This window comes from Poecile atricapillus, chromosome 2 (genome assembly GCF_030490865.1).
Source record: "Poecile atricapillus isolate bPoeAtr1 chromosome 2, bPoeAtr1.hap1, whole genome shotgun sequence".
NCBI lineage: Eukaryota > Metazoa > Chordata > Aves > Passeriformes > Paridae > Poecile > Poecile atricapillus.
In genome coordinates this window covers 96,039,717-96,111,805 of record NC_081250.1, presented here as the reverse complement: position 1 = coordinate 96,111,805, position 72,089 = coordinate 96,039,717, and the positions used below count along the sequence as shown (strand labels likewise).

The following is a 72,089-nucleotide window of genomic DNA, read 5'->3' as shown; positions in this document are numbered from 1 at the left end:
TGTGGAGTCGATCAGGAGAATTTCTCTCAGTTTATTGCTCCAGATCTTTTTTACAGACCGATACGTGAAAAGTACAGAAAAGAAACTCTTATTGGTTAGTAAACTAACACATCACCATCATTGGTCAGTGGGGTACACCACCCCTCAACCTTCTCCTGCAAAGAAAACAAGGAACAGACAAACAGCACCTGCAAGGCTGTTTTCTGTCTCTGAGGATTGTTTTAATTCCTCCTGATGAATTCCCAGGCAAGACTGAGAAAGCTGTGTGGCCTGCAATTTCCACAGGCACCGTGCTCTCTATTTCAGAGTTAGCATCCATAATGCAGGCAGGAACTTTTTAATGGAAGGAGAAACTGGCTGTGCTAGGGGAACACTGTCAGGAGGAACAGCAGGTGAACACAAATCTTTTGTGTGTCATAGGTTACTGCAACCACAGCAGGACTAAATTACTCTTCAGAAACACAACTCCTTGACCATCATGACTGTGATCCTCAACATGAAGCTACATACAATTTGATTATACAAACGTAGACCTTTATAGTCCATCTGAGCAGAAAAATCCCACATTCAAAAGTAAACCTATGCAAATTAAACAGGCAACCAAAAAATGCATTGTTTTTTCTTATAAGAAACACATTTTGTTGGGAAAATTTTTAATTGCAACAAAGAATGTTTAAGTCTCATGAGAGCCTTCTGCTTTGAGTGGCAGTGCTTAGTCCTTCGTAGTAATATGTGCAAGTGGCTATCTTAGCCTTTAAGACTGTGGGCTTGAGAAATGCTGCCAAGAAGGCATATCTTGGCCAGACTGCACTACTGGGATGCATCCAAAGAGGAAAACTTATTTTGGGAGCCTGAGACCAAAAAAGAGTAATCTGAGGAATGCTATGTTTCCCAAACAGCCACCAGAGACCCTCAAAAAACCTCTACTCTGATGTAAATAAGCTTTGAGAGGTGCTTCAAATATGAAAAGAAAAAAAAAAAAGATTTGCAGGAACATTTGGCATGTATGAGCAAGTTTGGGGAAAACAGTCTTTTAGGTAGCTGCTCTTTGTGGGTTAGGGGCAAATACTCCACTCACACACAAGGCTGAAAATAAAAGTGATGCCACTTTCTAATAATGAAATTACAGTGTTAGAGAGCCTTACTTCCAGCTCTCAGTGACAGTATGAAGAGTATGTTTTATCTCTCCTTTTTCAGAAGATTTTAATTGCCAGTTACGTGTACTGTCACTCCCAATAGCACAGAGTTGTGGGTTCATGATAAATCAAAAGCCCTGCAAATAGAAGTATAGATATAGTCTGGTATTCTAGCATTTTGACCAAAAAACTCCTGCTGCTTGACATAATGATACAGGTATCACATATCTGAACAAAGCTGCTACAGCATGAGACCACTGTGAAAAGCAAACAGCAATAACACAGCAGCTGCTTAAAAAAAAAAAATAAAGGCAGCTTTATAGTCTATAAAATTATGTACATTCTCTCAGAAGACCTAAAACTGCTATAGGTAGCAGAGGATTCTCACTGAAATTGATCAGTAGGATTATGCAACTTGGGAAATAAATCCTCCATAAGGTTTCAGGAAGGGGTTTTGGTTTCTCCTATATCTTGTGAAGAAATAAGCTCCTGATTTAAGTGAGTTTATAATCACACACTAATTAAATTATAAGGTATAAATTAAGCTTTACTGCTTAATAGATTAGATACTTCCAATACAAGGCCCAGGTCACTGCTGGCTTAAATGCAAAGCCAATGAAAGGAAAAAAAAAAAAAAAAAAAAAGGAAAAAAACCCAACCAACCAAAAAAAAAAAAACAAAAACAAACAAAAACAAACACCAAAATCAGTTACAACACCAATATCACTTACCTTTCCTCCCAGTCTCTCAGAGCCTACTGGCTAAGCCAAAGAATAAATACCCACAGTGCTACACCCAGTTGCACCTGGCCCATGTTCCCAGTTAAGGTTTGCCCCATCCTGTAACAGGCAGCAGCTGCCCCCCTCTGTTCATTACACAGACCCTGCCAGTTTTGAGATGACTGCTATACAAGAGACAAACACCATTGTGCTGATCCTTGTGCTGAGGCCAAGGAGATTGGAATGGATACAGGGTCTAATGCAAGTGCAAAAGGCATCAACAGCTCATCCACTGTATTAAACTCATGTAAACAGCCAATGTACTAAAAGCTGTTTTAACTTTCCTTAAATTCTTTGCACAATTGATCCACAATCATGTGAGTGCTCACTGAAGCTTAGCATCCTACTTTTTTTCCATTGATTGCAAATGGCCTGTTTGGTTCTCTAATATGGGTTACAGTGAACATAATGCTCTGTAGAAAAGGCTGTTTGTTGGCAGTGTCTAGCTATCCTAGAAACTGTAATACAGTCACACAGGGTATGCTGTGTGGCTCTGTGTTTTCTTTCAAGCCCTGAAGGAATATATAAATGAAGAGTTTAAACTGAGCCCATGCCAGGCATCTGTGAGATAGCAGGAGAGCTCAAAAACCGATATGAAACAAGAATGATGAACTTACTACAGTTAAATACCAAACTTGGAGATAATTGTAAAATCAGCTAGAAAACCTGATAAAGAAGCCATGAATGTAAAGGCCAAATAGACAACTTCTCCTGCAAACAGTGGTAAGGCCAGAGGCAGAGAGTGGTCACTGTGTAGAAATATATGTCCGCCATCATCACCAATGCTTTTCCTTCATTTACTAGTTTCAAATACTTTAGCAAAATCCTTTTTCCCTAGAAGGCAAGAAAAATAGTAGGTGCAATAATAGGTAATAGTAAGCTAGTAATTCACCTCCTGATGAGGAGCGTATCCAGGTAGATAAAAGCCAAAAAGTCCACTGAATTTGTATTTATTTGCAATTAATTTGCAAGGGAAAAACAGGGCTGTGTGATTTTGTTAGTGGTAATCAGGAGAAGAAACAAGGTAAATATCAGATCTGTCTGAACTACATTTTTTTTAAACATTTAAACCATGTCCATAAGAGAAAAATAGTGTTTAAAAAAACCCCTCTGTAAACTACAGCAACAGTTTCAACATGTATTTTAATACCCCTTCCAATGACATTTCTTCCTCCAAATCAGTAAGCAAGTAAGCAGCTGTGTAGCCTTTGGTGTAAGGTTTTTACTTGTTTCAAACAAAAAAAGATTCAGTAACCATTAATTCTTCTCAAATAAGAGGTTTCAGGAAACATTTTCTTTGTAGATAAGCCTAAGCAAAGAGTGGACAAAATTCATTGCAATCAATGGTGTTCTTGGAACTATCTGAACTCAAACTAATTGAGTTAAAATTTGCGTGTTACTTCAAATAAATTGACATAGCACCCTAGAATGACAGTAATAACAAGAAAATAAAAAAAAAACATGGTCTAAAAAATTGATTCAGGGGTCTGGGGTAGTTAGAAAGTGCATTGTTACCTTGTATCTTCTGTACCAACTGCAGTGATCTGCAGGATAATGAATCCAAGTGAAAAATCATTCATTTTATTTCTTTTCAACTGCAAATGCAGTTGTCTTGAGCTCACGCAAAAACATTTTCAAAGAAAACCACAATAAAGTGGAATATATGTCAGCCATTCTTATTTTGAGTAGAACAACATGAAATTCTGAGTTTAATTAAGATTAAAAACACAGTGCTTTAAACAATCTATCTATATTTCTCATGCTTCCTTCCTCCATCTCTCACAGCTTGTTTTTTAAGACTGAGATTATCCTACATTCAGAGAAGACAGAAAACTTGTAAATTATTGTTAACCTGTAAGTGAGGCTATCTACAACTGCTTTCAAAAGATGCTAAGTGTTTTTCTCTGCTTTTTGCAAGAAAGATTTCTATTTCATTGTTTATTCCTAATGAAACAGAGGGCCTGCATCTGGTAGTATAAAGATGCCAGAATGAATCCACAACATCTTCCTGGAACCACTGAGCACAAAGGTTTAGGCTCCCAGCCACCCCTTCAGTGAAGAACATGCATGTAACTTCAGAAAATGAGTAGTGCATTAAAACTTTAGCAAATAGCCTGTGTGCTTAGGCATGGTGGGCACATGCTGTAAAATCAGATCACCAGATTACTACCATCATTTAAAAGTAGTAAACTCTTTTTTTATATATGCATATAAACATCTTCACAGGGCAAAGACAAAAAAATCACTTCAGTAGTGATATATTTATGGTACTTACTATTTAGGCAACTTTGGAAGGTTTCAATTCCAAAGAAATTCAGGTTCCTGTTTACTTTCCTAAATTAAAGTATTTTTGCAATTCTTTTTTTCTTCCAGAAACAGAGTTAAATTCACTAACTCAACAAAGTATTAACTCTTCTTGAAACTGCAGACATTTGGTACACTTGTATTTCAGCCTTGCTCTACTTGCATATGGCACACAATTATCTACTACAATGAGAATGACAGAACACAAACACAATATTCTACTGTGTGCAAACACTGAATAATACATTGTTTTACTGTTCATCCACTGTAATGATGTTTTTGAGGATGTTTATACTTACCTCTTTTCATCCATTCAGTGGTGTATGTATTGGTATCAGAGAACTTACGGGGGGGGGGGGGGGGGGCTTAAATATCAGAGGAAACTGTGTCAGTGACTTTCTCCTCACAGAAGCCCTGAAATCAGAGTTGTTGAGAAGTATTGCTTGAGAGACTCAAAAGAAATCTGCAACAGAAGGCACAGTGATAGTAGATCCTCTACAGACAGCTCCCTGACAACAAAACGAGCTATTAAATGGATAGAAACCAAATTCAGCTTTAGAAGTCCTACAGTGAAAATGGTTAGCGGGAGAGAGAATATTCTGTCAGATAATCATTACAGGCTTCTCTAGCCTTCTGCTCTCCCTGAAGCTCACTCTTTTAGCCACTGTCAAGGGAGAAAAATAGGAGAAAAAAAGACTTCCAAAGACAGCCTGCTGAAAAAGACTTGGGCTATAGTCAAACAATTCACTCCATGACCATGACCCTAATGTCTTTAAACACACATCATCTCATTTTCATTTTCTTATTACCAGAAATTATTACTTTTGGAATAAATGCTGTGCAGGAATACAAATTCTGCCTTTGGCTGATGCATTCTAAGGCGTTAGACTTGTGCCTTAGACACCATGGCACAGCCTTATTAAAATGGTAACTTAGCTCAAAGAGTTCCTTTAACTGGTATTATAGTAAAAGCTGAATAAACAAGCAACGTTAGTACAGGGTACATCAGTACTGCATGAAAAAATATTGTGATGCACAAACAAGACACTACTAATAAAATCAGGAAGTCTAGATATCAGATAAAGGGGTCTTGCCTTAAGCTGTTTAATAAAATACAAAACCCACACTACATTCTTTAGGTAGCTTTAGTTTACATGAGCTGATGGGGAAAAAAAACCCAAACAAATTAAACAGGAAATTAATAAAATCAAGCAGCAGAAATGCATTTTATGAAGGCCTGAGAGAAATTAGAAGAAAGTAAGTATTTACAGGCTCTAAGTATTAAAGGTTCTAAAATAAAAATTTGTGGGCTCTATGATCAGGCCAAACTGAGACTAAAATTCATCCCAAAGCAAGGTTTTGCAAGTAAGTCCTGCATATCCACTTTTATTGGTGACAACAGCTGAGAGTCTAAAACTTTAAAAGTGGCAATTCTGCAGTCCTTTTCCACCTGAGAAGGCAGCTCTGCCATAGTGTCAGAGAATCTTCAGAGCTATCTGTGTGTCTGCTTACATATCCCTTTCACTCCAATGGTTCTCCTGCATTTGAGCAGTGCTTGAGAACTCTAAACACAGTAGAAATGCTGCCACCACAGTGACTACTTTACAAGGGCTGCAGGAGGTAACAATTTAGGATATGCAAGGCCATCAATTGATTGTTTTACATTTAGCTCCAGTAGGCCATTGTAGCTACATGCTGAGTCACAGCAGTTACTTTCTAGGCAAGTACTTTCTTAACTGAACATTCATATACTTTCAAAAGTAGTAATCTCTTTTTTTAATAATCTTGTAAAAGAAAAAGTGGTTTCTTCTTTCAAAAACTACTTCCAGCTGTGAGGACGTGTCATGGATTATAAATTCACTAGGGTAGCTATAGCATACAAACCAGCCCATATATATTCTTTCCATTCTTGTTTGAAAATTCATTATGAGCTTCTCTGTAGGTGCCTTCCAACTTAGTACCTGCTCTTCTGACTCCCATAACTAAAACAAATTCACAAGACAGATATTTTTGTGCCATAAAAAAAACTTCACCTGCATGTAAGTCAAAGTAGAGCCTTCTCTTTGCAGCTTTGTAAGGGCTCATTGCAGTGGCCCAGGATTTCTCAAATTCCTTTTAACTTATCTAAAGTGTTCTATTCCAATGATAAAAAACTTAGTAGATCAATATAGAGCAAGTGTTCATCCAAAAAACCTCACACCCTGTAAGCTATTATTTTGACAATTTTTTTAATCCAGCCTAGATAATTTTGGAAATATCTCCCCAAAACAACAACCGACCTCTCATGAAAGCCTGTGAGAAGTTTACATGTTGTGACTTAACAGTGGATATAAATAGTACATTTCCATTCACCTCTACATCTGCAGTACCCTGGCATGCCCAACTTGTCACTCAGAATACCTTCATTTCTAATTAATTTTACTCTGACACAAAGCAAGCCAAGCCAACAGAAACTCAACTAGTCAAGTTCACAGAAGAAAAATACATGCATTTCTAAACAGCCACCATATTGCTGGGCATGTAGAATATCTCTGAGTTTTAGAAATTTCAAATGAACTTTTATCACATGGCCTTCCACCTAATACAGAAAATAACAGAATACAGATGTTTCATAGAATTAAACCGGGGAATTTTGTCAGAGAGAGATTACAAAAGTCATGGCATGTCCTAATGCTGAAAAATGTGGATCTTCTCCTTTTGTTAGCCATTCAGATGCTGGGAGGGGCTTCCTCTGGCCATTGGAGGTGTGATTAAAAGAAGGCTCTAGAGAGTGCACAAACAGGAGCAGGCAACCAGAAGTGTAGCACATCTTTGAGGGCGTGGCACAGCAGTTTGCACAGGCATGGTTGCAGTCATCCTCTTGCTACTGGGTATTTATTTTATGTTGGGGTTTTGCTTGTTTCTTTCTTTTTAGTTGGTTGGGGTTTTTTTCATCAATGGTCTCCAAACGATCAAAAGTCATACTTAGTTAAAATACCAACCCAAACAGAACCCCCATTGAAGGATTCATCTGTCCAGACCTCTTCCTCTAAGAGTGTTTGAGCCTGTCAGTAGCAGCACGGGATGGTGCAAAAGACGCCTGCCTGCAGTCCAAACAGCTGAATGATCTCCTCTGTCTGGTGGCTGAGCTTAAGGAGGAAGTAGAAAGACTAAGGAGTATTAGGGAAAGTGAAAGGGAAATAGACTGGTGGAGTTCCACACTTCCATCCCTGAGAGAAACCCATCAAGAGTCAGAGGACACCCATGCCCCCCACCATCAGGGAGAAGGAGGAGACCTAGTAGATGAAGGGGTGTGGAAATGGGTCCCTCCTCAGGGAGGTAATAAAAATTCCTCCCGATCCCCATCACCTACCCAGGTGCCACTTAAGAATAGGTATAAAGCCCTGGATCCAGAGGGTCAGCCAAATTACATTGAAGAAAATAAGCTGCCTGGAGAGCCTCCCACTTAAACTTCATCTGTCAGACAGATCTCTAGCATTAAAAAGAAAAGAAGGTTAAACAATAGGTGACTCCCTTTTGAGGGGAACAGAGGGCCCCATATGTCAACTGGACCCATCCCACAGGGAGGGGTATTACCAAGAGACTCCCTGGGCTGATTCAGCCTTCTGATGGTTACCCACTGCTGATACTCCAGGCTGACAGTGATGAGATTGAGAAGAGGAGCATCAGAGCAAAAGGGACTTTAGGGCTCTGGGTCAAGTGGTTCATGGCACAGAAGCACAAGTGGTATTTTGCTCAGTCTGTTCAGTAGCACGGAGAAATGATGAAAGAACATGAAAACCCCCCATTATCATCAAGTGGTTTAAGGGATAGTGCCATTGGCAGAATTTTGGGTTCTTTGATGATGGGACAACTTTTATGGCACCTGGCCTGGTGGAATCAGATGGGCTCCATCTATCTATCAAGGGCAAAAGGATTCTAGTCCATGAATTGGCGGGACTCCCTGATAGGGCTTTAAACTAGGTTCAAAGGGGGAAGGATATGCAACTAGGCTCACCAGAAACAAGCCCAAGGGTGGTAAGCCTGAGTTAGGGGTGAAATCAGTAACCCAGCTGATTGCATGTATACCATGCACGTATACCAATGCATGCAGCACGGGTAACAAACAAGAGGAACTGGAAGCCATGGTAAAATAGCAAAGCTATGATGTAGTCACCATCATGGAAACGTGGTGGGATGACTCACATAGCTGGAGCACTGCACTGGATGGCTACAAGCTCTTCAGAAGAGAAAGGAGAGGGAGAAGAGGTGGAGGGGTGACCCTGTATATTAAGGATGCTCCCAATGCCATGGAAATTGAGATTTATTATGATCAGGTTGAGTGCCTATGGGCAAGAATCAGGTGGAAGGCCAACAAGGCAACAACTCCCTGGTGGGAGTCTGTTATAGACCACCCAACCAGGATGAAGAGGTGGATGACTTATTCTACATGCAGCTGGAGGGTGTTTCAAGATCACCTTGTTCCTGTAGGTGAATTTAACCTGCCAAATATCTGCTGGGAACTCAATACTGTGCAGAAGAGGCAGTCCAGGAGGTTCTTAAGAGTGCATGGAGGAGAGCTTCTCGTCACAGCTAGTGAGCAAGCCTACCATGGAAGGGACTATGCCAGATCTACTGTTTGCAAACAGAAATGGGCTGGTGGTGGGACATGTGGCGGTTGGAAGGCTATCTGGGGCACAGTGATCATGAAATTATAGAGCTTTCAATATTTGGTGAAATGAGGAGAGGTAAAACTTACACACTGGACTTCCAGTGGGCGGACTTTGGCCTATTCAAGAGACTTATTCGGAGTACCTTGGGAAGCAGCCTTAAAAAAAAGGGAATCCAGGAAGGATGGACATGCTTCAAAACATAAATCTTGAAGGCACAGGAACAGACAGCTCCTATGTGCCTAAAGATAAACCAACAAAGAAACCAACTGGCCTGGATGGGCAAGGAGCTTTTGAAGGAACTAAGGAAAAGAAAGTGGGTATATCACCTTTGGAAGGAGGGTCAGGTATCTCAGGAAATGCTTAAGGGAGTTGCTAGGTCATGTAGGAAAAAAAAATATAGAGATACAAAAGCCCAGTTAGAGCTCAATCTGGCCACTTCTGTGAAGGATAATATTTTTATAAATACATTCATGGCAAAAAAGAAGGGCAAAGACAACTTCCATTCTCTATTGGATGCAGGAGGGAATTTAGTAACCAAAGATGAGGAATAGGAACAGGTACTTCAAACCTTTACCTCACTTTTCAACAGAAAGACAGGTTGTTCTCAGGACAACTGTCCTCCTGGGTTGGTAGGTGGTATCAGGGAGCAGAATGATCCCCCTGTTGTCCAGGAGGAGGCAGTCAGAGAACTGCTGAGACATTTGGATGTTCAAAAAACAATGGGACCAGATGGGCTACATCCCAAAGTGATGAGGGAATTGCCTTGCAAAACATCTCTCCATCATTTACCATCAGTCCTGGCTCACCGGTGAGGTCCCAGGTGACTGGAAGCTGGCCAGTGTGATGCCCATCCCCAAGAAGAGCTGGAAGGAGTATCCAGGAAACTGCACACTTGTCAGCCTGACCTCGGTGCCCAACTCAGGGAACAGATCATCTTGAATGGCACCACATGGCAACTACAGGATGGCCAGGTGTCACGATCCAGTTATTCAAGTTCTTAGAAATGGCTCTTCCCCAATTAAGTTGCAAACAAGACCATGTGCCCGTAACAACTGTATAGATTTTATTTGATAGTAAATATGAGACAGAGAGAGAGATAGGAGAGAAAAAGTAAGAGAAAAGACATGGGGGAAGACAGAGTGACAAAGACTCAAATAATAAGAAAAATTTCACCACTCTGTGGATCCCAACAATGTTCCATTGATCCTCTCCAGCTGGTTGTCTTGGTGGTGAAGATCCCCCCGAGAAGCATAGAATCCAATGGGTTAATATATGCTCAGGCCAGGTAGGAAAACTCAGGCACCTTCCAGGGGTGGGGAGGGGGTCTTTGCCATTCTCTCTTACAACAGACTCTGGGTTTGTCACACCACTTGCAGTTCTGTGGTGCAAGGCTTCAGGAATGATTCCAGGAAGTGCTTTGGGAGGCCTTTGCTTTGGGAGGATCATGGTACCCCCTCAGCTGCCTCTTACGTGAATGTTCGCAGATACTGCCTTCCCAGGGTGGGGGTTTCACAGCTGGGCTAATTTCTACAAGGGAGGGTGGGTCACTGCCTCTAACCAGAGGTTACACCCAAAACCTCCCCCCCTGTTTTAGGGAGGAGTCTGTGTAAACCTGGCTTCTGTGGGCTGTGGTCTCCCCCACCCCAAATCCAGACAGGAGAGAGTTTCTACTGCATTTGGCTCTCTTGCAGATGCATTCCTTTCCCTCAACCTTGTTCATTTCTCTCCAGGCCTGAGATGAATAACAGGTTTCTCTTTATTTAATCTCAGCAGTTTGACTTACAGACCAAAGTTCTTCAAGGAGGTTTCTGTGGTTGTAGCTTCTTTATAGAGTTTTTTCTGTAATGAGCAAAATTTTATATCAATGTTTAAGGCATGAACTATTTCAGTCCCTGACACCAGGGGATCAGACCAAGCCAGCGTGGGTTTAGGAGGGGCAGGTTGTGCTTGAACCAATCTGATCTCCTTTTATGACCAGGTGGATGTGAGAAAGGCTGTGGATGTTGTCTGTTTGGACTTCAGCAAGGCCTTTGACACTGTCTCCCACAGTAAACTCCTGGAGAAGCTGGCAGCCCATGGCTTGGACAGCAGAACTCTGCTGGGTTCAGAACTGGCTGGATGGTCAGGTCCAGAGAGTGGTGGTGAACAGTGCTGCACCCAACTGGCAGCCAGTCACCAGTGGTGTCCCTCAGGGGTCTGTGCTGTTCAATATCTTCACTGATGATATCGAAGACAGGATTGAGTCCACCATCAGTAAATTTGCAAATTACACCAAGCTGGGAGCGTGTGTTGAACCGTTGGAAGGTAGCAGGGCTCTGCAAAGGAACCTGGACAGGCTGGATAGATGGGGAGAGTCCAATAAGATGACATTTAACAAGTCCAAGTGGCAAATCCTGCATTTTGGCCACAAAAAACCCCTGCAATGTTATAGGCTGGGGACAGTGCCCATGCGAAAAGGGACCTGTGGGTGCTGGTGACAGCCGGCTGAACACGAGCCAGCAGTATGCCCTGGTGGCCAAGAAGGCCAATGGCCCCTGGCCTGGATCAGGAATAGTGTGGCCAGCAGGAGCAGGGAGGTCTTTCTTCTCCTGCACTCAGCACTGGTGAGGCCACACCTGGAGTGCTGTGTCCAGCTCTGGGCCCTCAGTTTGGGAAGGATGTTGAAAGGCTTGAACACAGCCAGAGGCAACGAGGCTGGTGAGGGGCTTGGAACACGAGACCTGTGAGGAGCAGCTGAGGGAGCTGGGGTTGTTTAGGCTGGAGAAAAGGAGACTCAGAGGTGACTCCCTGAAAGGTGGGTGTACTCAGGTGGGGGGGTTGGTCTTTTCTCCCAGGCAACAGCTGACAGAACCAGAGGACACAGTCTTACCCTGTGCCAGGGGAAGTTTTGATTAGACATCAGGAAAAAATTGCTCACTGAAAGAGTGATTGGGCACTGGAATCATCTACTCAGAGATGTGGTGGAGTTCCCATCCCTGGACATGTTTAGAACAAGACTGGACGTGACACTCACTGCCATGGACTAGTTGATGAGGTGTTAGGTCATAGGCTGGATCTGATGATCTCAAATCTCTTTTGCAACCTAGTTCATTCTGTGATCACCAAGAAAAGACAAAGTTTATCATTCTCTCATTATAAAGTATGACAGATTGCAGTCAAAGTAACAAATAGTTAAATGGCAGCTATAGTATATTGCTTTGAGCAAAACTGTATGTAAAACAGGAAGTCTGTGAGAAAGCCTAGCTCTGCTAATGTTCTCATTTAAAAATCAAAGTTTTTTCTCAGAGTAAAGTTATTATTTTCTTGGGGATACTTGGTGTTTATTTCCCACCCCAACTTTGTTAATGAGCCATATCTAATAAGGCCAAAGTAAGAAACTGTAGCATCTATATTATCAGCTGTGACTGAACTCTGTTGTTTATAGAACCTGATTCAGTAGGAATGTTGCAAATACTATGGCACTGCAAAGCCTGGTTGAAATACAGCTTTTCTTAAAATTCCCAGGTAAGTCTTATTTGTGAGATTAGCTCTTCTGTAAACTGCAAAATCATCTTTCAAGTGAGATCAAATATGTTGTATTAGCAACCAAATGAAAAAGCAAGAATGTGGAAGCAGCAGCTCTCCCCACAAGGGACACTGTGAAATGTGCTATAACCACAGATTAGAAGTAATAAACACCAAATTAGAAAGGGCAGCAATCTTCTTTTCTATTGCAGTGTTTTAATTCGGAAGGAGAGGAGGGAAGGAGGAGGTATTGGAAAACAGGAATGGTTTCAACATTTAAAGTTTTATAAAGCTCAGAAATACAGGTGATATAAGTGGGTTTATACCTAAAAAGTTTACTTGAAATTTCAGGAGGTATTTTTGTGTTGCCTCTGTGATCCACCAAGTCAATACCAGGCCAAAAAAGCACAAATTTTCTATTTGTGAGTGAGAATAGGAATTTATTTTTCCCCAAGCGAGCCAGGGAATACAAGGACCAAGACCCTTGTTTCACTTACAATGTACCTCCCACCCCTTTTCTGCCTAACAGTAAAAATTACAAAAAGGATAATTGTAATTGTAGCAAAAGGTCCTCAAAACTCTTGATCATTAAAATGCCTCTATACCATAAGAAAAGAAGATTTGAGATCATGTTTCAAATTTAAAAGTCTTCTAAGTGAGATTCAGGAACTATAGACAAACCTGACAACCGCAATACTTCAGAACAACATTAGGTGTTGTTGGCATGACCCACCAAAGAAGAATCAGCAAAGCTTCTGTCAAGGGGAGTCACAGCCCCCAGATTTCTATACTTTAGGAAGGAACCAAGAAGCAGATGGACAAAGAAGATCCAGCTGATAACAGTCTACTCACACTGCTGAAGACCCTTCACAAAAGGATTTCTAAGGAGAACAACCAACCATGAGAAGAATTTCATACAGTTTAAGTAAAGGTGGCAATAATAAATACTAATAAAATGTTAAAAGACAAAATAGCAGCCATTTGTTTGCCTACTCTAATCCCTCAGTGGAGGGATGGACCTTGCAGTCCCATATATTCATAATCAATCTAAGAAAAAAAAAAGAAAAGGATAGCCTAGGACAACCATACACAACTGGGATATGCCCCATTTTTGTCAAATGTAGTCCAGTTATTTATAAACATTTGAATTCTTAATAAGAAAGAACACACAAAAATTTGAAGAAGAGAGAACATTGTGGAGGGAGGACACACATGAAGAAAAAAACTTCCTCCAAACATTCAGTGCAAAAGTGACTTGAAAGGAAAAGTCTAAAATCAGAATAAAAGCAGTCCTCTGGTGAAATCCTCACTGAAAAAGACATCCTTGCAGTCCTGAAAAAAAAAACAGAGAAGGAACCAAGAAAGAAGGACGGGAGGACCACCAAACAAGGGACATAAAACTTGCTTTCAAACTAAAAGGAACAAAACATAAAATAAAGCTTTCCTTTAACTTCATGCTTGTTAATTGAAATTGCAGTAGTCCAAATACAAAACCCTATTTGCATCCAAGAAAGCAACCAGGACAGACAGATGAAACAACTTTCAGAAGTTATACCTGAAAGATATGAGACTGTGGGAAGCTACTGTCAGGAAAGAGATATACAGAAGGGTAAGGAAAAAGAGGGAAATCAAGCATGGGGAAGAGCAACACAATACAAGGATCATCACAGCACTTTTCTTCATTCTGTAGGTTTATGTCAAACACTTGCTGCCATTTGTCAAAGACTGGGTCTCCAGTGAACCTCAAGTCCAGCTTAGAGTCTTCAAATACTTCCAGAAGTGACTGTACAGTTGAAAATACAAAACAGACAAGCAGGTGTTGGAAGCACTCATCCCATGAATCATGCAGATCATAGCTATAATTTCAGTCTGAAGGACAATTTAGCACATGTAACATCAGTACTTTTGTGCAGTATAGGAAATTAAGAATACAGTGGTCTAGCACTCCATTTCCCTGACATACTGAGACTACTGTATTATCAGCATAATCTATATTGCCCTAAGTAATGATATATCAGTGCCATCTTAAAACATTTATACACAAATTAGTGTATTTTTAGTATAAACTAAGAATTATTGAAGAAAAAGGTCATGATGCCTAAATTATGAACCTGCTCAGAAATCCAAACTTCTAGAATTAGCACAGCTTTTTTTGAAACTAAAATCCTGGTTTGTACTGGAAAATTTTGAGTCCTAAACTACAACAATTTTATTGTGTATTAAGACAAACTTTAAGCAGACCTTCACTTCTTGCTCATATTTAGGAAGACCTTTTGTCTGTTAAACATCAAAGCTTCTGTCAGTCTTGGTGGTGTGAGCAAGGAAATACTACCAGAAACTGAAAGAACTTAAAAAAGTAGTTCCTACTAAAAACACTAAAGATACTCCATTTGAATATAAATAAGATTATGCAGGAAACACATATCAATACTGAGATCAAATTTCTAATTCTGCAGAAATATTCTGCTGAAACAATAAGATCTGACAGGAAAGGTCAGTGAGATAATGAAATAATAGGGCCTCAGGATGGAACTAATAAATAATACACAGTTTTTTACATTATCATGCAGCTTTGTACAATAAGGCACTTTGTAGAAGAATTGATCATGACACTACACAAGAAAGTCATAAACCATCAATCTGGCATCAAAAATGAGAGATTATGATTTATTTGGAGAATATTCAGATGTGAGACACAAGTGTTCTGGGAAATGTAGTATAAAATATCCCCCAGCTAAACTATTTATACTGAGGTGAAAGTCATGGAAGTCATTCTGAAAAGGTAACTGCCATAAAGAGGAAGATTGGCACAACCACTTTTAATCATTGGAGCTACTTTTAATATATTTAATATATTTGCATTCTAAAAGGCTCAGCCTTTTAGACTAAAATATGTACCTCTTATCAATGAGTATTTCCACAATTTCACTCTTTTTCCTCAACTACTATAACACAGGAATGACAAACAAGAATACATCTGTCACTGGCCTGTCAAAGCACCACTCCTGCAATTAGGTTCTAAAAGCACAAGGTATTAAACACTACAAGAATCTACCTCAATACAAAGATTTTATTCCCTGCCTGTGCTAAAATACTCATTTTGATTGGAGAGAACCCAAATAGAGGGTCACAAATACAAGCACTAAGAAAATATTGCACTCATGTCATGTATATTGTACTAGACATCAACATATCTTTTTTTTCTCCAAGTCAGACTCCTTAGAATCTGTTTATCTTAACAAGGCAGACTTTAATAGCTGAACAGGTTTAATTAAATTGATCTGTTTACATCAAAGTATTTTTTCATTCTGACCACCCATATTTTTAAAATATCAAGAAGTACCTGCATGACAATGGCTTTTTATTTTTGGATGGGCAAAGAAGCAATTATATTAGCCATTTATCATAAAGCAGTACCTTGCAAAAACAAAAAGGCTGGGTTGAAAAATATTAAATGAAACTCTGTAATATAAAATTCTGTCCTGACATTTCAGAAAACAGCACATTTTAAGAAGTGACAACCATGACCCCCAACTACTCCTTACAAAGCTACTTATTTGAAAGATTTAGGGTAACTCAAATATTTTCTGTGAAGACACCATAACATCTTGAAGGCATCAGCATCAGAAGCACAGTGTCACAGGAAAAGTCAGTTTATAATAGAGCCTGGCCACTTGATAGAGTGACTGGATGTAAGCACTGCAGTTATCACAGCCTTGAACCAGTTGCCTTCTAGAACCATGCATAACTACTTTTTTAGGAGTTAACTTCAGATCAGATTTATAAAACAATTTCCAGTCACCTCCAGCTTCATCATTCCTCTTAAAGGGGTGGTTTCCTCCCATGGATCCCAGAAGAGAGATATACTTCAGGAAGCGTCAAAATAATTATCTGTACTCAATGTGTGAGGTAACAGCATATTCCCTATGTTTTTAGAGGTAAACATTACTAAACACAGTTACCTAGATCAATAAAGCCTTCCAGAAAGTGGAAATGGGATATTATTAGTGTAAAATGAGAAGGCAGTTCCTCTTCCCCTGTCTAGATTTTGCCAGGTAGGGAAAAGACTACAAAGTACACTCAGAAAGATGCACTATGCAGTCACATTCTAAAACATGATGACTGCATAAGAGACTGACATTATTAGATTATCTCATTTGGAGCAGCAATTTTTGGCTGACAGATGACTATTGTCATTGAGTCATCCCCCTAACTCTGATGCAGTTTTTTGTTCTCTATGAATACACCTTTTCCTTGCTGGCCAAAGGCAGTCTGTTTTGTGCTGCAGTTTTATCTTTATTCCCTGCAGTGCCTGACAATGGGGTTTTGAGAAAATATTGTTTAAAACATCTCACGTAGTGCAGATAATTATGAGTTTGCATGAGTCTGTGTTGTCCATATCTATCCATTTATTCAAACACATACCAAAACCAGTAGGGTGCACTAACAAGATCCAACTGAGTGTGTAAGAATGTTATTATACCTCCCCTAGAATAAACATCTACTGCTGTGAACAATTCAAAGTCTTTAAATGCCATCAGCATGCAAGAAAAGAGAAAATTACAAATCAATGTGTACCACAGATTTAAGTGTATTTTCCAGCTGCCAAAATAAATTATTCTTATGTGCACAACAGAGAACATCTGAAACAAATCAAGCCATGCAAATGCCTGATTGAGTGAAGTATACAGCATGCAATGACTCCCTAATACTAGAACACTGAGTGTGTCATTTTTTGGATACAGTGCTGCCAAACAAGTATTGTAATTTAGCAATACTACTACTAATTTTTATACTAACATTTATAATCTATTCTTCAAAACATTTTCTCTAGCACCATATTGAATTATCATGCTTCCATCTTATCAGAAATTTGCTGCTGCAATGCATATTGTGGTTTTTATTTCAGAAAATCATTTATTTCTTACTGCCTGCTAGAATCATCTTTAAGCTATCACTGGCATTGCGTACTACTTAAGGTTAATCTACTTATTGCAAGTTACATCCATTATGACATATTATGGGGCTTCAACATAAACTGGACTGTTCTTGTCCATCATGTATAAGAAATATTGTATAATTCTGTCATATTACAGATGTGCCTCATTTAACTTCATCACATACATAATAGACTGTCCCTTGACTACCTTCAGATGCTGCACATCAATATCAGAATTGGTGAAGCCTGTAGATTTTTTTTTTTTTTTTAAATTCTAATAGCTCAGAATGCTTAAAAATTTTCAGCCTTGGGGTAGCTTTTTTTTTTAAATCAAATTATTAAACATTTCACTGTATGCTGTACAGAATAGTTAGAAGAATACCCAAGCTAACATTTTGCTTCCAGTTCCCAAACTGTATCAACACAGTCTGATACAAACACATTTGCCCTGTGTTGCCATAGCTGTACTTTTCCTTGAGTCTGCACACAGTTCTGCAAATCAACACTAAGGAACCACTTTGCCAAAGGCTGAACTGCCAAAAGCTTAATACAAATTATGAGATTTTACAAACCCTATAATAAAAATAATACTTGGGATTAGTCCCTGTTCTGGTTTAGGGCACCAGGACACTCCCCCAGAACTTTACCTTTTTGAGGTTTTTAAGTGAAGCAGAATAATTTCTGAATCTATCCAGCTTCATGTGGTACAGAAAAACAAGCAGTTCTAAGGAAGAACTAGACAAAAGCATTGTTATGATATCAAAGACAAATATCTAAGTCATTTGCAGAGCAGGGACAATGAAGAGTTTTAAATCTATACAAATAGTTGGTTCACTGATGAAGATCTGCTAGCAAAATAAACATTTCAAAGCAATCTCTTGCTTCAAATTAGCTGAGCAATTGTTCCAACCACAGTAATGAAACAATAAGAAGTGAAATGCAGGCCACTTTCTATGCAATCCTTAGAAGCAAAGTCCAACTCTGACCCCACTTGAACATTTTACAATGGAACAACCCAACTCTTCCACCCAAAGTTTCTTTATATATCCTGTAAAAATGAATGCAGCAGGATATAGAAACACTGGGATTGACTCAGGTATAATGAAAATAAGGAGCCTGGAACAGAATTTACTGAGGAAATAGGAACTGCTAGAGGGTAGCTGGATTGCTATTGAAAAAGCCGTTTAGGGCACGGTGCTAAATGACACCAAGGTCACAGGTTCAATCCCCATTCAATCTCTGTACAGGCCATTCACTTAAGAGTTGGACTTGATGAACCTTGTGAATCCCTTCCAACTCAGAATATTCTGTGAAGTCTGTGAAAATTACTCAAAATTATTCAAGACAAAAATGCAGAAAGAAAATGCAGAAGGAAAATTATTCAAGACAAAAATGCAGAACCCCTGGGGTCAAAAATGAATGTGAACTAGAACTGCACACTCAGTAACTGACTCTTCAATGAGTGACTCTAGGGCAGTGATAACCAAGCACACATCACCAAATAATCCTGACCTACAAACTAAAGACTGTTCATCAGTGCAACCCTATGGGGAGAGCAGTTATGTAACCACATGGGGAGAGCAGATATCCGGGAAGGACATTTGCCTGACTAACTCTGGGTTTACTGCTGCAGTTTCAGGATACATTGACTGGAAAAAGGAAAATGGCAAAGAATATGAAGGCTTTGCTTTGCTCAGCTAACCCAGCAAAATTGGAGCAGCAGTTCAGCTACTTTCAGAATCCCTCTCAGCATCCATTTCCAATCATTTAACTTCACTTCTCAGGGAAAAAAAAAGGTTTTTTCAGAGAGACCCCACAAAATTATCCTTCTCACAATAATCTGGTTGTGAACCATTACAAGGAGACGTATTTTACCATTCATTATATTACATGACTACAGGTGCTTTAAGACAAGATCACTGCTTCCTATGTAATGCTACAAAGATAAAGAAATTTTCCAATGAAGACAAGGATACACCTTCTCAAAAAGTCAATGAGGGAAATGTGAACACAGAAGGTAAATTATGTATTGACTGAACTTCAGACATTTCAAATGTACACTCACATGTTTAACTGTGCTTATCACTTAAGCCCTGCTGGGATCAAACCCTTTTCCACAGATATGCTTCCGTCAATATTCTCACTGAAAAAAAAAAACAAAACAAAAAGCAGATGGTGAATTCATTCACAAAAATCTAAATGAGATGTATGCATAAGTACTCAAAGAGATTTTGTAGAACACACCTTTCAAGTCACTGGTTAAAAATTTAGTCAAAGAAATTCAACGTATATTTCTTTCATTATCAGATAAGATATAATACCTTATAAATTTCAAGGCAGCAGAGTAAGATAGGCCACATAACTGAAAAGCAGGCAACACAGGCATGAACTGCTTGCTTTCCAAAACCTATTTCTCCCCATAGTTAATTGAAGAAATGAAAGTAATGAAGCTGCAGGTTTCTGCTACTTGGGGTGGAATTTCTGGATAATGATGATGATGATGCTAACTTGCTGCATCAACCTTACTGTCTCTAGAAGAAGCAAAGCTGAAAGAACATGACTGAGGAGCTACTTGCCTGTGTCTGAAGGTGACATTCCCAGGGTGAAGTTGCTGATGCACCCTGCACCATTCTTGACACACTTAAGAGTTTCTCTGCCTAAAGGAAGCACTTTCCACAGCCTTACATTCACTTAAAATGCAAACTAAGAAAAGCACCACCTATAATATCAACAGGAGTTTTCTAAATCCAATGAATAAAATTAACCAATTTCAGGGTCAATTACAAAATTCCCTTTAAGCCAATTCATTAAACTCACTTATGTGCTCTCATTAAATTCCCCTTTATGCTAACATTCTTTAGTGGTAGGAACACACACACACACTGAGGGCCAAAGAAGTCTCTTGATTGTTACCATCCATGACCAGAATCCCCAACCTGACCAGGTTATATACACCCTGCCAGAAACCCACCTAGAGTGGGCTTTTCCTGGGAGTAGTGGGTCTCTGAGTGGAAGCCTTTCCCTTGGGGCTGGGACACCAAAGACACTTTTTGGGACTGAGTACCCTCAACACTATCTTGTGGAAGTAATTTTTCTGCTGGATACCCTTCAGTGACCCTTTGGGCAAAACAAACCCAGGCACCACTGAGTGAGAGGGGCTTGGGGAAGGGGAGGGTGTTGTTGCATTTGTGAACCCTCATGACAATTAGGAAGGTGCCACAGAAGTTAAATCGAACTTCTTTGCAAAAGCATCTTTTCTCTGCTCCCTACTTTATACCCTATTCTGCTAGATGAGAAGAAATCTATTGTAAATAATGATGCTCTGATAAATAAATGATGCTAAGTCTCACATGCCTCTGTGACTGCTCTTGCTGCTTCCCAAAGTTACGGAATACAATGTGAAAATGAGCATTAGTGAAAGTTTCAGGAAGGAAGTGTTGATTTGTGATTAATGTCCTTTAAAGAACAGATGACTAGAAAGTTCACTATGTCCCTGTTGCCAGATTGCAGCTACATTAATTAATACATTAATGTATCAGTTCACATTTTCCTTACAAATGGTTGAATTCTCTTCTATAACCTGTCCAATTCTGCCAACAGTAAAAAGATGCTACCCAAGTGACGTACTCTGTATAAACTTTACTGCTTTACAAGTTTGTATTACACTGTAATCTTCTGTCTCTCAGTTACTGTAATCTACTGGGCAGCTACCGGTATTTTCATCAAGGACATCAGGAATTGCCCCCATGACTGCTTAAGATAGTTCCATGCTTGTGGAAAGAAGAGATCAAACAAGATTTATGGTAGTCACTGTGTGGCAAGACAATTTGCCTGACACTGATGAGGCTAAAAAAGATAAGGCAGCTCCCAGCAGCAGACCTGCCAAATAATTCAGCAGATAAATGAATCCCTCTGTGATCCCCTCTATGACTATAGATTATCCACTAGGATTATGATAAAACAAAGGCAGATTCTGATGTAAGTGTGGGAAGAAACAGGTAAAGAAGCAAAAGCAGTAGAAAAAAAATAAGAGAAAGGAGGTAGAGATTGAAGTACAGAACTTTTTTCTACCTTCAGCTGCAGCTCTTATCCATGTGGTTACATACAGTGAGGTGTATCTTGCAGATTCCTGCTGCAGTTTCCAAGCTGCAAAGAGTAGCATATGTTGGCTACATTTGTTGTACCAGTCCTACACTACATTCCCTGAGTCCTTAACAGTGGCCAACAACAAAGGAGACGGGTTGTTAGTAACACAATTAAATAATAGCCTTGTTGAAAAACTCCAGCAAATTACTGCTCAGTAAATTGCTCACTGTATTCTGAGAGATATGCTGGAAATAAATTCACCTCTCCATAAGGATTACAACAGATCAATGCATTCCATGGCCATCCAAAATGACTTTCTGATTCTACACAAACTCCATCACTCTTTTGGGACTTGCCCCATGAAAAATTATTTACTCTACTTTGGTCCAAGAAAGTTCATGTCTAAGGCTCAAAGGCCTCTAGATTTATCTCACCCCTTTCCATGAATCTTAGCAAGTTTCCTGTTACTACAGTAATTTGCCACCTTCATGGAAAAAAAAGAGGTACCTAAAGGAAGTCAAGGAGGGGGAAGTATTCATTTTCCTCCAAGAGAGCAGAATTTTGTAACTTGAGCTGGTCAGATGAAGCCTTAGCATGCCACATGGGAAACATTGGTAGCGACCTGTGCCTAAAAGTTACTAGGTTTTTGCCTATGATATAACCCCTTAGTAATAAAAATCTTTGCTTTCTCATGCCAATGTCTTTACAGGAAATAGCAGGAAATTAAAGTAGCAGGCAAGCATCTGCAAGACTAAATCATTCAATGGAAAGAGAATACAAAGATGGCCAGGCCATCTTATCTCAGACCAGCTATTTAGGTGTCTTACAAAGCATCCCAACAGTAGAAAAAATGAATGCTTAAATTGCAGGTGACCTTGCACAGGTGCCAGATGCTGCCTGTGACAAAAACAGAGTGAACTGTCATGGGCCATTCTCTATGAGCAAGGCTTTCTGTGCATGTCAGTGTATGTTACACATCACATTGAAACAAGAAAAAGCAAATGAAAGGATTATACTGCCCTATACAAGATATGCCAGGAATGTTTAATGCCTGGTGCTTCCACAGGACTCAAAGAAAAAAATCATCAAGGGAATAAACCACAAATTATTTGCTACAACACTGTCAAATAGGCCTCCAGAGACAGAACAAAAAAAACCAAAGACAAAAATGGGGGGGGGGGGGGGGGGGGCAGGATGGTAAGTAGGAGACACGTCTACATCTTGTAGCTTAAAATCACACTAGAGTCTTGAAAAAAAACAAAAAACCAAAAAACTTCCAAAATCTTAGTCCTTAGAAAAAGATTCAAACTGCAGATTTAAAGGAAGCAGGAAATTATTTAGACAGAAAAAGTTATGATTACCTGTTCATCAGTTTTCACAAACATACATACATATGCTTTACCTAGGTAAGAATGTCTCCACTATGAGAGTATCAATCTAACAAGAGATTGACAAAAAATAGTGCATAATTATTAATTGAGGGCAAATCAACTTCTGATACTCTTTAAAACAAAATAAATTACTTTTTTGAAGACAAATCTCAGAGAAAGCTATAGTAGCTGCTACAACATTTGGATGGCATGCAATGCTTTCAGTTGACTAAGTCATAAATTTGAGGTAGTCTGGTAAGTTTCTATAGATGTTCTGGCCAAAAAAACAGTGAGAATCAAGACTGTTTTTATGTGACTATCCAAGTATTAGCTGGAAACAAGCCATTTGCTTAAACAGAATTTTCAACAGTCAAGACAAAACTATCAACACAAATCAAAAATTTAAAGCCTCTTCTTACTGAATGTAATTCTGTCCAGTTTCACTGCAAGACAATTTATTTGAACTCTCAGAGATAGACCATTATAAAGGACATCTACACTGGAAATCCTTACTGCTGAATTAGTAGGAATAAACATAAAGAGCTGAGCTAAAGCTCCAACCAAAACTCTAGTTTTAATAAATCCCGGAATAAATGTCCCATGTAACACAAATATGGATGTGCAGTCTGACTTGCAGATGGGGCTCTCTTTGGATTTCAAAATTTGCAGACATTTTCCTCTTTGCACTGTAATATTACAGCACACAATTTGCACAAAATTACTGCAGGTGCAAAATGAGGGACCAAGGCATAGCAGAAGAAATAAAGGAGAGCCCTGTGACAGTAAATTTAAATTCCACATGTAAGTGCACCAAGTAGCTGAAAGGGAGAACCCACTGTACATTAGCAATTACGCTGTACTTGCAAACAGTGATTGTGGGGAGATGCCAGAAAAAAGCCTCTGTGTCTCAAAAGTGATAAACTTTGTGGCAGTTTTTTTCCAGTTCTGCTTGCTGGCTAATGAGAATGAGGCAATGTACTTATCAGGAATGGATACATTCTGAATTCATGTTTTTTGGAAAGAATTCACTGCAGGTTGGCTCTTAACAGAACAGAGCTGCATAAAACAAAGCAAACTTTTTCATATACTCTTCAACAACAAAAAGGTTAACTACCATTTCAATCCAAAAGAATACCCTAAACCAACCCACAGACAGAGGTCTCCAGCTGCATGAATGATCATGATCCAGTTATGATCCTTCAGAAATACTGAGGAATAAGGGCAAGAATTCTTGTGCTCCACAAATTCCTATACAGTTAAAAAATATAGTGAAAAATGAAGGCAAAAATAACTGTCTTCTACTCATGCTTTGAATATATAAGTTTAAAACATGAAAAGCTGAATTTCTAAAAAAGAGCATATTTTCAATTACTTCTACTACTTTTTCAAGACAGTGTTATTTCCAATTCAGTCTTTACCATGTGTTCTACTATATTTGAAAGCAGGTGCAAAACTTGAAATTAAAAAATTACTAAGTAATTGTATTACACCGTTACTTGTTCATTAAATGTCTTTTCAGGATGCAGAACACTAGTCTTAGAAAGCTCTGCTTTACCTCACACACAAATATTTTATTAATTACAGTAGAATTAAATCTGAATTTTTAAGATCCTTATATACATGTGTCATTAGAACAAAGCATAGTGGACATGTGGTATAGTTACTATGATGAGTTTTTTTCTCAAAAATATTGCTTTATTTATCATCTCATCCAGATAGCAAGCCCAGAATAAACTTTAGTTCTTAGTACTTTACTAAGAACTAAACATTTTCACTAGGTATACAAGTGTACCTGTCTTTGCCCATTTCTATCAGAAAAGGAAAAGTTGTAAATCAAGGTGTTAAAAACAAATGAGAAAACAATGAACAAAGAACCACTGATAATCACAAATAATTAATTTTATTCATTATTTCCAGTTTTTTTCCAAATACTGAGAGTTTTCTAAGGTTTTAAGGTTTTGTTTGGGTTTTTTTTTTAATCTATTATTTTATTTTCAGATTCTTCTAAACATCAAGAGGGTTTTTCTGCCCTATTTCTAAGTATATTGTTTCTTTGGTACAGAAGAGTTATTGATGATTCTGATATGCTAAGCATTTCTTTGGCTTGAGGACTTTGGTGGTGGTATTTTTTTGTTCAATGGTTAAATACTTTCTAACCCCTGCAGATTAAACTGCTTTATAGTATTTCAGTGAATAAACAGCGCATAACAGAGCTATTTTACATTTTTCTCTACCTTGTCTTTTTTGGGCAACATTTCATCAAGACAGCTGAATTTAACTTTATGACTAATTCAGGATAGAAATAATTGTTAACACATATTCTAAGTGGCCTATATGCAAAACAGAAGTAATTCTATCGATCAACAGATGATCAGTGTCTAACTCAGAAGTGCATTTCCCTTCAAAAGATTCATCTCTCTTCCAAAGGAGATCAGCAACTTAAACCCAGAAAGAATAACTTCCATTTTAGTTTTCTCCAATACATTTAAAAGCCTTACAGTTTTCAACTTCATTATAAACCTTTCTACAAATGAAGCAGTATTAACACAAAGTACTGTTACTCCTTTTTCCCTACCATTTTTAGAGGCATAGCATGACACAAAATTTTAAGCCATTTAAGAGTCTGAGAAGAATAGAACAAGCAGTGCTTTGACACTCAGAATGATAAATTTCTCACCATACTCAACGCCCTAGTTATCCCTGTTGCCACTGTTTCCCCCTCTGATTTATGATGGATGCAAGAGACAGGATTTAACTTTCCATACAAATGTCCTTCCAACTCACTACACACAGATTAAAACCCATCACTTGTTCTTATTTTAACTTCTTGAAACACCATTTTTCTGTACAGTTTCTAATGCAATTACGTTAGAGCTCACATTCAGTTATCACAGCTTACTTAGACACAGCAGACCAGCTGAGCTGTAGCAATATGCAACAAAGGCAGAAGAATGCTTTTAGGTCAAATGCTTTGATCTAAATCTCCTATTTGTTGGAATACATCGAAGTCTGGTAAAAACAAGGTATGCTGCTACGTAACTGTTGCCAGGCAGTAAATAATTCAGATATACCTAATATATAAAACTTGATCACTTGCCTAGATTCTTAATCTGAAGCAGAATTAATCCATTTTATCTGATTGTATCCTATTCATATATTTCTGCAAAACACTCAATCCCTAGTATCAGGTAGCCCTGTACCTTGCTGGAGAGAGAAAAGGGAAAAAAAGAAAAAAAGGAAGATAGTCCTTGTCTCAAAAGGCAAGCACATGGCAATGGGAACAGTTTCAACAAAATCAAGACCATAGCTAAGCACCAAGTGGATGAATGCAAATCAAAACTTACTTCCTAAACAGGGAGAGAGGCCAGGGGAAAAGCAAAGTCAATGAAACTATCCACCATCAATTGTTTTACGTATTAAATCGCAGGTACAAAACGCATATTGGAACTGAGATGTATTATAAAAGCAATTGCAAAAAGAAGGGAAGAACAACCAAAGCAACTGAAAGGCCAGTTGGAAGAAAAATACCGCGATTACTTGCCTATGCTACAAAGACTTCAGAATATATAGCTACTATTAGCTTCCCACTATAGAAAGCCAGCTGCAGAAAAGAGCAGTAATTCCAGAGTGGCACTGCTAAAATTAAAGACAACGGTTCAGATGAACCAACAGTTCCAGCTTACATCAATGGAAGCTGGAGCTTTATCACATTAAATGCCCAAAAATATTAACAAACTGCTCATTGAAGACATTTTCCCCTTTAGAAAATACCTTCTAAAATGTATTTTTAAAAATAAAGAACACAAAATAGGTACACAGCAGACATCTGGCAAAACAAGGATAAATAGCAGAATTAACATTTAGATGTAGTTCTATTAGATGACAACTCCTCTACTGTCACAATAATCTCGTGAAAGCCCTTTCACTAAATCACTCTTTCACACTGATTCCTTTTCAATGCAATTTAAACTCATTGTGTTAAATGAGCACTATTATATTTGCACTAAAATAAACAGAAGTACTGTTTTTATTCTTGTCTACCATGTAAATCACCCTCTAAAAATATCACAGTTCTGCACTTAAATATACACATTTAGAAGTTGGTTGGGGTTGTTCTATTTTTAATTGCATGAGTTGTGCACCTGAAGTGCACAAATACAAGTAAAATCTTTAGAGGTGTTTTTACTTCCTCTCACAGAAACTGTCTTACTAATTGTATAAAGGATAAAATTACAACACAACACAAAATTATTAAAGCAGCTGCAAGAAATCCTGAAGCATTAAAGGAAATGTGCTGTAAGGCTTATTGTCATGACCAGTGACAATGGACAACAACCAGTTTTCAACAAATTAATATGAGCAGATTCCTCCATCTTTCCTGTCTGTTCTAATAATTATCTTTTATACAACAAGAATCTTTTACTGTAGAGTGGCATATGCAACTCACTCTATCACCTTTTGCTCCAGGTATATAAAAGGGAACTTAGAAGACTAGATGATTTCATTAGTTTTTGGAACTGATGCTTTCTTTCACTAAATGGGCCAGTGCAGTTTACCTAATGTAAACCCTTTCCTTTGTGGAGGTTCAGTGTATGTCTTTACTTATATATAAAGAAAGGAAGATGTGAGTTGAAGAAATGGAAGACTGAGTTAAGGCATATGTGACTTACCAGGTTTGATCATACAGGTGATAGCTACTGAATTTACTTCTGTTGTGCAAGTTAAAAGCAACTGTCAGCTGAAATCAAAGGAGTGGCATAAATACCAAATCAAGTTTAGGTCCATCTGAGACCTGCTTCAGGACATATCCTTCATATCTCCAGAAAGGACACAATTATAGCCAATAAAGATACAGGACAAGAGCTCTGCAACAGTTAGGTCCATTTTTTAAGATCTTGGAACAGTTTGCTTGGGTTTGCTGAACACACATGTTGTTTATGAACAGCAGAAGCAAGCCAGCAATAACCTGAGGAATCTGCTCTGCCTTGTATCACCTTTTAGGTTGACCTAAAGACTTATTCTCATCCTGATCAATTCAGTTAGTAAACTTTCAGGCTACTATATTAGCCTGTCAGGGGTAGGGACAGCATAATCTCTTGATTCACTTCTAACAGTGATGCCAGAATTTTCTATAATACATTCAACTGTATAACATAATTAAATACTTTAGAAATTGAAATTGCTTATTAAAGGAAGTACTTTACTTTTTTTAAAAAAAACCCTAAACCCAGAAACATTGGAAATACAATAAAAATTCAGCTAGAAGGAACAGGGACAGACTTTTCACCATTTTATGACTGTTGGGTGCCCACTGACTTTGGTAGCTTCACAGCATGGAAGAGAAAACACTTGCATATTTCAAAAGAACAATGTAGCCAGAATAATTCTACATTTTTGTTTACAAGCTTAGCAGTAAGGCAAATGACTACGAAAACTTTGTGACTGAGCTACCATTTGCTTGCTAAAGCTGGTATCTCAAAGACTAAATTTGGGCAAAAATAAAATCTAGACTGGCCACTTGGCTGTACAGAGCACTTTCAGTGTCTGTCATTCTGGCATTCATCGCACCCAGTCCACATGGGTAGACACGAACAACCAGCCTCTATATCACTTCAAGGGATCCCAGTCCTCATCAGCAGTCAGTAAGAAAGAAGACAAAGTGCAGCTGATCATTCTTTTTAGTGTGGCTAAGGACCAAATGCAGAAACATTTCAGCTGCTTCTTTAGGTAAGGTTAACAAGGTCAACTAGAACTGTATCAGCCCCAGCTTCCTGTCTTTGAGAGTTAAATTAACTCTCTGGCTGTAATATCTATCTACCTCTGCAGCACAGAAGACAAGTGCTTACATACGAACATTGTTTACACAAACCAATTAATGTATGTAAACAAATAAAGAGAATTTATTTTTAAGGAAATCACTACCATAATAAAGTCAGAGCAGTCAACAATATAATTGTCCTTGATAGGTAATGACACTGGACTCACAATATAATGTAATGTTTTTATTTTTTTTTTATACAGGAAGTAGAAAATTTGATTCTAAAGTTACTCCAAGGAACTGGAAAGATCAGCACATATATTCAATTTTTTATATGGATTCATATTGTTAGATAAACAATAGCATCAGACATACATTGTTTCTGAAACAACTGGATGTTACATGCATTCAGTAAGAACAAATATCAGCTAAGGTTGGCTGATAATTGGGACACCCATAAGCCAATATGTGAGGCAAGTATCTAGGCTCAAGTCAGACAAGGTCAAAGAACATGGGAAAACAGAACAAAAAGGAATTTAAAGAGATGTCATAAATTTTACACATGACTTTCTTAATAAATGCCTTGACTGACATATTTTTCAGATCTGAATTCCCATCTACCCTTTCAATTTTTTACTAAAATATATTTAAGTGAAGTTGTTCTGGAAAAAGCGTTCAACAAAATCTGTAATTTACCAACAACACTACAACAAATCTGGAGTGAACAGCACACATCTTGTTTTACTACTAAGCATAAAAGTCAATGTTGTCAAAACCAGTGTAGCTTATGTAAGGTAAGGAGGCATCTTCACAGTATGGCTCTCCAAAGAAACAATTCCTTAACCAAAGTAACAGGTGTCTACAAAAAAAAAATCCTCCTAAAAATAATTTCAATATAGCTAGTGAGAAACAGACTAACCATGTAATGTTCAACAGAGAAGAAAACCTCTCACATCAATATGTCTCTTTCATCCCTCAATTGCCAATAAGAAACAAATAAGCAATTGCACTTGTTGCTGGAAAACTTGAATGAACAGTCTTGCTCATTTGTGTCTATCTTAAGCACCAACAGTTTATTGTGGTTTTTGTTGCAGGAGGGTTGCTTGTTTGGCTTGGTTTTTAAAGTAAGGAAATTAGTGACCTAATTAAGTCAGTAGTTTGTTCCATACCAGCTATTTACCTTTTTGGTGCTTACATAAAGCACCAAACTGACTATAATATATTCCTTGGTTTCTTCCAACCATACAAACTCAACAGAGACTTTCCCCTCTGAATCCGCATAGTCTGCAGTATAGATATGACCCATGTAGTCATAAAGGCCAGATGACTTGGCAGACAATTTCATGTGGACCGGAGCACTAAAACACCAGAAGGGCTTTCCAGTTTCATCCAAGAGAGTCAGATCCATCACAAAGCAGTCCTACAAACACAAGCAGAAGAGATTATTTCCTTATGTCATGGCACAGTAAGTAGATCTATCCCTGATTTTAGAAGAAATATCAAGGGCTCAGAGAGTTTCGTACAAAGGCTAAAACCTCAAAATAAAATTGATAGTGCTTCACTAACCTACTGCAACAAATACTTACTTGCAGGTTTTCTACAGAAATCAAAATTGTAACCTACAGACATCAAACACTGTGCTACAGAAGGGACCACTGCCAAATCAAATCAGACATTATTTCTTGAACATTTTTAAGCCCTTAACATCTGTTTTTCTCAATTATTAGTTACTTTACCATTCAAATAATGATAGTCCCTTCAATATGAGAAAACAACCTAAGTTTAAACTTGGCTGCTAAACTTGTGTGAATGCAGCAATATTTGCAAAGATACTCAGGGACCACCCAAGGCAGCGCACACATAATAACCTTTCCAAGCCAGCTATATAGAGCACTTTTTGAAAAGATCACAGCTTCAGTTCCCAAAAAAGGTAATATTAATAGTCTTGATGTAATACCTCCTCTTACAAATTCTTGAAAATATTTCTTCACAAGATTACACAATTAGCTAATTAAAAAACATTACCACCAATTCTGTGGTCTTTGCAAACTGATAGTTTCACATATCCCTTGGAAGCATAGGACTTGTGTGTCATTGTTATTATCAGCTGTTCCTTACTCTCATAAGTTCTGAATCACTAAATGAATCAAATTATCTTAATTATGTTGTATCTGTGCTCCAAAAGCATAAACAAACCAACACCATATATTCCATGCCAAAAAAATTCATTTGGAATGCTTTATTTCTCTGTACCAGATAGCTGTGCTTCTGTTGCTTTAACACTGCTTTCACTATTACTTTACTTCAATCAAACAACACAAGGGCAGATGGCACAAACATGAGGCAATATGATACACACAGTTTCCCTAAGCTTTTTACTGGAGACTATGCTGAAAATACAAAACTCAAACCAAACCTAATGATGGTATAATAAACTTATATGAGCTACAGAATCACTGGAAACAAGAAAGAATTACTATCTTCTGGTCTGACAACTTGCATATAAAAGGCCAATTATGAAAATAAAGTGGGCTGATGTTGGGTGGTGGAATGGTGGGGTATTCCCATGTATTTCTGTCCTGGTTCTGGGTGAGGATCGCGTTAATTTTTGTAGTAGCCAGGAGGGAGCATGGCTAAGACAGGGAAGTTGTTCAATACCACCACACCTCATTTCCAGGGGCAAGGAAAGGGCTTTCTTCTCAGCTGGGGTATTGTGGCATGGTCAGGTTGCACTGCACAGTGAGAGTTTGCATGTGAATCACTAGCCTCTCTTGTACATTCTGCTTATTAATATTGTTGATGCTACTCTCCATCTTCTTATCTCACTGCTGTTTCCAGTGAACTACTCTTATCTCAACCTTGATCTTTACCTTTTGTGCCTCCAATTCCCCTCTCCAGCCCAACACAGGGGAAAGGGGAAAGCAAGCCAGTAGCATGTGATTTGGAGTGGTCACAGTGAGATCAATAAATTGGAGACTAACATTCTTAAGCCATGACAATTCCCAACTATCTGTACTTCAGCAATTAATTTTTTATTAAAAAACCCAGAAGTGCCAAAAAAGCTTTTGGGGTTTTTTAATATTAAACAAAATACTTTAGTATTAAACAAAACAAAAATAAATTCAAAGTAGTGGAATGTCCTACTTCTGAGGCTAATGTTATTTGGCCTGCACAATTTTAAGAATTTACATGTTGACATGTTTCATTTGTCACCATAAAATGAGGGGTTTAAAAAAAATTGTATTCTTTTTTTATATTATTATAATATTCTTTATTATATATATATTATTATAATATATATTATTGTGTAATATATATTATTATGTATTCTTTATTATATTATTATATATTGTCCTAGAAACAAATACTCATATATTTTATGCTATAAGTACATAGGAGAGAGACTAAAATGGATAAACTAAAGACTACAGCCATAGCTCTCTGCTCTGACAGGGAACTTCCTAAATTGTTATGTACCACTCAGAATTATTTTCATGAAAAAAATATATTCTGCCAAGCAGCTGTTAATCCTATAGAATCATAGAATGAGTTGGGTTAGAAGGAACCTTTAATAAGTCATCTAATTCCAACTCCCCTGCCTCAGCATGGAGAAAGAATTTTATTGCGGCCTTTTTTTTCCCCAATGTCCAATTTACATTTACCCTCTTTAAGTTTAAAAACACTGCCCCTTGTTTTGGACATGCATGGTAAAAAAGTCTCATCTTATCAAACAGTATTCCGTTACACATTTTTACAGGACTGGCAAAAACAACAGTTTTATTAATTTTGAGGGCTTTTTCAAAAGAAGTGCAAGAAATTGAAATCAAGTGTTGAAGTGATGATTTTTCAGTAGTGCTTGAATTACATTCATTAGAATTTTCACGACTTCTGAAACATTCATGCTGATAAAGTACATTTAAAAATATGTGCCTTCACCACTATTGCAAAACCTACAGAACTACTCTGAAACTTTGTTTGAAATAATTCTTTCAGGAATTTTATCCAATAGAATGTGTGAACATTCCTCTAAAAAATAAAGAGTTATTCCAGCTGACTGATGTACCTGACTGGAGCTAGGTGCTGACTGTGTGGATGTGGGCTGTAGTTTCTGCCTGTGTCCACTGGCATTTTAACGCTCCCCAGCAGTTCTTAACTTTCACTGCATATACAGCACAGAACTGCAGAGTATTTCCCCAGAGGTTCAAGGCTTATTGCTTGCAAAAAAAAAAAACCCAATCAACAAACCAAAAACCCAAACTAAAACAAACAACCACAAAAAAACCCAAAAAACAAATAATACCCTCACACAAAACCAAGAAACACCCTCACAAAAAGTACATCTGCAGTACATTTTTTTTGTGTCCAGTCTTTCCAAGCAGGGCTGGTCAGTCACAGCAACACTGCTGAGTGGAAAGCACTAGTGTAATAACACACACATAATGAGTCTATCATGCAATCCAGACTCTATGAGAGAAAGGAAAAAAGGTTTTTCTCAAAATTCACATATTTTTTTGGAATATTGTAATAGAGGTTTTTGTCGAGTTACAGATACCTTCTACAAATCAAAAAATTGTTTAAAAATTAACATATTTAGGATGCACAAACATAATTCTGTTGTGAGGTAAGCATTTCCAGAAACAAAAAATATTTCTGACCTTTACATTGCCTTTAAACACATCTGTTTCCCAGCATATGCCAAGTGTCCCAATAATAGGCAAGTGCTTCCTATTATCCTTTAAGTTTACAACTCTGAGCCTCAGGTATCCATTTTCAATGTCACCTGAAAATATAAACAATATAAAACATTATAGCAGTATAAATCAAATTCAGCCCAAGTACACTGTAAATGTTCCCTGATCCTCTTTCCAAGTCTTTTTCTTCCCGTTCACCAATAAGAAACCCTGGCATACTCCAACAGCTAAATATCAAGCACATTATAGTGGAATTAAGTTGCAGTACAGAGCTTTGATTCTGTGATCCATAGTAGAAACAGCAGCTAAGAAATTATTTTGTATTTTTTAGTATAAAAATAGGAATGCCACCTAAAGAACTCACACAAGGATGAAAGGAGTAAATTTCACATTCAGCATTTCAATTTCATGCCATTAGTGCCTCCATCAGTGCCCATTCCCCAGAAGTCAAAATCAAGGCTAACACACTAAATAAAATCATGAGATACCTCCCTCACCCTTTTTTTTTTTTTTCCAAGTTATTTAAGTATCTCTCAGCTCTGACACGAAACTCAAATAACCCAGTATAAAAGGTATACAGATAACTATTCCTCCTAAGAAAGGATATTGCATAATTTAAATTGACATTCAGTATGATTTAAATCGAGTTTTCAAATTATAGATTTTTTTTCATTTTTTTAATAGCTTTCCAAAGCATCTGTTTGGGTTTTTTTGGCAGAATTACTATGATTTCTGATTTTTTTATTACTACATATACCCATATTTCTTTGGTATCTCTTCCTCTCCTCTCAGAAGAGATTGACTTTTTTTTTTTTAATTGGGTTTTTTTTTTCCTTTCCTATCAGAGAAGAAGAGTTAACCACTGATTCCAACAGTCTAACTGTAACTTCAGGTACATCATAGTGAACACGATCTGACTACAAAGAAAAGTGAAAATAAAAGCATCACATCATGACACAAGCAGATTTCCTGGTAGGACATTCCTTAAACAAGTTTCCTTGAACAAGAGACATCCTCTCAAAAGAGCAAAACAAAAGCACTAGAGATGTCAGCACAAAAAAGGAAGTATCTAGCACTTGCATGAGACTGATGGGAAGGGAGAGAAGGAATTCCCAGGAACATAGTGCTTGTCAGGATCCATTAGCAGGTCATGGATGGTAAGGTAAAAAGTGAAGGGGCTTGCAGAGGTTAAAGATGCAAGTGAAAGAGTGAAAAAATAAGTGTTTTGCCTGTGATTCTCCTTCAATCAAGCCCAAGTAGCAGCATGAGGCTACAGACAGAAGAAACATCAGAAAGGCTGGCTGTGAGTTAAATGGCTGCAGCCTGCATGCAGTGGGAGCAAAACCTCTGCTTGAAGCAGATAGTTGGAGGCAGTGATGGAGAAAGCAAGCCCACACTTTAGCACAGAGGCCAAAAACTTCCCTGAACTGGTACTGCAGAGCCAAGCAACTCCCAAGATACAGCTGGACACAAACCAGTGCTGGAAAGGAATCACTCACCAGTGGGGAGTCCAAAGAGTACTTACTCTGGGAAGGAAGCAGCCCAGCACATGATAGTGAACAGCAGCTGCAGGTTTTTCAATATAGACACTGTCGGAATAGGAGTATGAATACAGTGAAACCAGCATGACTGTGCTCAGGAAATATTTTGTATGGTTGAAGGAAAATGCAATCCTCCAGACCATGATACCCACTGTCCTTGCACTGAAGTGCAAAATAAATTAGTAAGGAAAACGTAACCAAAATTCATTTCCAGGATCCACCTCAAAGTAGAAAAGGGCCATTTAGTTGATACTTGTCTGAATGCTTCACTTCCAAAACCTCTGTAAACCAAATTCAATGACAAAATTTCATTCAAGGTAAAAAAATATCTTATTTAAATAGTTTACTGACTAACCACTGAAAGTCCACATTTAAAGTTGAGCTTTTATACAAGAGACTTGAAAATATCCGTCAATAAGCATTTTTTCCAAAGGGAAGGACTATTTGGTTATCCACAATTCCAATTTGAATGGATTGAACTATTTCTCTTACTCATTCAAATCAAATGATGTTTGAATGGAATAAAAATGGATTGAAAAAAGCATTCTGCTAATAAATAATGATGCCCAGGACATCGCTACCATTGCATGGCATTAATACATCATTGCTAGATAGATCATCTGGCTAAGGTGTTTTGCAGTTACTTCTACTAACTTTAGCCAGAATGGAAATAGGCAACAGATCGGGAATCTGAAGGCTAATTATTCACGGGTTGTTAATCCAGTCTTTATATATGTCTTTTTAAATATAAAAGCTCCATTGCAGTCCTCACATTCAGGAGGAAGGAAAAGAAACTAAAGCAAGAAACTGAAGGCTAAGTACAGAAATCTCCCCTTCCTCACCCCAGTCAAATGAAAAAATGAAATTAAAGGGCAGAACAAACTATGTTAAATATATGAAGGAATCAAATTGGACAGGGCTTTCTTCAACCTGATCCAGACTTTCTTTCATTGTCCCTTTTTAATATCTCTAGTCCTTGGTTTGTAGAAGACACATATAGCAGCAAAGCAGCAGAGTAAGTTACAGGGAACAAATATTTCCACATAAAGGTAATACCAACAAAGAGAATATATATCATGTAGACAAACTTCAGATGAAAGAGACAAATAGACCAACAGTTCCAAAACACTTATTTTAGCTGAAAGTCAAGGAAATTTGTTTCACTAACCAAGCCTTTGTTTCAAGTTGTCATCTGAATGGTATTTTCAGAGGAAAAGTTGTGCTTAACACTAATTTTGGTGCCAACAATCAGCCTTAACAAACTGAAATGGTTACTTAAACTTGCAAATCAATCTTCGAGGTCAAGCAAAACATTTCAAATGCCTGATATGAAATTTTACAAACAAATCTTAAAAGCTCTCTAAATACACAAAAATCAACTCTTACATTTTGCAAGCACAACACATCAGTTTACATCAACAAAAAATGACATTGAAAAGCCAAAGCTTAAACTACCTTGTGGCTACAAAGCTGTGCTTAAAATGTTGAAAACCTAGGTAAATACATGTCAGAAATATTTATTAAAAAGCTGGATTCATGGCTTCTGGGAGTCAAATGAAAAGCCTGTCATAACTTCCTGCAAACAAGGAAAGTTTTCTAAATATTTTCAATTCAGTTACAAAGTATTTAGCATATTCACCCTACAGTATCTGTCAATAAGACCATATTAACAGTTCTGTTTACATGAAAGGGAGCAAAAAATAAAATTCTAAACCCCATCCAAACAGCTAGTTACTGCAATGCAAGTATTAATAACAGAAAAAAAATCTGAAGTCATATACACTCCATCTGCTGGGTTCAGTGAAGTGTGACATAACTTTTTTTAATTTCGTATTAAGAATTCTGCAAAAATAATTGAAAACAGAGTAGCAAAATGAAGCCAAATATTAATAGACCCTAACAAAAAGCAGACAAAAACTTGAACAAATAAATCAGTTACTCTGCAAGATACAAATAGGCACTCTCTGGTAACCTAGGAATGCCTAGAGCTTCCTAATGAAAACCAATAAATAAGTAAAACAACAGTGTAATAGCTGACAACTGATCTGTGCCTCAAGTTGTGGAAACTGTCATGGGCATGTCACATCTATAATTTAAAATAAAACTGGACTGAGTGGAGAATTTTCAGAAATAGCAGGACTTCTCAGTAAGATGCAGACCTCCATGTTTCAGAGTCCTCCCAGAGGATGGGACAAGGAATACAATTAGAATGGAGCCTAAAATCTAAACAAAAACCCCCATACACAACCAGTTTGGACAAACCTGGCCACATGCAGCAACACCATATTCACCACAATGAGAAAAATGAACAACAAACTATACTGAAAAATGTGACAGCAGACAGTCATAAGCTGCCTCACTACACCATTTTTGGAGGAAGTCAAGCATTTTCCAAAAGGAATTACTGTGCAAGCACATGGAAGGGACTAGATGACAAATGAGCTTATTGTCTGCAAAACCATGGCTTCAGCTGTCTGATGTCCTCTGAGACCAGAATCTGGTGGCTATCACACTGCTGAAGGTCACAAAACCAAAGCAATTCAGAAAACATAAAATGAGCATAAAACAGATTCTGTAACTTGCAAAGTGAGATGGCATTCACAGCTTTCACTCACGGACGTTTGCTTCAATTTGCATAAACATCAGCTTAATCCTCTCTGGAAGTAGCTTCTAAGCAGCAAGAAAGTGATACCATGAATGGAAGCGTGCTACATAATACTTTTTCTTGTGCAACTGTACTGCTAGGAGCATAACATTTTCATTTTTGAAAACAAATGTGATATTCAGCTAAAAACCAAAAACCAACACAATCCCAAAAACCCAACCCTCTGGCGAATTTTGAGAATTTTTTTTGAGAATATGAAGAGGACTCTTGTGCTGCACAGCATTTCAGGTAAGATTTCTTGCTACATACATAGATTTTCACTGAAGTTTTAGCCTTAGAAGTTTTCCTTTAATTCAAGCTTAGAGCTTTTCTGGAATCTGAAAACATGTATATTTCAGGTTCAAGGACTACAAAGCTCCACACTGCACAAAGCTGCAGTCTAAATGACAGCTCCTGGAATCACCAAATACAAATGAGAAAAACCAAACCAAATCACGGGGCCATTCTGTAGCCCTGTAAAAGCACTCACGCCTGACAACAGCGCCCTCTACTGACAGAAAAACAAAGTGTTCTGAAATCCACAGCGCTGAGGAGGGCCGGTATCAAAAAAAAAATACTGGGAAGCAGCAATTAATTTACTGTACTTAATTCTACATTAAATTAATGACAGTGTTTAATTTTAATATTTTAATCTGTCTCTTCTTACAGAGTGACAGCTGTAGGAAGCTGTAGCTGTAGGGAGTTATGCTCAAGTTATGTCAAAAGAGAGATCACCTATGTATTTTTCAAAACCCCAGTACAATTATAAATTTGGACTGCATGAGAACAACAGGGATGGTCAATCATGTCTCATCGAAAGAAGTTCTGAGAACAGAATGAATCATCAGTTAAAACCAATGACTGAAATTGTTTACCACACAATGAAAGGATATCAGAACAGGCAACCTTAAGCTCACTGAAATAAAAACTGTAAATCTTAAAGTTCACAGTAACTTCTAAAAATTCATCTATATATTTAATCTGTCTGTACATCCAAAGTATACTCGAGGAGAATTCTACAGAAACAAGCTTCCAAAATGTGTGAGGACAAACTGTCTCTCCTTTATAAAATAAAGTGAAAAAACCATCAACCTGCAACAAGAGCTGTGCTACTGCATTAGTAATGCAGCACAGAAGCAAAAGAAAAGACCCTAACGATCTGCAGGATTTGTGTCCCTGGCCTGACACTGTGTCAATGTAACAACGGGCAGACTTCTTACACAGCAGGCTTAGGACACCACACAAAGCATAGTGCAGATATGGTCCACACAACAGACAGAAAAATAGCTTACTCTTAAAATTCCATTCCATGGAATTTCACCGCTTAAAGTTTCACCCCTTAAAACAGAGAAACTGGATACAAAAAGGAACGATGTAATAGCAGGGATAATTTTTAAAACAGACGCTATTGTTCCGTCAACTTTACGTTTTCTGCAGAAGAGGCACTTGAATGTTCCACACAGGTACATGCAGTTTCTGCCATGGAGATCAAGATGCAGGCTGTAGTCATGCAGGCCATATTCTGAGTCAACATCATCCAGTAAAGGTTTATTAGGTGGAGGAGCATATTGACTCGAAAAAAAAAAAAATTAATTTAGCAACAGGGGAATGAATTAACAGAGATATAAAATACAGCCTACACTGAGACTGTCATCTTATGACAGTTTTGAAATCAAACCTCTCTAGTTCATCATGCTTCTTTTATGCTAATACCATGAGTGTAACTGAAGTCTAATACTGCTGATCAGCTGTTCAGACTAGCCAAAGGCAGAAAATACAGCAGCCAGCTTTAAAAGGTACAGCTGTTAAACTTCAAAACATGGACTTGTCTACAAAAAAGAAAACAGCAGGAGCTTAACTTCAAATCTAAACTCCCACTAGGTTCTAGAGACTTCTCTGAAATAGCAAATATTGAAATAATTTTGTCTGTGGCTAACTAAATAACTACGGCCCACAAATGACCTGACAAGACCACTTGCCAGAGGAAACTGAGCAACTTCTACATAGGATTCAATTTGGTACTCAGGAAGATGGTGTTAAATCTTACATTCTGTGTGAGAAGAGCCACACTAAGTTATAGCAGGCATTTAAGACTACTGGTAGATACAACACTATCTGACCAGAAAACTGAGTGCGAAATAAATTCCCCAAATATTGTTTTAAAGCTAAAAAATTTGTATTTTAAAACAGTTTACAATATATAAACAGGTATTCTATTATACACTGCAATATACACTTATATAAACAGTTCATAGGAAACCCAGCTACTTTCTCAATAGGACTAAAAGATAAATGCAGGCACCTCACCAGTTTACCAGAATTTTTCCCCCCTCTTACACAGCCAAAGACTACTTCCCTACTTTGTGGAATGTCTCCCTCTTTTCTATTTCTCTTTCAGATAGGAATAGGAAATAAAGATTGCTTGTGAAAAACGAGGAAGTATGGGCAGCATATTTCTAACTTTCCCAATACAGCAAGTACTAGTACACTTGTTAACTAAACTCATCTCCTCCAATAGCATAACAATGGCAATGTTTCATATGAAAATGCTTTTACATTATTGTATTTAGTTACTGTAACTATTGTTTATATTAAACAAGAATAGTTAATTACTGCCTAAATATAAACCTCTTACCAGCAGCCAATTTTAAGTGTAAAACTCAAAGCTCTATTCAAAAGGTTATCTTTATTACCCACAAAGGAAAACCAAACTTACACAGTAGCAGAACCCAAAATGCTTCTCTCAAGAAGTTGATTATAATGAAGATTCGCCATAACAAAAGCAATTTCATTTTTCACCTGAAAAGTTAATTAAAGTACATCTATTTTCATCTGGAAGTTCTTTTTTTCCACAGGGTTTTTCTGAGCATTAAAAGTCATAGATAAATTCTGCTACTTATTACTCAGCCAATTACTGTAATAATGTTAGTAATGACTTGCTTTAACACTAAGATTCCTAAAACCTTTACTGTCTTTTCACAGGACTCCAGAATACATATAAAAGATTACAGCATTTCTGTATTAAAGGGAAAGAGAGGGAAAGTACCTATGCCAGGGCAAAAATCATGCGAGCAATCCAAGAATTGTATTTCCCCATCTTCTACTCACCATTTTAAAGAAGATACCTAAACAGAACCAAACAGCACTTACTCCCAGCTACTGAAACATCAAGTTTATTTCCTTATATGTAAGGAACTATTTCCAAAGAGGGCTAACATAATGGAGGAATACACAATTGTTTAATCAAAACTCTGAATTTCAAAGTAAAAATCACGTCTTCACCAGATAATTTACTCCTGGGAGAACATTAAAAACATGTTTTTAAACTTCTATATTTGCCTATATAGTCATCAATGTGAAAACTAAATAGAGACAGGGAATGGATTTAATTCAAGAACGCAGAATGCTAGGATATCAGCTTTTTTCCTTTAAATGCATTTTTTTAAATCCTACATGTACAAACACATAAGTCAATAGGAAAATAATTCACTGCCACAAGTCTATTTTTCTCCTGAAATGTGGGCACTGTTTTTATCTCTCTGGATTACCGGAAAATTACATCCTCTATGCAAACTTTTGACTTTTTAACTACTCCTGTATTTTCATAATACAAAATTACAGCTATAAAGGATTTAACTAGAGAGATCTATCACATAATTTCTCAGTCTCTCTCTCTATCCAAATACCAGGAGGTGCAAATAACCTGCCCTTGGTTTCTGTTATGCAGCTATGTGCAAAAACAACAAGATGTGTGGCATTTACAATTATTACACCCACTGATCCTTAACTACCTCGTATTACTCTGCCTACACAGAAAACAAGAAATTTTCTTTTCAGAAAAGCAAGCAAGGAAAATATACTTGAGTGAGGCATTCAATTCTTAACAACATGGAACTTGGTTATGACTGAACCAGTTCCAAGTGCTGACAGCGTTCTCTTTCCAAGCATGGATGGGGCCAATGCATAAGACCACAGAGCCAAAAATACAGGGACACCACTCTACAAAACTTCTGAAAATACAAGAGAAATGGCTGTTCATTTAGGAGAGCTTTTCACAAGACTGAAACAACCTGTAACAGGTTTATGCTGGTCCGGCAGTCTCAAGTTTTCTAGGAAATAGACTTCACTCTTACCTTTAAGTAAGAGTGAAAGAAGTAGTCCTTCTGCAGTTTTAAACATTGCCTCTGGTGATTGTACACATTTGAGACAACATGCTTGCATCTGGAAATTAGACAAAACTTGGAGGAATTGCTCACAGCCTCCCTGAGGAAAGTTCCTTGCCAATTCTAAATAACTGAAGTCTATGTCAATAGCATGACTAAAGGGAGAAAAAAAGGGCTGCCACCTCCAAATTCAGATCAAGAGCAGAACACCTGAGATAAACTTGCATAGCACCCAGCCCTACATGGCTACAGGCAGACACAGAGGTCCCAGTGCATTCTGTGCAAAGGTGCGGATTCCTCCTGTGTACAACTCTACTTCAGGTGTTCTGGACTGCCCTCTAAAGACATTCATCTCTACACCCACCCTACAGAGGCTAACTGCTTAACTTAGACTCTTAATAGGGCATGATTTACAGCATTCCTACTGCTGGAGCAGAATACAGCTACCTGCTGATGTAGATTAAAGCTAAGCTGCTATGAGAGAACTCATCTCTTTGAGTGATGTGGACAGGTAATGCCATGAATCAGAGGAAGAAGCACTTCTCAAACAATTCTATTTAAAATTACCCTAGGATATCAAACTTGGGCATGTAAAGACCGCAAAATAAATAAAATTGAACACAGTATCTAATATAGAATGATACATAACTGATCTTTTAATTAGAAGTGGATTTTTTTTAAAAGTATATATACTCCTGCAAGAGCTCTTTAGGATACAATAAATCATTCACTTACTGTCCCTATATATGTTTTATGGTTACTAGCTTGAACAAGATCTTTCAAAATCCAAAGGGGAAAAAAAAAAGGGAAGATTAAAAAAAAGCCCTCCCCAAACCCAAACTACGAGCCAAAATAAAATATTTGCCTTCAAAACATAATAAAATACTGAAACAAAATGTTATCTTACCTTCCAAATTCCTACTAACAGTCCTGGACTCAGACTGAAGAGCTGGACAAGCTCATCAGCACCAACTGCTACACTACTTTCAGTGAGGTTAGCAAGATGGTATTCAGCCATCAAGGAAAATCGACGAGGTCTTTGAAAAGAACACACAGAATGTAGCAAAAAGACATTTATGTAAAAATTCAGCCTAATTTAATTTTTAACTCTGAAGTCTGACCAGCAGCACATGATGAAAATGGTTTTGAAAGCATTTGGCATGCAGAGTCATAAATGATACATTTGAACTACAGTGTAATACCAGAATCTCAACCCCTAACAAGAAAAGAAACAAAAAACACTATATGGTCTTATAAAACTCTTTAAAAAAAGAACTTAAATTCTTGCCCAATTTTTCAAAATACAGAATTACTTCACAATTTGTTTTTGATACTTTATCGATACTAGATGGAATCATTGAACATTTATCACTGTGAAGCAAAAGTCAAAGGAAAGGGTCAAACTGTACATATAAGTTTGTGTTACAAGAAGCTTTCCTTTTTTAGAATTTTTTTTCTGTATTTTACCTATAATTAAAGCCATTAGCTCTAAAACACTCTTAAATATAAGTACATGCACACTCTTATTAACTAATGATGCATTAAGAAAAAGAGCAGAAGGTAGCATTTGCATAATTTACATTATTCAGAATGAAGTCTTTCTAAAATCCTCTCAAATCCTCTTCAGACTTAAGCTCTTATTATATTCAAAACAGTTCCCAGATTTCCACATAGTATCACTGTAGTATCACCTACAACTACACACTGAACACTGCCTGAGAAGGGACATCCACAACCTTCCCAGACTACCTGTTCCAGTGTTGCACCACCCTCAAAGTAAAAAATTTTTTCCTAATCAACATCAACTCCTTCCATCTTTAAGTCAATCCAGCCTGTCTCTGCACTACTGCATTATGACATACTGAGACTGGTGAAACCACTGCCTCCATCTATAGTCATAATTTCTAAAAATTTGTAACTGTGAAATAAATACATCAACTGTCTGCTAGCTTTCTTTTTTATTTTCTACATATGAATCATCATCTTGGTAAAACAACTACATTTCCCATATAATTTGACTGCAAGACTTGTTCAGCTAACTTTATACAAACGATTTCTCTTGATTTATTTCTTTTTTTAAGTAAATATTTTGCTTCTGGTTGAGGAACCAGGTGCTTTATAGTGAACCATTCTCTCCTTTCAGAGCTCTATGGCTACGGGCTTTGTGTAGGAAGCATGTACACTGCACCTACTACACACATAGACCCAGATGTGTGCAAAACTTCTTGACAGCAACCAAATACCTCAAATAGACACTTTTCATTTAAATATATTTTTAGAATATAATGACAAAAGCCACTGTACACATTTAAGCTAAAAAAAAAAAAGGGACACGATGTGGACTGCGTGACTTTATATGCATGTACTGAAGATTGTGCACATAGATAAACAAAGCCACATAAATAATGATGAACTTTTCAAAGCTAAATTTCTCACAATAAATTCTCCCAGGCCAAGTCAGGACTTAGCAGTCTGCAGATCACATGCCAATAGCTACATTAACCTATAAATTAATGCCATAGCTTGCTGGATTATACTATTTCTTGCTAAAAAGCTCTACCAAAGAAGAGAAGAACATAGAAAGAAATATTGCAGGGAGGCTTTCTAATGAAGAGTTAACTCATTGAGATAAAGGAATGTCAGATAGGTCTCACAGACACATTATTAACCAGTTGCACCCAAAAAATCCTCATAAATTCTATGCTAAAACTCACCCATTCTTGTTAGGAGGTCTGCACTGGTCAGGAAGAAATGGTGTAACTCCAAACAGTTTTAGGGTTGACAGGATGTCCAAGCATGGCCAGTCTGTATCATTCCAAAGTATGGTAACAGATGTGTCCTTAAATGATAGGTTTGACTTCTCTACTACATGCTCTTTTCCATTTTTGTCCTTTAGAACAATTATCCAACTCAAGCCAGAGACTCTGTTATTTAGGAATTGAGAGGGGAGAGTAGTGTTTATAAACAAATTCCAAAAGTGATAAAACTTAAGTTATGCTTTCAACAGATTTTTTTTAATTCTAACTAACTGCTATTTATGCTCCTCAGTTTCAGTCATTTACAGATTATCATTGTATCTTCCCATTATGAAATACATTTTATAGCTCTAATTCTACACCCCCCCAAGCCACTAATATTTTCTACATTGTTCTCAAGTAAATCTTTGTGACAAGGCATTGCTTACTTCATAGCTTCTTTGTTTTTACATGGAAGGCCTGTATAAGGATCTAGAAATTTAACGAGCCGCATTACTCTAGTTTTGAAGGCAGACACTTGTTTGATGATGTATTCTTTCTTCCAGTACCCAGGCTTTTTATCATGTAGAGTAGCACAGCCCAAAGAAACAGTTTCTGTGTGTTTAGACTTCATTTTCCTAATTGTCCATTTTGGGTGCAAAGAACTGGAATAGAGTTTCAGCCAAATTCCACTGAAAATAAAAACAGAATAAAGAGGAATACATTTCAAGAATAATCACTTCATTTTTTATATGCACATCTCAGATACCACTGAGTACAGTGTTAGCACAAAAACAGTCTTGTCTGTCTTCCTGAAAATATGGGATCCAGGAGGAAGCTCTGTGACAGTATAGCCATAGTCAGCAAAGTACGTGAAAACTGATAAAGGTTAAGCAGAAAATTTTGAAAATTCCACCCCAATACAATGATGCTTCCCCCTCATGGAAAATCAGGTAGTGGAAAAAGTGGTTTAATGCCTCCTATAACGAAGATAATCTGTACACTTGAAGTTTCTCACAACCAGGTGAAAATGGGGTGGAGGAGGACAATTAGAATCACCTTTGTTTGGTGGTACCAATGTCATGTCAATCCCTTCTGCACTCTCTTTGGAAAAGCCTAGAGAAGACATGGCTTTCTGAAGTCAAAGAAATATAGGACTGTAGTGGTTCATCTCTCTCATGCCAGAAAAACTATGAGCTCACATTTCACCTCCCCACACCCCAGTATCTCTAGGACAGTCCACAGAATATTGAGTACAGGAACCTACAAGAATTCAAACAATAATCTGTGAATACAGGTTGCCAATAAGTTCTCTAATTTTGAAGTGCTACACACACAGTGTACATAACTGCACTAAAGAAAATCATAGCGAGGGCAACAAATTCTTAAAAGACACTTTCTACCATTTTTCAGCAAGATTACCTTTACCAGTTCTCACTTATCCTCAGGCAAACTCACACTAGCATGTATTGTACAGCATCTCGCGCTCTCCTTAAAGCATTCAAGGACTAGATCCATCCCACACTGCCTCCTACCCATCAAAACCATTCTCAATTCATCAGCTGCTGAGAACAAATCCCTACGTGCTGAGAGCCGGGCTCTGGTTATAGATGCAAACATACTCAGGAATTTTGCAAAAATCCTCCAGCCTGCTGTTCTGTAGATATATACAGAATTCCCTACTGCCACTTTTTGAGATAAGTGTCTAAAACACACAAACCAATAAGCTACCGTGACAAGTAAAGGTGGGCTCACAGTCAACATGAGTTTTCAACCCTCCTTTCACCAAAAGCAGGGTGGGAAGGATAACATAAAGAACAATTCCATAACTGAAACATAACTGAAAAGTTTTAAGATACGTCTATTTTAAGACCATAAAAGGCAGCCAAGTTACCAGATAGTATAAAATATTTCTGATGGAGGGGGAAAATTATTTTTAAACTCCAATGCAGTTTAGAATTGTCCAGTGATGAAAACAAGGAGAGATGTCCTTAACATAACATCACCAGGGAAAATGAGCTGGTCTTCATCAGCCTAAAAAGTCCAGTAAAATAACCTCCTATAAAACTCTCCTGTTAACTAGAAACCCCCTCCCAAGAAGGACACCTTTTTTAATGGAGAGATAATCCGCATCTTACTGTATGATGCTGAAAAGACAGGGCATAATAGCAAGCATTGCCTGCATTTTGAAGTTGCAGACTCATGCAATTTAGTTGACTGAAGACAGACTAATGACAAATACCTACCATCCTCATCCTCACTCCCAGTAACATACTGCATTTTCCTTTCCCAAAGGAGTGTTGTGCAAGCAAAGAAATTAGTTCAAGAAACACAATTCAGCTAGTGCAGAGAGACAGAGAAGAAGATGAAGGACTCGGAATCACAAGTGTTTAGGAAGGTTATCACTGCCTCTTCATCCTCAACTTCTGAAGAATTCAGGGCAGATAAATCAAGAAAGACATCCAACAGGGAAGCACAAGTTTGAATCTTTCACAGCAGAATACATGCCCCTCTTGCCTCAAATTGTTAATGCTCATCTCAAGGCCTCTTACTGGACATTACTACAACAAGCCACACAAACCTTTTACTGCTAACTCAAATGCCAGAATCAGACATCATCATCATCAGTCATCACTTGACCACAATGGCAAAAAGACTTTCCCCTGTGCTCTCACTTCCTCTCACACAAGCATGTTCTGCTGGTGATTAGAATCCCCAGGCTTTCGCAGGCAGACCATAGCTATGAACTTCCCACGCTGCATGATAGGAAGGCTGGAATACCCCATGCTGGGGCAAGGAGATGGCAGAAACGGAGCAGTCAAAATATTTCCTCATCTTCAACAGTTATATTGGATACATCAGTGACAAGAACTGTTCAAGTGCAAGCATTATATAAACAGCCCAAAGACAATCTCTGCATTAGGCAGCACAGACACACCACAATGAAAGACTGATAGTCCTGTTGTATTGAGGACAGCACCCTGTATATCCAGGAGAGCAGAAATATCCAAAAAAAAGATACTCAGTCCAAAAAACAAGGTCAGATCTGTTATAGAAATATGCAGGGACTTCAATTAAAACTTCTATTAATTCAGTGCAAGATTCAGGGTCTTGAGAAGGTCCATGAAAATCCACCAGGAAGAAATGACCTGGTCCCACTGAACCAGTCAGGCTCCTAGATAAGGGAAAGTAACTCTTCTCCAAGTGACATTTGTGCACATACACTAATCTCTGTTGAGATTAGAAAATGGAAACAGACATCGCTGAGATGGAGACAGATGAATCATCTTCCCCTGGACAGCCAGTGATTTTATCCTGCCTTACCCTCCTGAAGTGGAAAACACATACCAAGATTGGTAATTTGTGTCAACTATGCAATTTTTATCTACCCTTACCTGCTGACAGCCTCAAAACCTAAATCTGGATTACATATCTTCCTTTTAAATTCATCAGCTCTGAAGGCATCAATGCCAAGGTAAACCAATTAATTCACTATACAAGTTTTAGTAATTAAGGGAGAAATAAAATCATACCAGGTACAGCAACTTTATATAGAGGAAGGCATTTTTCTCATTCAAACAACACTAATTTGGTAGAATCCTAGAAAGAAAAGGATGCCCAGATCCTAGTTACCACATACCAACCCAGTCTCTCCTCTTTACCCTTTCACAAAATTATCATGATATTGGTAGGAGCAATTTATAAGCTATGTATAAGCAATAAATTAAAAAATGTGCTGGTATTTATCTTCATCTCTTTTGTTCTCATTTAGAAATCACCAAAACTTCGCAAACAGAGCAACAGATAAAAACCACTAGTGGATTATTTGATTGAATCAATCCCTCTGCAAAAACCGGATGAAAGAATTAAGTAGGACTTCAAAATTGTGAAAGTTATCACAATTCCATAAAGTTACTGGCAACACACCATTAAGGATCACCTGAACTGAGAAGTCTGTGCAGGTTCATGTGAATAGAAACGGATATATGCTAATTCTAGAACAAAAGTGCTAACAACAACATTTCAAAGCACTGGATTTAGTTTTTGCCCCTTAACTCCCTTAAACAGGCCCTGCACAGCTAGAATTCCATGCAACATGTACTGTGGGCTATGCAGGGCCATTTTAGCAGTTACTGTCCATAGGTGCATGCATCAGCACTCTGGCATCAGAGAAACTAAATTAGAAAGACTCATAATTCAGGTAAACAACTGCGGCACAAGTGAGACCTTCCCTCTTCCTTACTTGTCATTGGCCAGCTCATAGAAGCGCTTATTCACACAACCAAGAGATAACAGGGACACAGCATCCAAATAGGAAAATATCTTCAGCAGCACTTCTGATGGCATGCTAGAAAAGAAGAAAAAAATGAATACTGCTAGATTTGCCTGCAAACTCAAGAAAAAACAACGGCAAAGGATTTTAATTTCAAACCAGACAAAAGCAGAAGAGGTGGAAATGAGCAAGTTGTAAACAGATGAATCAAAAATCACCTGAAGAGTTAAACTGTGGAGTTTGGGTTCTCATTTCACTCTCTGGTATTTGGCACTTGCCTAAAATAATTCATCACAACTTATTCAAGTGGCACAGCACAATTACATTAAAAGTTATGGGCTTGATCTCATTAAACATTATTAACATTAACTATGTTTGACATGAAACTACACTGTTTAGCTTCAGTTTCTTACTGCTAGTACCGTAATTTTGACATTTATTCCATAACCACCAGCATTTGAAAAACTGCAGATATATTCACTCTCCCTTTTGACTGCGGTGTCAGGCCTCAGGATGCACCAGGACAGGAATGTCCTAGTCTAACAGCAAGATCATGCTCTACCTCATCATAATTTTGAAATTGTACATGCTCAGGGGTCTTGTGCAGTTTTGATTTATGTCAACAGAATGATGTGAACTTCAAAGTAAGAGCCAAGTGATATCTTGAAAACACCAATGTCTCTGTGCATCTGGAAGGCTGCCTGAAATGCAGATGCCAGTCTAAGAATGACAAGCAGAACATACCGTGGAGATGAGCTAACGTGATTTTTGCATTAACAGACAGGAACCTCATACCATTCAAGCAGTACCTCATAACTCCACAGAGTTTAAAATACACACATTCTATACTCTAATTTTCTTCAGCATTGACTATGGTCACATCAAAATCACTGCTGAAAATAAAAGGTGCTGTGAAAGTCAACACCCCAGCTGTGCCTCTCGTGCTGCTACTACTAGGTTATTTGCAACACTTGTTGATTTATAACACTACTTCAGAAGCAGAGAGCTTTAAGGGGTTGCATGATAATGCCAATACCTCAATGTTTGTATTGAACTCAGAATCTTAGTCACATTGACATAGAAGCAATATGGCAAAACTCACACTGTTATTATGTGTAATAACTCATACACTGTAAACCCAAGCAGTTATTGCACTCATTTCAGAGATAGTTTAGAAGTGATACCTTAAAAAACTGCAAATTAGCTAAAATAATATGCCTGATCCAGAATTTTCAACAGCACTTTTTACAACCATATTCTTTCTCCTTTGAAGAATACTCAAAGGACTTTTTTTTCTCTCACCATTACATCAGTCTGACATCACTGAACTGGTCACTCTGCAAAAGGGAAGCTATCAAATGTAGAAAACAAGGAAAACAAATAACTTTTTAAGGTAACATATTCTTAGAATTTTTTTTGTAAAAAATTTATTAATTTTCAAAAAGAAAACAACTCACAATTATATTGAAAGTGACCTTTCACTGTCAAACAGGAAGAGAAACATTTAGCTTGCAGTAAATACACAGCAGCCACTTACTTATTCCTCCTCCCACATCCCAATCCACCATTCTCAGCCTCTCTATACACTAAAATACACTTGATGACAACCAATAACCAAGAGAAACATATGAAGGTTAATTCCAAACTGGCTTTCAGAATTAGTAATTAAAGTAATAAAATAACAATTTTTATTCTCAAGGAACAACACTGACCATGACTTACAAAGGAGCTGCTGAAGGCTTCACATGGTTTGGAAAACCTACATATTCTTTATGAACTTACAAAAGAACATAAAGGATAATCATGCCAGAAAACATTAGAAGGTGAACACAGGATCCCCAAGTAGGCCAGCATAGCAAATCTTTTCAACTGAAAATATTTGACATAGAAATGTCCAATATATAAATATAATTATTGCAAGCAGTCAAAAGACAGCTTACAGGGGGATTTCCACTCTTACTCCTAACATAAAGACATACATACTCACCAGTCAATGCACACATTTCGTTTCGGTGTTATGGGAGGTGTCAAATACAGACTTTGAATTCCAGCATTTACAGTTTCATAAGATTCCCCAGGCTGGGCAGCAAAGGTCCTTAACCTACTTGTAAGAAGGACAAGCTGTTAAGAGTCACATATTCAGAAAATGAAGAAATACACATATTGTGCACACCTAGACACAACATTTCAACTAAGGCAGAACGCAGGGAATACATCACATGGCAATCACTATGATTTGAACAATTACACCCAAGTTAAAATATCTGGCATTAAGAAGATTCAAATTTAAACTCAGAGCTGTCAATCCTGTGATTGATCTCTCACAGCAGGCAAAGGGAATAGTGCTGCTCCCCCAAATCACTTTGAATCCAGTAGAACTCTATTACCATTAGACAGCTGCACCATTGTGGCCACCACAACCAAGCTCCACTGAGGCCCCTGTAGCAAGTCAAACTCACCAATTAATCTTCTGTTTCACAAAATTACTCCTAAGACACTTTTGAGCCACCCAACTTTGCTAAGATACCAGATAAAAACAATACCTTGAAACTTCCTCAGAAACTGAGGTTCAAAGAGGATTTGTATACTTTCAAGCATAAACGGCAAGAAAGGAGATTTAATCTAAGAAACAGAGAGCAGCTAACAAGCTCTAAGAGATGTCCTGGTTCTAGACAGATAAATTTCTTGTTGGTAGAATTGCTTTGTTAAGGTTTAGGACTTGACATGCTTCAATTATTTCAGACCTGGGGAGGTTAACAAAGCTTACGAAGAAGGATGGTCACTGATAGTGGACACAAAGCACGCAGAATTTACAGACCACAAGGATACCTGGAATAACTCCCAAGATAAGGAAGAAACTATTAAAGCTAATGCAGCAATTGTGTTGAAATCAGCTCCAGAAGCGTGAGATTGCAATCACTGACCCAAGAAACTCATTGACACAAAAAAGAGAAAGACTGAGCATGCAAACTAATTAGCATGAGAAGCAAGTGACCAGTAGAAAATTAATTAATAAGAGAATTATGTAACTTGTACCCAATGAAAACTAATTCCTTCCTTTGCTAAAAAGTATAAAATAGTAAAAAGTTTTGATAGTTCATGTGCTGACTTTGTAGATTTGCAACCCAGCACCCCTTCTTTGCAGAACTACAAATATATCAAATACCTCAACTCTGTGTCTAGATTGGCCTCTTGCACACCATGGTGAAAAGAAGCTATTTTGGCAATATTTCCACATCACAATTTAGATAGAAAAGAAAGGAACTTTCCATATTTCTAACACAAAATCTAACAATCTAACACTCACATTTTTTCAAGTTTTCTGATAGGAAGTACTTTGTAAACTGTAATTGCAAACAAATACTATCATTAATCCACAGAGAAATATGGAGACGGAGTTTCAATCTTAAATAGTTACACTTAATACCCATTGATGCCACCAAGCAGGCAGAGCTCCTCATTCACTGCATTACTGATGTTTTAAAATGCCAGCAGATTTCCAACACCTATTTAAACCAGCTCTGGGTTTCTAGGCAACCAATTCATATGGGGGGAAAACAGCTAACTTTGAAGTGTATGGGTACCATATACATTTAATGCCTACTGTTCTTGATTTAAGATTCATTTATGCTCAAAGAAAAATAAAATCAAAAGAAATTAACATCTCTGGTCTACATTGTAAACTGTGCTATGTAACAAAAAAAAAAAAAAAAAAAAAAAAATCCAAGACATTTTGCTGAGAATTGTTATAAGCTTAACAAAAAGATATGCACATTTCAGCTTGGGTGCCAACCACAGATAGACCAACTAAAATAAAATTTAATTAAAGTAGTCTTATAATAAATACAACCAAGACCAAACAAGGGTTTTACTCATGTATCATTATCAAGAACACTTAGATGATGAGGCACTAACAAACTGCCATTAAAGGGATTTAGACACACAGGTTGTGTTCAACAGCAGCAGAGCTACCACTTCTGCTGGTAGTGGTAGCAGCACTATTCTATAGTGCTATTCTGCACTGAATCCATGCTGAAAGCAGAGAATTTGGGCATACTCAATAGGGACACAACTCCACAGACTCCAGGCAAAATAATAATTCAAATAAGATTCTGGATTTTAAAACTTTGGACTAGCATAACCTGCATAGCCTGTATTCAGTCCTTCTTGCTCACTTTAACCATCCCCCCTCTTGCTCACCCCAGGGAGAATATATCTGAGGAAAGAAACATTTTGCCCATACATGCCTTGAAAACTTTAATGCAATAGCTATTGTTTTGTAACTTTCAATTAAAAAAAAAAAAAAAAACAAAAAAAAAAACACTGCTGAACTTTTGCATCTTCCAAAACAAAAATATTCTCTAGGTGTGAAGAAACAAACAGCAAACCCAATCCATAAATTACTTTCCACATACTGTGTGTGCTAAGATTTTAAATTAGCATTAACAAAATGCTTTTACATTGCATTGACACAGCTTGGGCAGAAAAGCCTAAAATACAAGTCAATGACAGTTGTTACACCCCCTCTTTAGAGGCTTCTAGAACAACTGAGATGATCTTACTGAAGAGGCACAACAATTTCAATTGCTTTTTCATTGGCTTTCAACCTGGGGGGCTCAGTTTTGTACCAGTATTTTCACATTCACACCCTGTAATACTTGCCATGTGCCTTGTTTTTTTGATGGACAGCAAACAATTGTCTTTAAAGTTTCAAATTTAATTTCAAATAATGTACACAAAGTTTTAAGTAATGAAAAAAACCACCTTTCTCCTCCACCTGTTAAAGCTTATCTGGGGATAAACAAAAATGACAATAATGGTTTGACATGGGTTTGTTGGGGTTTTTTTCCCTCAGCTAACAATGCCAGTCATTTTAGAAGGTAAATATTATCCTAATCCATTTGCAGGTAAAAAAAAAACAAAAAAAAAAAAAAAAACAAAACCAGCTGGTGGAATGAAGCTGCTATGAAACCCAAGCTGGTACAAACATGTTAGCAGAAAAATCTGCTTTCTCAGCTTTGCCTGTAAGACTGAAGATTTAAAATTTTGAAAGCGGAACTTGTACTGGTAGAATTAAGTCAATCACACCTTCCAAAGTGAAACCCTCCTATTTGTTACAAAGGCCTAACCACCCTGAACGCACATAAAGCAGTCTATGTAGCTACGTAACTCACTTTGTGGCTACTCATTACAGCACCTCCTCCTAGCTGAAGGACATAACGAAGTTTAAGCTCCCCTTCCCAGGCAGAATGGAAGTGTTAAACCCAGGCCTCCGTGCACCTAGCAACACCAGCGTTTCCCACTGCAAGATGTCCATAGGGCCGGGGGCAGGGAGAGGAGAGCACCTTGGCCACAGTCCTCGCCGTGAAGAGTAGAGAGCTAGAAACCAAAGTCGTGGAGCAGGTGAAATAAGTTTCCCACAGAAGCAATGGGAGCTGAGGGGAAACAACAAACCACCTTCCCCGGAAAAGGTGAAGAAGGCCGAGCAGGCAGCCCCGGGCCGGCAGAGCCCCGCTCGGCGCGCCCATGATTACCTGCCACGGCCAGTCGCCATGGCTCCCCTGCCGCGGGACGGGGCGGCCTCGCACCGCCGGCGGGGAGGGGACGGATGAAACAAGCGCTGCCAGCGCCTGGGATACGCCCTGGGGCGGGGTGGGACTGCGCCAGCCCGAGGGAGGCGGTGCCCGGGAGCGCTGGCTCGGGGAAGGCGGGGCTGGAACACGCCCGTGTGGGAAGGGTTATTGTCCCAGGGAGCGGTAGTGCTGCCGCCGGGAGCGTGCGGGCGGCTCCCACCCCGCAGTGAGCTCGGAGCTCCTGGGCACTGTGCTCCCGGGTCTCAGAATCACAGAATTAATTAGGCTGGAAAATACCTCTGAGGTTACTTAGTCCAACCTATGACCAAACACCACTATTTCAATTCGACCACAGGACTAAGTGCCAATTCCAGTCTTTCCTTAAACACCTCCAGAGACAGTGGCTCCACCACCTCCCTAAGCAGCCCACTCCTATGTCCAATCGCCTTTTCTGTGAAGAAATTCTTCCTGATTTCCTACCTAAACCTCTCCTGGTACAACTTGAGGCTATTTCCTCTTGTCGGAGGCCGACTCCCACCGGGCCACAGCCTCCTTTCAGGGATTTGTACAGTGATAAAAGTTCCCCTGAGCCTCATTTTCTCTAGGCTGAACATCCCCAGCTTCTTCAGCCACTCTTCATCAGACTTGTGCTCCAGACCCTTTACCAGCTCCGTTGCCCTTCTCTGGACCCACTCCAGCCGTTCAATGTCTTTCTTAAATTGAGGGCGTCAAAACTGAACACAGTACTCAAGGTGTGCCCTCAACAGTGTCAAATGCAGGGGGCAGTCACCTCCCTAGTCCTGCTCACAACACTGCTTTAATACAGGCCAGGAAGCCATTGGCTTTGGCCACATGGCACACACTGGCTCATGTGCAGCCACCGTCGATCAGCAGTCACAGGTCCTTTTCCACCAGCATCTCCCAGCCACTCTGCCCCGAGCGCTGCATGGGGTGGTTGTGGGCAGGACCCGACACTTGGCCTTGTTGAACTTCATGCCGTCCATCCCGGCTCATCCATTTAGCCTGTCCAGATTCCTCTAGCCGTCTCCATCCGTGGAAATGTCAACTGCATGGCTTTAATACATATATGTGTGCAAGACCAAGAAAAACACATATGAAAACACAGCTTTAAAAGGGTGACCGCAGGCGCCGCGAGCAGCCCCCTCTCCCCTCCCCCTGAGACGAGCCGGGGGTCCCCGCCCGCGGAGGGCGGGCTGTAGCGGTGGTGGCGGCGGCGACGCTGGGCATGGTGGGCGCTGTAGTGACCTGCCTGGGAGCCGCTCCCGGCGGCGGGCGAGAGAGGGAGCCCGCTCAAACTACCGCTCCCAGGACCTGCTGCCGTCGCTCGATGCTCTGCCGTCCCAAACATTTCCGCCGGGGCAGCGGCCGGCGGCGGCCGCCGGCGGTAAAGGTCCAGGTGGGCTTCTGAGCTGGGGCAGCGGACGCTCGGAGCTGCAGGCTGCCCGGGCACTTCCCCGAGGGTTCCCCGGGGGAGCGGTGGCGAGCGGCACAAACTCTCCGTTCGGCTCGCCTGCCCCGGCCGTGCCCCTGTGAGGGCGGCGGGAGCCATGGCCGGGGTGCTGCCCCGGGCACTGCCCGCCTCCCTCGGGCGGGGCTGCCTGGGCCGCTGGCTGCTCGCCACTCGCGGGTGGGCGCTGCTGGGCACCGGCACCGCCACCGGGTCCTGCTCCTGCCTGAGGTGGCGGCACCAGCCCCCGCTGCTGCTCAGGGCCGCCCGTCAGAGCATCGGGACGCAGGCGGGAGGACTGAAAGCTGCAAAACCCGGCGGTGATAGCAAAGATGTGTCCGTGCAAAGATCGCTGAACGAGGAAACGCTGGTATCGGCGGCACAGAAAGGTAAGGCAGAGGATGCTGTGGATGCTCAGAAGGGCTGGAGACGGTTCCTGTTGCGGCTAAAGTCCTGGAGTGGTTTGTAGTTTGTAGTTCCGAACAACAAGCATCTAGGAAAAAAGTCAGCACACCAAGCCGGTTTCTTTTCGCATCGTATTGTTTGGAGCAGCTGTTACATTTCTGTGTATGCATTGCACAATCAGAACAAATTTATAGGAATTCTTCTAAGCAGCCTGTTGATTTAAATAATTGTCAGGCACAAGATGTAATAGCCTCTCGTTTTCCTTTTCAGAAGGAAAACCTACCACAGTGCAGCCTGTCTGTAGGCCTTTTGAAATAAGTTCACCTCCAACAAAGTTGTCAAAGCTCTACGTGTGATGGTAATTTCTTTATGGATTACCTTCACTTTAGTTGGTCTCATTCACTTCAGTGAAAAGTGATTGCTATATGATTAGCCTCAGAAAATTTAAGTACTTTGAAATTACTTATAAAACTTTCAACTGATGAGCAGACTGCAGGATAAATGGTTATTAACATTTCCTCCATAATCCGTACTCCACTGAAAATGCACACTTTATCACTAAAAGATAGTAGTCTCTTTCCAAGTACTCAAATATTTTGAAACAGAGAATCTCATATAACTTATTTTTCAGTGTACACTGACAATTGTACTTTAAATCAAAAATGAAAGATAAAAACTAATCAGACAAACAGCAGTTAATTATGTTAATAAATAAAATATGTATTTTGGTCTAATATTCCCTTTTTTATCGTTCTATTGAATGCTAATTCATAAAATCAGTTATTTTCAGTATGCGCAAGTTATGAGCTTTCACTTTTTTATTTTTACTTCTTTGCATAAGGATTGCAGTGATTGTGGGTTTAGGTGGTAGCATGAATGCTACAGTGCTAAATACCTCATTAGTTCCTAAAAGAACCTAGCTCTCATGTACTGAAAAAGGAGCAGTAATTGCTACTTTGGATCTTGAAAACATCTGGCAAACAGAAAATGATAAGGCTTAACACAGAGATGTGAACATGCCCTGTACAATATAAGAGATGTTCCATGGTCTCTTTTACAGCAATGAGGAGTTATGGAAACTTACTGGAATTTTTAATTCTGCTAAAAAGTTATGTGAGCAACAGGCTAACAGAAGAGCATTTATGTAAGAAAGTAATGCAAGTGTTATTATTCAAGGTTGTAATTTATGTGTTGTTTTCTGTTTAATTTCAGTGAAAGAAGCTGGAAGAGACTTTACCTATTTTATTGTGGTGCTTGTTGGAATTGGTGTTACAGGTTATTTTTTTAAATTACATTCTTTATCAGAAGACACTTTTCATTAATTCCATCTGGTTTGATAAGTTTTCATTCCATCTGCTATTGTTTCTGTTACAGGTGGTTTGTTCTATGTCATTTTTAAAGAGCTATTCTCTTCTTCTAGTCCAAATAAGATCTATGGAGATGCCTTGGAGAAATGCAGATCTCACCCTGAGGTTGGTTTTTGAACTTTAGTCTTAAATTTGTGTTTCTCAGTAGTTACTGTCTCTCTAAAGTCAAAATTTTGCACAAGAAATCTCACAAGCTATGTGAAGACCCATGTGCTGCTTGAGCAGTTCTGCCAGTGCTTTTGGCCAGCATGGGGTGGGTCATCTCCAGAGCAAAGCCTCCATTAGGACTAGTCAGTGCAAGCATTGAGCTTGTGTGAACTAGCCTGCTAGAAGCCAAGTGAGTGTGCCACAGCACCAAAACTGATGGAAATACAGTCTGCCCTTCAGAGTATGTGCTTGTGTCACCACAGAGAAAGTCTGAAGGACTTACCTGAGTGTGTGCTAAACGTAGCACTTGAATTCTGTGGGTCAGAGTCCCACTAAGTTCTGTAGATCTAACCTGCTGCCTTTCTCTGCACACTTACTCTATTGTGACACTTTACTGTGGTTCTGTCATACTGTGAAGCACTGCATTTATACCCCCTCCCAGGAATTTAAATTCTTCATTTGAAGCACAATTAGCATTCCTTTGGCTAACAGGGAAACAGGCAGAGAGCAGTCATGGGATCACACAGTTGTCATAGCTAGGTGTAAACAAAAATCTATGTGAAACTAGATTTTATGAAACAGTACTTCAGATAAAACATCCTTCAAACAAGGTTGCCGCAGATGCCTTTGAGAATAACCTAGACATGAAATGACAAGTTGTTACTCGAATGAAAATGAAGACTGCTTTGGAAAAAGTTTGTAGAATTACAACTTCTTTCCAATATTTGCACAGTAAAACTTAACCTCCTCTTCGAACCACATTTAAAGTAAGTTTAAGACTAAATTGATCTACTCTGACTTAATAGATCTGAAAAAAAAATACTGAATTTATTATTCAGTAGTGTTTTTTAGATAATATGAAGGGGAATGCATTTGCATTTTAAACTTTGAAACGTATTCTCTTGGAGGAGATGTGTGCAAATATTTTGTGCTTTTTTTCCTTGTTACACAAAATTTCAGTTTCCATGTCTTCATCTCAGAGAACAGTAAAACTGAAAGATATCAATAGGATTTATTTTAAACGTTTAATACAGGACTGTAAAAAAAAAAAGACAGTAATACAGAGGAGTTTTTCTTAAACTGTTTTCTTTCATAAACACTTGATTCATGACATGTTAGATTCTCCAGGGGTATTTTGTTAAAAGGAGATGCATTCACAGCAGAGGCGTGAGCTGATACTGGAATATCTGTTTGTATGTGATTCCTTCTGACAGCTCAAACCTCTTTTCTCTTGTAGATAATTGCTGTTTTTGGTGACTCTATCAAAGGTTATGGAGAGGCAACAAGAAGAGGCAGACGACAGCATGTCAGGTACCTGTTGGTGTTTGCCCCGTAAGACATCTGTTTTTGCACAGCAAAAATATTTTTGGATCACAAGTTAGTTCTAGAGTAATGAACTGTATGTGACCTATCCTGTCACTTTTGAATGAACACAGAAGTTTTTTGCAGGACCTCTTGTGTGCCATATACCTCTAATACAGTGTACATACAAATGTAAAATGCAAGTTCTGAGTGCCTCAAAGCAAGTTATGTTCATCATGGTAGACACAGAGCTCTCCAAAAAATAGCACGAGTCTGAAAAGAGTAGTACAAAGGCCTAGGCTTGCATGGGGGGAGCAGTAATCTGACAGAAGTTTACGGTTTGAGACTATATGGAGCTGGTATGCAGAATGCTTTTTGGTACTTGAGGCAACACCTCTACTGAGTATTTAACAAAACATCTATCACCTAAACCTTTCATGAGTGTGTCTATTTATTTCCTTTTGAAAGAAACAACAGAACTATTTCTTACAAAACGTAAGTCCTCCCTGCTTTGCCTTTATTGGGTTATTTGACAGGAACATATTCAGTGAGGTTTCATATGGGATGAAACATAAGCCCAGTCACAGGTTGAACCAAGAAATGGAGATTTTTTATTTTGTCTGAGGAAAATGGCTTTTACTGGTTGAAGCTTTATCTCTTCACCAGACTCTTTGAAAAAATGTTTAAAGTGAAGCTTCTAAATGAAATAGATGTGCACAAACATTTTGAGCACCCGTCTGTAAATAAGTAAATGTACTATGAAACAGCTTTCCTAGTATTTAATTTCCATCATTTTGAATGCCTAGTATTTCAAATTAATTTTTTGAGCTAAGAACTGTGTAAGATTGTAGGCTTTGCATCTGCAGTATAAGAATGATCTTAAATGTCTCAAAATCTACAGGGTTTTTTTTTTTGTGTATGAACACCTTGAATATAAATTTACTGCAGTAAGACTATTTATATTTATTCTCTCTACCCCATCGTGTCACTTTAAACTGTATTGGAAGTTTATTTCACACTGTGTACCTGGGCATGACTGATGGAAGTAAGAGATTGGTGCTAAACAGCAGTTAATAATTTCAGCAGGAAACATAAACTGGCACCAGAACTCTCATGGGATGATTGGTTTCCCAAAGTGGTCACTTTGAAAGTTATGTGCTATTTATTTAATACTTGAGCATAACTCAACTCCAGTCTAAATACCAGCATTTAGGTTGGAGATCTCATATCAGTGCCAAAGTTACACAATTTCAGCAGAACAAAATTATTGCCAAAGTAAAGCACGTAGTAAACAGGTTGTTTTGATGTGGTTTAACCAACCTGATAATTAATTTGAAAAAACATGCTGTGTGTGTTTTGGTTTGATAACTTAGTTTAAGTGCCTAAAAAAACTCTGGAAGAACAACTTGGTGATGTGGGGTCATCTTCTAGATGTCAGGCTCCAAATTTGCGGTTTCTTTAGAATAAGTACAAGGAAGTTGCATGGTCTTCAGCATTGGATTGATTTTCAGTTTTGAGGGGAGGACTGGGGTGAGGACATTTAAGCATTTAATCTCTTAATCCTCAGCAGCTAATTAGCTCTTCTAACTCCACTAGTCCTTAGGCACTCACAGTAAAGCTTGAGAGGAGCAGTAGAGAAGGAACCCAAGGTAGCATAAGGACACCACCGGAATACACTTTCTTACAAAATAAGTAAGCAACTCCTCTAAGTAAGTTTAAATTTGAAGTCTTAAATAGCATATAATCTGTATTCTTGCTGGGTGGTTGGGTTTTTGTTTTGTATTGCTGTTTTTAGTCACATTGAATACGTAAAGGATGGACTGAAACATCTGCGTTTGAAGTTCTATATTGAGGGCACTGAATCGGGGAAACAGGGAACAGTCCACGTGGAAGTCAAAGAGGTATGTACAATTGCTTGGTACACCTAACGAGCTTAATCTTGAATTTAAATTACAAAAGAGAAAAAAACACTCTGAAATTTTTCTTTCCAGAATCTTGAAACAGGAAGATTTGAGGTTCGCTACATTTTTGTGGATGTTGAGACCTATCCGAGAAGAACCATTGTCATAGAGGACAACAGATAGCCGATGATGAAAGCTGCTGCCTTATCTCACATTGGATAATGTTGTTGCAGACAGTCTACACAAGAATTGTGTGGTGTTGCCAATTGTGTCTTGCAGCTTCAGGGCTGTGTTACTGGAAGTAGCCTCTCAGGGCCTCCACTAAGGACTTTTGATAACAACAGATATAGGATTTAAAGTGAAACCAATGAAATATAGCAGAATTATCATGGAAGATATTCTTGACATGGGAAAATAATGCCTCCTAATAAACAGTTAAATCATGGGCAATACTTCTGCACACCCAAAGCCCAGATTTTCCAAGGTTTTGGGTTTGGATGGGGAGTTTTTTGTCTTTCTTGGTTTGGATTTCACACTACCATTGCATAAAGAAAGGGGTAGTTTAACTGTAGACAGAACTCTACTGTTTTCATTTTGGATACATTTGTAGGTAAGAAGGTAAAATAAGAATGTTAGTTATGCAGAAGAGCATGTAAAGGTAGGAATGGTGGAGGCACACACCCATGACAGACAACTGAAGATAAAGGCTTGAATATTGGTGTCTTCTAAATAAATTACCAGCAAACAGAATACCACCACCATCTGCTCATTCCAGTGTTTGCCATGCTGCTCTGCATGGTTGTCACAAGGTGGGGATTGGCCTTTTCTCCCAGGCAGCTACTGACAGAACAAGAGGACATGGCCTCAAGCTGTGTCAGGGGGGATTTGGGTTGCACGTACCTTCAAAATGTTTTGAAAACCACAATATTCCATTTAAACTTCTCTCTTTCCACCTTGTCTGCATCTACATGTTATAAACACACGTGAGGTGTTCGTCAGGGTATGCCTTTCATCCGTAAAGTGCTCAGCATTATTTTCTTTTGCTGTCTGCATCACCTTGCTAGCTAAGCAGATTTACCAGGGTGCTTCTGTATATTTCATGAGTGGGGGACACAGCTGTGAAGGACATCACTTCTGTGTTGTGAAAAAGCTGAGAATATGCTTGATAAAATGAAGACAAAAAACTAGCAGAAGAAATCCACCTTTATCTGACCTTAGATGTATTAGTGTTCTTAATTGGAACAAATGACAAATACAAGGCTCAAATGCTTTCCAGGCTCACCGGAGGAAAGATTTTTGGAATCCTTTTTTCTCTGAACACCTCTTCAGTGAAGAAAAAAAAAAACTTCATCACTTGATTTATCAACTTTGCAGTAGCTAGATACCTATCACCTAGCAAGACTGAGTCCCTTGAAACTTCAGGAGTCTTAAAGCTTTATAGGAATATAGGTTGTCTGCAGAAAAAAAATGCTAAACATATTTTGCTAACAAAAGTCTTACGGGAGCTGATTAGTTTCCATATTCTTCCTGAGGCTGGAGTTCTCATGGTCTTTATGGACCAGGCTGGCACCCATGCTTAGAAAATTTTCATAAATTCTGTTTCATGCAAACACAGATATGGAGACACCTTAATCAAAATTAGGTGAAGATTAGTTGAACAACATCTGGAATAGAGAACATTGGTCTCTTGTGGAGTATTACTTTTTGTACAGTAGTTTGCACTGGAGGCGAACATCTGCATTTACTGAGTTTAAACATAATGTTTTAGAATTCCCCTTTTGTAATTCTGAAGAGTGTTAGCCTCAATTTTCCTTATGAAGCTGCCCCTGCTTCACTGGGGCATTGCACTGCCAGTAAGTCACGCAGAGATCCTTCTCCATGGCAAGGAGCTCAGTGTTCCATCCTCATTGCAGGATGTTAGGCTGGGGAGACTGCAAAATAACTGAGAGGTTCATCTTTGGTTGTCAGTAAACACAAGCAGTAACCATTTCACTGTTTCCTTTTTAAAGCTTTTGCTTCTTTTTCTCTTGGGAAAAGACAAAATTACAGCATGTTGGCAGTTACTTTCTGAAGTAAAAGTGCCATGTTATTGTTACTAAAACATTGGGGAAAAAATCATTGATAGCAAGTCAGAGCCAAAGGAATAACATTTTTAGAGAAATTAAACACATTTTCCAAAGTTCAGTTTTGATTGTTGCAGAATTAATATATATATATTCTCAAAACCCCTCTCTAGGAAATGAAAATACATCATTCACCAGTGAAAGGTTGTTTTTCCAGAAGCACTGTGTGGCAGGCTATTCAAAACGTGTTCTAGGTGTGTGTACAACTTGGTCTTAACTTTCCCATCTCTACATTCATTTAGTGGATGCCAAAACCTGTGGATGCAGCGTAGGCAGCCATTATCCTTGGAGGTGGTTTGTGGGAATAATGTTCCTGTGTTATCTCTATGAGCTATGTTTGATTCTAGGTCCTGTGTATACTTGCTATATAGTGACAAAAAGAAATATCCCTCCAGGAAATGAACTCCGCAGAAACTTTAAAATATTAAAAAAAAATAAAAATAAAAATTAGTCTTTCAATAATCTTCAAAAAACAGAAGCTCTTGCAAGGAAAATGTAGTTGTAGACTGGGAAGCAAAGGTGTTGTTGTGCAAGTCTGAGTTTAATCATGATACCTAAATATTTCCTGCACTGAATTCAAATTTCAACAACTGATTTAGGCAATAGAGTCATCATCTTAGAAATGGTTGCAAATAAATGCATGTCTGATACAAGAAACTTCAACAAACTCACTTAACAAGCAGAGAAGACAGGAATGTGAGTAAGACAATTACTGTATCACATGCCAGCTGCAGAGATGAAAACCCAAAGAAAATGTGCTGGGAGTTTCCACAAGTAATTTCACTTTGCTCTCCGTCTCATTCCCTATCACAACAGATGCTATCCACCCTAATACTTACGGGATTATTCCAATATGTATATTGTCAGCAACCTAATGTGTTGCAGATTATGCCCAAAAAACACTGAGGATACACTTGGAGTCCAAGCCCACTTTTAGGATTAACTGCAGCTTGTAAACTGACAGAAATACATAAGGCAAGCACAGAGGCTGGGGAGAAAATTTAAAGGAAAAATGGTTTGAAGGGGCAAGCTTAAAGGTGAAAGTAAGGGTTCATAACTGGTCTCTGTATATGGGGTTGTGAAGTCTGCTTGAAGATCTGGAATACAGTTGGCACTGGAAAAACAATAACTTGAAAGCAAAAGATCTCCCTCTTTTTTTTTTTTTTTTTTTTGAGAAGGGAAAAGAGGCTTGGTCCCTGGTGAGACGTTCACTTGCTCCAAATAGGGAATAATAGAACTCTGGTAGAAATTTTCCTTAGGCATCTGGGAATGTATATCGTTACGATATACAGTGGTTCCAAACAGTACTATAAATAATTGAACAGTAGAAGTATTTGATAGTAAATTCTGAGGGTGTTTTATTCTGTATGTGTTATGTAAAATAATCCATAGGAATTATAGAGAAATGTGAATTAATACCATCCTGTATTCAAATTCAGTATATTTTTATATATATATAATATATATATTATATAATAATAAATAGTTAAAAGTTGAAAATTTCTTCTGCCTGTCCTGTGAGGAGTGTGCTGTATTTGATTCCCTTTATCTCATACAGGTCATTGTGGAGTATTTGTTACTCAGCAAATAAGAATATTAAGCACACATACCCATTTCACTAAAACAGATCAGTGTGGAAAGCCTCCATTTGCCACTCAGGTTTCAGTGTCAAACTACTGCATTTCATTTGGATATCTGTGTAAAAATTCCTATCAGTTCTGGAAGAAGCATAGTATGGGAGGGATGCCCTCACCTACTCCAGCCCACAGCCATCCCGGGCAGATCAACCTTGGCCAGCACCCAGAGCTGCTCCCCCCACAGCAGGATGGGGACCAGCAGAAATGAGAAATCTTGGGGATTGTAAGCAAGACAAGGAGCTCACTTGCCAGTTAGTGTTGCAGGTGACCTAAACTTCAAAATGAGCTCAATTTACTGCCTTTTGCTGGCCAGAGCAGCAGTGTGGGCAGTGTGCCGCAGTGGTGAGCACCCAGCAGGGCTGGCAGCAGTGGTGTCTCTACTTCCAGATCACGTACAGGCGTCTGCCTCCACATCTTAAAACCTCACGGTAGTGTGATGGGAAACCTTTTCAGGATAATCGTGTTTATCCAACCTCTATTTAATTACAATTCTCCTTTATCAGAATCGCAATTATCTCCTCGAGCATGAGTTGCTGTCTTGTATTACTCCCCACAATTAACTCTATTAACCTTTTATCCAAGTACATTTTTATCTTTTATGGGAACTGGGTTGTTTTTCAATTTCAATCCTAATTCTTCTTTTTTTCATTAAAAACATAACAATCTCAGCCATAACAACATTTTGTTACAGTTATACATGTACTAAATCATGGCTATATTCCCTGAGATGTGATTTGCTTCATTAGGGCTACAACCTCCATAGAGGAGCTGGAAGCGAATTGCTATTTTGTACACTGTCTGGGACCATGCATTATCCTGTGTTTTAATAAAATAGAGACAAATCCCGGTGTTGGAGTGCAGATTTACAAAATGCCACCAGTTGCTTTTTGGTGTGATACCTGGTGAGATACAGATGCCCTGCCCTCCTCTGTGTGGCTGAAAAGCCACCACATTCAGCGGTCTGACACTGATGTAGGGATAATAGTGGTGGAGAGAAATAACTGAGATATCTTAAGATTTAAAACAGCAACTTACTAGCAACTGCCTTGAGCATAAAAGCCTCATAGTAAGTCACAACTATTTTTCCCTGAAAACGTCCATGAAAAATGTCCTGCTGTGCTATTTTTTTTTTCACACTTATTTTCCTTTAATTTATCTTTTAACACATTTTGGGGGGAGTCCTTCCAGCCTCTGCATATAATTCTCTTTTCCTTCAAAATACTGTGCTTAACTTCTATGTCTGCGTGTCTCTCCTTTACCTGTATTTAATTTATCAGAATTAAAGCTAACCTCCCTCAGCTTCTCATTTTAAGACGTTTTCTAGACCCTTCACCAGATTCATTGCCCTTTATACATATATAGACCTATGCATAAAACCACTATAAATATATAATGTGGAGCATATATGTTACAGAATATATATTATGTAGGCAAAATAATACCTATCTACATATATGTATATATTTATATTCCTGACTTCATCTTGAATGCTTTTCAGGTTACATCAAAATAAACCAGCTTCTAGGGCCATTCCAAAACAGACACCTCCCATCACTGACCAAGTCATGTTGCAGAGCTGGTCTCCACGGATGTTCCTGAGAGCTCTGTGAGCCTCGTAAGCCACACAGAACAAACAAGTCTTGAATTCTGGCTGGTGGGTCTGATTGACACCTTAATTTTTAACTGATATCCAGCACCCCATCCAAACTTTCGGTGGCTGACAGGTACAAAAGCTCCAGAAAATGCTCAGTGGTAAATACTTCAAGGTGAATTATGAAGAAATCACAAGGATGTGACTTGTGCTAAGATTAGAGCCAGTCAATTCTAATCTCTTCTGTATTGAGTGAATCACGATGACAGTTCCTTCTTGATAAGCCATCCTGCATTCTAATGGTGAAGGCCAGTAAAGTAGTCCTGCTTTGCTGGTGGTTGTCAGCCTTTGGGATGGAATTAGAAGTGGAAGTATGTGAACATGGCTTCTGTGCTTTTGTAAAAACTTGCATTTTTCATGTGGGTAGTATTAATCCTAAGGCAACCATCAATGTCACAGTCAGCCCTGTTTATCCACAGGCCGTAGCCATCATGCTGTACTACTCACACAAGGGATGTGACACAGAGACTTCCTTTTCATGGAGGACAAGCTCTGTGCTTCCTAAACAAAGTGTTCCTGCATAATGTCTCCAAAATAACTATCCACCACAATGTAAATATCAATGTATACACAAATTCAAGGGAAAACTTATGGAAGTTTTATGAAAGTGTAAAAAATGAAACATCAAGAAAGTAGTATGTATTCCATGGACTGAAATCAATGTTTTTAGATTAGCACACTTCTATGAACATTACTAGGTAATGCTCAAACCAGTGAGCAATCTTGCTGTGTGAGAGCATTAAATACTCTGCTATATGCCCATTTGGATGTGGTTACATTGCTGTCCCTTGTCACAGAGTTCAGGAGCAACCAGCACATAAATATCCCTGCTGAGGTCATTGTGATAACTTTTATAAAGTGTTCTGCTGCTGTGCCAGCTGGTGTCCTGCTCGTGGGAGTCTCCAGCTTTCAAACGGCAGACATCTGATGGCTTTCTAAAAATACATTCTTCTCAGTCTTGAAGCCCCAGGGATGATTCTTGTCTCTAATTCATCTCTTCTCAGGGAATAAGAAGCTGTTTGCTGGAGGCCAACTGCAGGCTGGTCTTTTAGACCTCTGCATACCACATATGTCCCTCAGGCCATGCTTTCTTCAGCAACCCCATACAGATCTCACTGGGATTTTAAAGACGAGAAATAACATGGGTATTTTTGGAACTGCCTGGACATTACCACTGCTTCATACAAGGTTATGTGCAAATCACACTTTCACACTGAAATAATTTACTTAATAGAAATAAGGACATGTTAGTAATGATACAGATTATTGTTTTCATAACACAAATGGGTGATGAGCACAGAGCTGGCTCTCAGAAAATACTGATTCTATGATAAATTCTATCACACTTCTCTTCTGTGGACCAGGAGTAAGTATTTTTGTCTTTCTTTTTGCTATAATAATCACCTGACCCAAATGTTGTGAGAATCAGGTAAGGAACTGAAGCTGCAGACAGACTGGGCAGGTGAGCAGGAGCCCTCAGAACAAAACAATGAGTTTGAGGAATCCAGAGGGATCCATTTTCAGAAATCCTTCATTTCTAAACACATTTCAAGTCAGTATTTGAAACCATTTTTCCAGGATGAAGATCTCATCACTTCTGTCTATTAAAGTGATGAGTAAAGAAGTTGTTTGATAATATGTCACAACATTAAGGAACTATTGAACACTATTAAACTTTCAGGCCATTCCTCAAAAAAATTTATTATTGTATAGGAACTTTCACAGGAAACTGATATTAGCACTGATAATGAAGGGTCAAAGTGTCCAGTAGCCCAGGCCTGGTATTCCTGGACATCCCACATACCTGAACTGCAATTAATCTCTGGTTTTAGTGAAAAAGGCTTCAGACTTGAAAAAGAACGTGACCAGAAGCAGAAGCTCGCTTTTAAACTCAGGTTAAAAAACAGCAAACCAATGAATTTTATGCATAGCAGAACAAAACCCATCACTTGAGGACAGTATGAAACTCTTTGTGCATATGAAGAATAAAATATATTTCTCTGAGCTGGATGCAGATTTTTTATGATGCAAACAGCAGTTGCAGCACTGCATGCTGTGAGTGGGAGCACATACATAGCTCTACAATATAAACAGCCTAAAAGCCACAAAGTTGAAAGCACATCTTGATTCTCACAAAGCAAATAAGGAGATGCTGCAGAAAGGATTGAGCTTTCTAACACTGAACTGGGAAATTCATCAGAAGATAATAAATAATAGTATCCTAAGTTTATTCACCTTTTTTTTACTTCCTGTAGCATTGTTTCTATGGTCTTTCTGGATTTTAAGAAACGGCAATAACCATCAGTAAGTCCTTTATCTGCAGGGAGTGCAGCTCCCACAGCCTTTTCCATAATTTGTAGTTTAGCACCACCTTCCTAGACACCAAAGAATGGCAGCTTTGCACTGCCAGAACAATTAGCTTGAAAGCCTTAGAACCAAAAAAGGGAAGTGCAAAGAAAGGTGGTTATTTCTCTATCTGTTTTAATTACTTGGCCTTTTTAACAAGATAGCATTCTCTGTACTCAGCAATTTTTGCAGCTCAGCAGTTTTCAGAAACCATCCCACAGGCTAGTGCTCCCTGTAGCACTTCAATTAGGGCTCTCTAGCTGTTGCTTTGTACTGTCACAGTTTCAGAGGCCATCAGTTTTGTTTCCAATTAATGAAAACTGAAGTTTCTAATGTAAACTGTATTTTATTCTGAATATAGTGTATTTTAATGTTTAAAAATGAGGTTATGAATACTTGATATGGTACTTTCACTCAGCATTCATACATTCATAGGCAACAAATTTTAACCTCTTTTCTACATTCATGATAAATGGCTGTTAAGGGCAGAGTTTTGAAAAAACAAACAGAATTGACAATGGTAGTCTGTACCCTCATAGCACAAAATATAAATATTTTCTTTCATAATCTAATGAGTTGGTAAGAAAAATTGTAAAGGTGTAAAGGCATGTGGGTGCAATGCTGACCTGCATTGGTGTCGAAGACAAACACATACGTCAAAGAAAAATTATGCAAAGCATGTAGATTATTTATTTTTTTAATTCATTATTCAATTTTCCCTTTCTGTGTGTTCCCCAGCATGTCCTCACTTGTATGGGGTATGTCCAGGATCAGCTACCCAAGAATAAGCTTAATCACAAAATTACCTTACAGTCACCCCCTGCAAAACCTCCTTCTAGGCTGAGCTCCTTATCTTGTGACCCAGAAGCTACAAATACTTGCCATGACATGACCTGTTTTGCAGAATTCTCACATATTGATCCCTGAAAACAATCCAGAGGTCTGTGTGCTTGGTGCTTGGCTTGGTGCTTCCCATCAGCACTGTATGAGGAAGTCCCAGGAGATGCTCCCTAAAACGTGGTCACAAAATTCTGGTGACACATTACCATCCTCCCCAAGTTACTCGGGACAGTCCGGTGGCTAAGCCACTCACTTCCATATTGGACACTGAAGCTCCATCCCCTCTTAAGCCTTTGCTTCCCTCTCTACTTTATTCACTAACTAGAAAACACTTATATTTGGGGAGACCTCTTTGGCATTTTATTCCTTCATTTCTTTGCCTCTGCAATCACTCAAGTGGCTGCAAATATAAAACAACCCCTCATTTTATGTCTGTGATGAAAGAAAAAAAAAAAACATGGTATTGCACATTAAGCAATATTTTCCCTGCTAGGTATCTACCCTTCTATCACACACTTACTTTCCCAAAATCGGTACCTCAGTGGCAAATGATGGCAGTTTTAATTAAGGCAGTGAGTTGAGAAATGGACACTCATTTAACATCTGATGACTGTGGGCAATAACACAGAGCGAAAAGTAAATGATAAGAAAGGAGCTGCAGGTGTCAGCCTTTAAAGTCTTCCCTGAACTCCACATGTGAATCACGTAAGGTTTCTGGAGGCAAGCTCAAGAAAATGCATGTGAATGAGTCTTTTAAGGTGTATTAGTTTAATTTCTTTACACTTTTATCTGGATGTTCTCATTCAGAATTAAAAAAAAAAAATCTCAAAGTGGCCTTAATTTAATTTATTTTATTTCCAAGGAGAGCTAAAGCAGATTTAATTAAGGAAACTGAAATTCTGGCTAGAAGTGTCCATGTAATACTTTTTAATGCAGTTTAATTCTTGACTTTTCAAGTCAGATCTTTAATTTTTTGGGGCTCCATTTCTAGTACAGCCCTGAGAGGCCAAACACCAAATGCATTACTTAGAAGAATGTCATGATAATGGGCAATGCTAAACAAATATATAATAATTTTTGTCCCAGCAAATGGATTATACAAATATTTCCACAGACATTGCTACTCACTAGAGGCAATTGCATGAACACATGCAACTGCGTGCTCATATGGCACATATTTTTGATGCTTCTGTTAAGATTTGAATTTTACTGCACCTGGAGTTTGAATAGAAAATGTGTTATATATGAGTATTCTTTCAACTGTATATGATATTTACCTTTGCAGGAGCTACTCATTTTCCCAGTGTAAACATATTAGCTCCTATTCAGCAGGGAAACTGTTTTTAGTTGTCTGTAATTCCCTGGCTGTCCAGACCTTGTTAGACACCAATCATTATTTCTAAAACCCCTCTGAGATTCTCCAGTATCAGATCCAGACCAGCCACAGTGTAGGACAGGTAGCTTTGTTGGAAAAGCCATGGGAAGGACTCAAGCATCATGGCATTTTCCAGTCATAATATTTATATCCCCAGTTCATTAAGTTGATTTTGGTAGGCTCTGGCTACTCTTTGTAAAACATTAATAAGTGAGCCAGCAGGTATCTCAGAGGTGTTAGCACTGGATAAAAAGCCCTTTACAGCTGTGATCCATCAGAAGTCACAGTCCTGGCAAGCACAGCCAGCCAAGTAGGCAGCTGCCCTGGGCTGGTAGCACCTCTTTCTCCCCATCTTCCTTCACACAGAGCATTGCTGGCAGTGCCAGAAACCACACAACAGCAGCACCTGGGGACTCCGGGGTATTGTGAAAGAGGAGCCTACAGAAGGCTCTGTGGGCTGTCCATGAGCAGGAATTATGAACTTCGGTCACTTTGATTTAATGCTTTTCTTCAGCGTAGTCTATCTCTTCTCATGAATGACAGATGAGGAAGTCAAATTATTGTGAGCAGTGAGATATATCTACCTCAAATGTACTGGCCTGGTGATGACATTTGTTTGCCAGGCACTTTTCCATCTTTCAGGTAAGTGAACTTCCCAATTATCTCCTGAGCATGGCATTTGCATGAAAATCAATCCATTAATGACGCTCTCTTTGTCTCCAGCTGCTGCACTTCAAATTTGATGGCATTGTGTGTTGTTAGAAATTTGAACAGAACAAAAAGCATACAGAGAGAACAGAAGGCACACAGAATTAGCAATTATTGTTTGATGAATACAAAGTGATAGCACCAGCTATAAAAGCTGAAAAAGTTGTGCTTACAGTTCTTTAACAAGTTGGAATTAAATTTTACACAATGAGCATCTGTTATCAGCTGATTTTCCCTCACACTCCAAAAGCTTCAGTTAAGATAGTTTGCCCATTTCTGGGGCCAAAGCTGAGGAAAAAAATATCACAGCTTTTGCTGTGCCTGATGTAAAGTACCAAGACCTTCTACCAGCTCCAGCAACCTCAGATTTGAAGTAAGGATTTGGATTTGCCTGCAGACAGTTTGTGCAGCAGAAATCTTCACTTTTATTCCCATGAAAATCCAGGCAAATTTTTCCCATAATTAAAAAAGTGATAATTGCACTTGTCTGCTTTGCACAGACCAAGGCCAAAGCCCCCTGCCTGTAGTTATTCCCCAGCAACTGGGACAGAGCAGCCACCAAATGCCTTGGGGTGCTCAAGCTCAAGCACCTCGGGGTGACCATGACCCACCCCATGCTGCTGGGTCATATCCATGTAGATGTCCTGCTGGGCGCAGGAGATTCCCTGGAG

At 38.6% G+C, this 72,089-nt stretch overlaps 2 protein-coding genes across 2 annotated transcripts; one reads left to right on the top strand and one right to left on the bottom strand.

The window, feature by feature from the left end:
- Window positions 1–28,807: 28,807 nt before the first annotated feature.
- Window positions 28,808–50,672, bottom strand: FBXO15 (F-box protein 15). Its single transcript, XM_058830332.1, has 9 exons — window positions 50,563–50,672; window positions 48,546–48,650; window positions 44,752–44,994; window positions 44,282–44,491; window positions 42,475–42,604; window positions 40,121–40,203; window positions 38,831–38,976; window positions 33,184–33,308; window positions 28,808–29,948 (listed from the first exon to the last, which is right to left on the bottom strand). Exons 2-9 carry the CDS (start codon window positions 48,647–48,649, stop codon window positions 29,679–29,681), a joined length of 1,311 nt encoding a protein of 436 aa, XP_058686315.1. The 5' UTR covers window position 48,650; window positions 50,563–50,672; the 3' UTR covers window positions 28,808–29,678.
- Window positions 50,673–55,499: 4,827 nt separating this feature from the next.
- On the top strand, window positions 55,500–61,493 carry TIMM21 (translocase of inner mitochondrial membrane 21). The gene is made up of 6 exons (XM_058830330.1): window positions 55,500–56,005; window positions 57,234–57,296; window positions 57,396–57,493; window positions 58,773–58,846; window positions 60,633–60,738; window positions 60,829–61,493. Exons 1-6 carry the CDS (start codon window positions 55,717–55,719, stop codon window positions 60,919–60,921), a joined length of 723 nt encoding a protein of 240 aa, XP_058686313.1. The 5' UTR covers window positions 55,500–55,716; the 3' UTR covers window positions 60,922–61,493.
- The last annotated feature ends 10,596 nt before the right edge of the window (window positions 61,494–72,089 follow it).

Coding starts and splice junctions, on each gene's coding strand:
- FBXO15 (XM_058830332.1), bottom strand. CDS start 48,649: ATGCCATCAGAAGTGCTGCTGAAGATATTTTCCTATTTGGATGCTGTG. Junction 44,492..44,751: donor AAAAACAAAGAAGCTATGAA/GTAAGCAATGCC, acceptor CCTAAATAACAG/AGTCTCTGGCTTGAGTTGGA. Junction 38,977..40,120: donor ATTTTGGGTTCTGCTACTGT/GTAAGTTTGGTT, acceptor TTTTTTTTCGAG/TCAATATGCTCCTCCACCTA.
- TIMM21 (XM_058830330.1), top strand. CDS start 55,717: ATGGCCGGGGTGCTGCCCCGGGCACTGCCCGCCTCCCTCGGGCGGGGC. Junction 58,847..60,632: donor GGCAGACGACAGCATGTCAG/GTACCTGTTGGT, acceptor TGCTGTTTTTAG/TCACATTGAATACGTAAAGG. Junction 60,739..60,828: donor TCCACGTGGAAGTCAAAGAG/GTATGTACAATT, acceptor TTTTCTTTCCAG/AATCTTGAAACAGGAAGATT.